The following is a 60948-nucleotide window of genomic DNA, read 5'->3' as shown; positions in this document are numbered from 1 at the left end:
CCATATTTGCCAAACAATGTTCCGTTTGACTTAGTTCTTATTTCCAAGAATAAAGTGAACCTGAAAAAGCTCATATAAAGCCATTAAAAGTGGCTCGTTGAAAAAAATCGAGTTTCAGAAGTCTTGCGACGATTGGTAGATGCGCTGACATAAATACATAACATCGAATAGAGACTATTTTGAAAAGATTAATGTAGACAAATGAATAAACATTTTTAACGAAAATTCCCGTTTTTTCTTAAATACAGCTCGTATTATGTGGCTTGGAAGCTTGTAATTAAAAATCTTCTTCAAACTGATTTGTATAGAATTGTGCCTCATTTTATTCACATTACTTTCTAATTTTAAATATACAAATTATTTTAGTAGAAAAACAAAAATTCGTTTTCTTGGCTAGAGTCTAGCCTCACATCACAGCACTAGTCCACATCCAGCGTCACGGCTATGGTGCCAATCGCTCGTAGACCCAACCGTCTTCACCTTTATGTGTCAACTTATCATCAACTTCCTGAAATCAACACAGACTCTATTTAGATATGCTTGAGTAAATTTACATGAAAATATTATAATTATTTCGAGAAAGGGGTGAAAGCATATACACTTAGCCAATCTACGCGCTATTTAGACATACCAATACCATTGTTTTCCAAATGATTTATCTAAATAATTCCATATTAGGACTGTATAGCATTTGTTATAATTTTAAATTGCACTTTTGTTCACAGCAGTGTATAAAATCCAAACAATATTCATTAGCATTTAGACCCTATCTTCTAGTTTGTATCATACATTAGCATTCTCTGCTAAGGACTTACCTTCTCAATTTCCGGTCCACGGCGGAATTGTATGCGATCGTGTAAGCGATCGGTTTGTCCCTGCCAAAATTCAATGGTGTGTGGTCGTATTAGATAACCACCCCAATTGGGCAGCGGCACTTCGCCATCTGATCCCAATTTGTTTTTGATTTCCTTCTCGATTTCATCCAAATGCTGACGGGATGGTATACGCGAACTTTGTTCGCTAGCCAAGGCACCAATTTGAGATGCACGCGGACGTTGATGAAAATAAGTGAGTGAATCTTCTTTGGATATCTTCTCTGCCACGCCCTCAATACGTATCTGACGGCGTAGTGGCAGCCAATAAAGTGTCATAGCTACGTTTGGATTATCATCAATATCTTGAGCCTTATGACTGCCATAGTTGGTGAAAAAACGAAAACCGTCGTCGGTGACATCTTTTAGTAACACGAAGCGGTTAGAGGGCTTGCCGTCTCTATAGATAATTCAATATGTGATTACAAATAATAGAATCTAAAAAAGCTTAAAGTTCGTTACTTGTTTACTGTTGCTAGGCAAGCGGCATTTGGTTCGAGCAGCTCCTCGGTTTTCACCGCTTCCTCTAGCCACTCGCGGAATAGCTTTATGGGTTGCTTTACTTTGATATTTTCTTCCAGAAAAACTTCTTTCTTCTCACGGTATTTAAGGCGGAGCGCTGAAAAATATTTAGTTATTTTAGTTAAAATGACATTTTTTGCGCATAACATAAATAATACCTGATAAGTTCACTGAAGTTGTCATTTTACGCACACTCAGTAACTGTTGCAATCGCACTAATCGGTTGAAAACGCAGAAAAGGTGATTGTAAGGTTAAATTTTGTTTAAATTTACAGCGGAGTTTAGCTGTCTTGTGGCAGATAACACTTACTTTTGCCTATTTTATTTTTTCTGTTTCGTTACAAACTGAGTGTGTGTGGATTGACTGCTCTATCGGTTGTTTGCTGTGTAATTGTTCTCCGGAGCAATTGCTTTAATTAATTCCATTCTGTGCTCCAGCTGTTTTTGACAGTTTCATTTTGTGCTTTTATTACAAATGTGACTGGCACAGCTGACGCTAGAAGCTTAAGTTCTCAACTGGAGAGCTTTTTTGAAAACTTTATTTGGCGGGCAGTTGAATACACTGTGCGAATTAAAAGGTAAATTGCTTTACATTAGATTCTTAACATAAACAGATAGCTAACAGAGACATGTTAAATGTCGATGTTAATGCATTTAGCATACACTGCTAAGCAAACTACATATAAGTATATTTGTATTTTAAGAGTATAAATCTGATTATTATGTGAAATGAAAACTGTTTATTTGGAAATTGTGAATAGTTTTTGATTTACAGTTAGTGCGTAGTATCTCGAGTTAACTCAACAGATAGTCAGGTTTTAACAGAAGCGTGAGTTTATCAGCTTGCAAGCCTGTTTAATAACATTAGCCTACATTCATGTGCTGGCTCAAAATTTTGTTTGTAAATTAGTTGAAGGACTTTTTCGAATTCATGGAACCTTGATGTTGGTAGTAGATGCCAGTATTAATTTCCTTGCGCTATTGTAAATATGTCATAACATTTATTAATGGAAATGGGCTTCGATTGCAAAAATGAGCTCAAAGAAAAAAATAGTTTTGTAAAAATTTGTGGAATTACTTAGTAGTAGCGTGTGTAGCAGTTGAATGTAGATATATCTTATAAACATATTTTAAGAATGTCAGGCTGCGAACCAATTTAACTTTTAAACGCTTCTTTTGACTAATGTTAAAAAAATTCTTATGGAAAACTATCAACAGTAAAAATCAGATTAGAAAATATGGGCGCAGAAAAAGCTAGAAGCTGTCATTAACGAAAAATATTGTGAAATAAGATATAAAACTACAATAACACATATACGCAACACCCTTTAAAAAAAATTAATGTTTTTTTTTGAACATTTAAAAGTTCTTAGATGTTTTTCATATACAGTATTTCTATTAAAAACCTTGTTCAACCTCTTCAGAAAAATTTCAAATAAAAAGTTAAAAATGTATTTTTTGCTTGATGGATTGACAGCGACTCTCTCTTTAAATCTAATTACTTTTATTTTGAAATAACATATGTACATTGCCAATTCTTTCTTTTTGTTTTGTGTGATACAAAGTTTGGGAATTTACCAACCCTAACCGAAAGTGATGTAAACAAGACTGGATGTAAACAAAACACAACAGTATACAGAAGAAACGGAAAAGGAAAGAGCGTGCGAGAGCAAATGTAAAGAGAGCAGGCAAAATAGAGGCAAAAAACAAAATGCGGTACAAGGATAATGATGACGATGTGCCAGGCTGTCAAATCAAATAAGCATTTCTACTCATAAACGGCTGTTGGACATACGAGCGTGCGGAACGTATTTTAACGCAAAGCAATTTCAAAGTGACGGTGTGGCAGACAACAAAAAATAGGCAAAATTAGTTAAATATCTATGTGTGTGCGCACAGGCAAAAATATACCGTGAAAATAAGTATGTATCACTTGAGGCGAATCAAATGGATGTTATGCTAAAATTAGCAACAAATTTCACTAAAGTAATGGATAAGCAAAATGCAAATTATATAAACACACTTCAGTCGAATTTTTAGCTAGATATACACATTAAAAAATTTAATAAAAAATTGGAATACATATGTATAAGGAAATGTATACGTGATTATAGTGCAAGCAGTTCACATTTAAGTATAATTTATGCGCATGTATCTCTGCTGTGTGCGATATGCATAAATCTGTGTATACTGTACATGTACGAGTATAATGAGACACGCTAGGCGTATGAGTAACCTAAAATTCCAACTGAATCACGCGACGAAGTAATACCACACACTTAAAAAAAGTGAGATTTTAATGAAGCAGTGGAAAATTTAAACAACAAAGTGAATTGCAGTGCGTTTTGACATACTCACACACATTTTGCAACAACACACAAAGCAAACAAAGTACTTAAAGTATTTGAACAAATAAGCTCACGCAAATACAATTCATTTTGACATACAACACACGCACAAACACATATATATACTGTAGTGAAAAGTTCAAATTGCTTAAATTGGTGAATAATAAAGTTATATGCCCATTGAGTGCCTTATATCATTTGATAATAATCCTCAAGGTGTTTACTATGCTGGGCAGGAGCTTTCCGGCATTGTTGACCTCAGCGTCGACGCAACAAAGCGCATTAAAGGTAAGCAACAGTAACCCTTATATGTAAATTAGTGATATAGCAACTGCTATACATATGTGTACATATGTGTACATATGTATACATATGTATAAATGTTAATGTGCGACCATGCTGCGCCGCATTTAAAGCGCTTTTTCCTGTTTTTAATATTGTAAATTATATTAAAGTTGCAGATAAGAATTTCTGCACACAGGTGCACTTCTGCACCCGCTACACAGAGCACACATGTACGTCAATGCCGTTAGTATAAAAATTTTATAACTCAGTTAGAGACACTCAGGGGACAATTCAAAATTAATTCATGTTCATAGCTTTTCATATTCATCTAAGTAACAGACTGATATACATACATACGTATATATTTATATGTATGAGTATATGTATATGTGCACGCTGTCGCTGTCGCCAATGTAATCGCTTCTGGCATTCCTTTCGTGTTGTGTCGCGCCATATTGCTCGCCTTTCTGCCAACAACTATTGCTTGGCGCTACATAAATGACCTGACCCAACTCAAGCTGAGGATGCGTTCTGTTGCTTGCATTTGTATTTTGTTGTTGGCAAAGCGCAAGGCAATTACGTCACTAATTTTAGTGATACGGAATGTGTGGGAGTTGGTAAATGGTCATTGGCCCTAATTTACATTCGTTTGTACATATGTACGGCTGTTGTAGTGGGGCGCACACCCATATATGAATATGAGCTTGCAGAGTTGTGGCTGTAATTAAATGGAGAAATAGCGACTACATTTGAAAGTAAGGACAATATTATATTTAGTTTATGTATATACATATATATCAAATGATTGAAGCTCTGGTGGGTGCATCTGGGGCTTCAGCTATTATTTAGTGCCATTAGCACTGCATGCGGATCGCAACGTGTCCCTTAAGCGAAGCTACAGCGATATATTCAACAGATATGTAAGTGACCTACTTTTAACGCAGAAAGAAAAGTGATATTTCGCCGCTAGACCATTAACCGATGGATTGAGCTTCAAAATATTTTCCAGATAATGATTTTTTAACTGTTAGATAGCGAATTACCTTAATTAAAAGGCCTCGTCTAACAAGTTTGATAGTTCAAGCTATATTTTTGGCGTTTCTATATACCTAGTCTAGCCCGGAACAAGTCATGAGTGACCCGCTGCCACATCTATGGCTCTTATGGGTATACTGCAAGATTTAAAATATAGAACATATCGATATATAGATATATACGAATTGCACAAGAAAATAATATTCTTAGTCCGTCTGTCTCAATTCGGCAGTGACAGTTGGAGTAGACCTACTGAACACTATATCCTAGAAGTATGTGCTTATATATATAAGTGTTTTTAAACCCTGAATAGAATATATTAAGCTTGCCGCGATATTTTTAACACCCATAAGAAAACGTCATACACTCCTTAAAGTATATGGTATATAAAGAAGGTATAAAATAAGGAATCAGCGTGATGAGCTAAATCGATTTAGCCATACCCGTCTGTCTCTCCTTTCATTTGACCATCTGTATATATACGAATTCGTCTCTCAGTTTTTGAAATATCGCTCACTTGTCGTAATCACCGATATCGGACCACTATAGCATATAAAATCCAAACAAACTGAACGAACGGAATAAAGTGCTTGAATGAAGTTTTTATTTTATCTTTATTAGATTATGTTAATAACTAAGACAATAATGCAATCTCCAAAAAAATTATTTTGATTGTGTTATTCTAGCAAGATTTTTTGTTTATCTCAAGAAAAATTAAATGAAAGGAAAGTATTGAAATATTTTACTCATTTACTTGTCGTCAAGTATTCCTGTTTGTATAATTCCATGCAGTTCGTAGAATATATTTCATCAATTATTATCAAAATAAGATCATGCACATATTAAATTGAAAAATAATTTCTGTCCATACGCAAATTTTCATCATGCAAATGAGAAGCAAAAATATGTGGGTGGAAATACAGGGGCTTGGCATATTATCACAAATAACCGCAATTTTTATGTATTTACAAATGCCATGTGCATCTGCAGACATCCTCAACGTAGTATATCCTCAGACTTAGTGTTTGAGGATGACGACACAGTATTGTCGCGGCATTTACCACTATACAATTGCACATACTTACATATATGTCAGGCATACACTTTAGTGACAGCTAACGACTTGTTCGTTGTTTGTACATGCTAAAAATTCATTTCTTTGCAGAAATTGTAGTTTTGTAGAAATGGATGGGTACATTTCATGGAAATGAAGCACCATTATATATGTGCATATATTTATGTTATATATATGCATTATGTAGCTTTGAATATAAAGGGCGATCCATACACAAAGGGCGATAATACGCAATTTCAAGCAACTCATTTTTTTCCTCTTATAAACTGCTTCATATTCGTGCAACCCACCGAAAGTCTGAACTAATATGAAAAATTACAAATTTTGCCGTGGCGTACTCGCATAATTTAAAAATAGACAAAATGGAAACTTTAATTCAGAAAATTTCAGAAAACACACTCTAAAATATTTTATGAGCATTGCCACCTGTTTGAGCAGTTTAATTTTAGGAGAAGGGTTGCCACACTTTTATCTTTTCTTTTTAATAAAAAAAATTTATTTTTCTATATAAAGAGGACTATGATTAAAGAAAATCATTTAATAATGGCTGATTTAAAGAGAAGGCATCTGGACATATAGCTATGTCGTCATTTGTGAAGTCATAGAAAAGAAGAATTCCTGTGTTCGAACTTATAAATTAGCAAAATGTGGCCAATACAAAAACAGGCGTTTAACTTTTCGCTCCCATAGGCGAGATTGTCAAGAAAGAGTGTTGAGTTGTTTCCACCTCATTTTCTCTCATACAGCTTCTGCAGATGGCATTTGGTAAGATTCCCTTACAGCAAGGACGCCAATAGGGCAATCGCCTGTTAAAATCTCCATAACTAAGAAGAGGCTTGCCTTACTGAGGGCAAAGAGATTACTAGATCTCTTGTGATCGATCTTGGGTCAGAAGGAGTTTGCAACAGCACATGTATCGATGGTGGTCCAAGCACACAAGATGATATGAGAGCACCGATCCGCTTCCAATCTGCTGATAGCGGTTCTAACGTGCCTTTTCTTGCTAATTCATCAACTTTACAATTGCCTGCGAGTCCGCTGTGGCCTGGCATTCATATCAGCCTTATTACAAAGATACTCGATGCTAGTGATAAAAAGGTTGTTTGGCCCTCCTTTACCAAACCTGAACGCACTCTTAAAAGCAAGTTTTGCCAAAAACTTAATAATAAAATTAAAGAATAACTTTCCGAGCACCCTGTATAAAGGTACATAGAGAGAGACTGGATAGCTTATATATAAATACATACATATCAAAGGTCTTCTGCTGGACAACGCTAATGTAATTACTGTGCATGATAAATTCAATTTGTAAACTATTCTTGAAATTCGCTGCTACGTTTTTGAAATAGTACGCCCAGTTTTATGTCAAGCCTTGGTATCAAATGAATTCCGTAAGGCTAGCTACTCAGACAGGTTGTCTACTTTGTTGGTATGAGTCAGTTGGCACGTTGATTGCCCAAATAGGCTGGCACGTGCCCAATATTTTCTGCCAAGAATATCAAAAAGTTATTAAAACTCTTCATTTCAAGCAGCAAATTGGAAATTTGGAAATGAATTTTGAAATCGCAAAAATATTTTCAGAGTCATAATTGGTTTGCCTGATAGGAGTTATTCTGGCTCATATGAATTGAAGGCCGCTATATTTATTTATAATTAGCACATTTTTGATTCTTTCAATATCTTTTATCGATGCTGAAATCAATTGCATAAAGCTCATATAAAGTCGCAACAACCGACCATTAATATCTTCGCTATATACACTACAACATGTTAAAGCCATAAAGCCAATTTGTAAATAATCTTATATTTTGCAATGCATTCCAGCAATACACATCACAGTTAGCGGCTATGCGAAGATACGCTGGATAAAAAAGGGTTATCCGCGCGATAGCGAGCGCGCTATGTGTCGCGCTTACCGCTCATATCTATCGTCGCGTTCGTATGTGCTCGGATCGTGTGCGAGTAGTTCGTGTATGGACTGGTCGGCCGGCGATTATTCGTATACGTTTCACGTAATACTGCCAGATAATCTGCCCACTTCATTCGACGGCAAATATGGGCAGATACATTATGAGATTATCACCACAATCGATCGGCCAGCCCGATATCCTAAAGTCTTCAAGTTGCCATTTACGGTAATACAGCCGTTAGATTTGAATTTGGACACGATTTACAGGGTGAGTGGGCTTAGAAAAGCAACATGAAGAGTCTTTTCTCTCGACACAAATTAAATCGATCTAATAACCACATATTTGAAATATAGGTCCCCCTCGAAATCCTCGATCGCAAACGATTCTGGAGCTTTTGCTGTCCCACAGGACCGTTGACTGTGAAATTCTCCACGCCCTATTGCGGCTACGCACCCGGCCAAAAAATTCATTTCGTCCTTTACATTAACAACGAATCGTCCATTGATATCACGGACTGTGAGGTCAAACTGAAGCAAGTAGTCAGCTACGAATCGCATGATCCACAGCATGAATACCGTTATGATAAACATCTCATCGCACGCAAACAATTCGGTAATGTTTTGCGTTGGAGTCGTAAAGTTTATCGTGGATATCTCAGTTTACCCTCCATACCGCCGTCGTCGTTGAAAGTTGTATGTCCCATTAATATCACTTATTTAATCAAGATTATAATTAAGCCAACGGATTTCCATTGGAAGATGAAACTAAAAATACCGTTAACCATTGGTAGCATACCGATTATAGATAGCATGACAGCAGCGGCTGGCTTGCCAAGTTTACTAGAAACCCAGTATGCCGTTAGACGTGGCTATTACAGCGAACGTAGACTGTTTGGGCCAAGTGCAAACGAGGGCCCGGTGCAGTCAGCAATTGTGAGTGGTGAAGAGGCTGCTGGTGAAGCACCGCAGGAGAGTACCGATACTGAAGCTGCCTCGAGTGTTGGCCGAAGCGATATACCCACACTGGTTATTACCGATGGTGACAATCCGCCCGATTACAAACTCATGAGTGCGTTTAACTGAAACACTTTTAATTGGATGACATTCCTATATTTTGCTCTCTTTCAGTGCCGCCTTCGTATGAAGATGCCATGGCGTTAAGTGATAAATTCTGTGATGACAGCGAATATTTGCAAAATGTCAGCTTAAGTAGTATTGTTTCCAATGAAACGACCGAGTCGTTCAAGCCACGCTATCCCGTCTACTATGAGTACGAGACGCCAATCATACCGCCCGGTAGTGATGATTCTACCTCCGATATTTAGAATTGAACGATTGGAGTACAAAGCAAAAAAACTAATTTTCAGTTCAGGCCATAATTTTGAATAAAATTTACTTGGAATTTAATTTGTTAATGTTCTTTTTATGTAGTGATTCGAATGCTCGAACTTAAGTATTGAGAATGTGGGAATGCGAAACTCTTAATTTAATTTAAACTCTAAATTTAAATAATTTCTGCATAAACTTTTGGATTTTTTAAGATATTTAGCTAGGTATTTTCTGAATAAAAACGTATTACGAAAATTTTTTAAATTTCTTAATTTCAAGAATACTTAAAAAAATTAATTGCACGTGAAAATAAAATAAATTAATAATTAATTATTATATTTAACTAATAATATATATGTATAATTTTATGTAATTTTTCACCTTAAGTATGTGTTTGTAGCCATTAAGTAACAAGAAAATTTAAAATGCACTTCGTTTCTTGTTGTTTTTTTTTTAATAATAATCTAAGCTTATGATACAATATCTGCCACCTGTGTTACGCCTGACTGCTTGTATGTGTGCCTGCCGAAAGTTGAAAATATAAAATATTAAGCAATCAAACAATCATAACGTAAATAGATACAATCATCAATATAGTCATAATCTCAAGCATATTTCAATAATATAAATTTAATATACTTGTACGTATTACTTGGTGGATCTTTATCAGCACAAAAGCATATAAATACAAACTAATTAACAGTAATCTAGAATATATTTAAACTAATTTTGAACTTCAGTATGAAGTAGCTAAATATATTAGAATTGAAGTTTCACTAACTGACATTAAAACTATCCTTATATCAACTAATAAATTAGAAAAGCATCCCTTAATAATAATATATAGCAAATAAATGAAAATATGACTTTAGATGGTATCAGTTCAAAAAATTAAAAATCAAAAAATATTATTTTTTTTTGTAAAACACAAGAAAATTTACTCCGCACTTATTATTTATAATCATAACACTAATATTTATTAAAAAATATTTAATAAAAGAGCAAAGCTATGCCTTAATACATTTAATACAAGTTAGATACATATTTAGTAATCTTTGTACAACAAAACCTCGACTAAACAAACATTTCTGAAAATACGTAGTTCCAAGAGAACTATATATATGTACATCCTAGAGGGTATTTGACAGTTATGACCACTGGAGTCGGAAGTATTCGGCCTTACCCCTTCAAATTTACCATCCTAATAAATTTTCCATCTAGATTACTTGATACAGATTTATAGGTACTACAAACAACATCATTCTGTGGGCGTTACACTAAACAAACTCCGAAATTTTTGCTTTCTGCATACACAACTTGAAAGAAAACTTTACTTGTATGCATGCAGAGAATTTGGCTATTATTTATGTACATTACTGAAACTGGATTAAAAATTTCTGAATAAAAGGCTCGAAAGAATATTTGCTCAGTTTAAGCTGCTTCACAATAGATGCCGAATTGAAAAACAGCATTTTATTTGATTGACTATTTTCCGAAATTCATAATAAAGTGGCCACACTGACGCATGTAGTTGCATGCTTATGAATTTATTATATTATTTTTTTAAGCTTGCAAAATTTCATTATTTTGTTAGATATTATTTGACAATAAATTAAAATCGCATTAAAATCACTACTTTTTAATTACTTATTTACGTGGTTATTGTATAATTTCAATAAATTTAGCAAAATTAAAGTCTCACAATTCGAAATTACTTAAATAATAAATACTTAATATTAATGTTAGCAGTTTAAGAGACACAAGTACAACTTTTCGAATATAAATGATTTTAGATTTCGATTAAACTCACCAGCAATGTGTTTTGTTTTCTATTTTTGGCACTAGTATTTTTTATTTAAAAGTAACTAAGTATAAAAATTCGTAAATAAATAAATGCTAATCTGTCTTTCGTCTTCCTTTACTTTCTCCGCATCATCCATCAAACACGTAAATAATCGCTCATCAACAACCTCGCTATGCGCAACACTCCAACTGTGCTTCCAATTGCAAAAAAATCCTCGCTAACATTCCCACTGTCTCTGTCCCTCATGCGCCCACTGTATATACGAACGACAACTTCTACTTATACTACTCTAACGCTTCAAATAGAAACACTTTACGATGAGTCGCCGTCGCAACTGCGTATCGAGTTACAGTCTTCGGATTCGACCGACTCACCACATCAACCGCTTAGTGCCGCCAGTTTCAATGTATTTCGTAAGGAGAAGAAATAATGTAAATACTTATTAGATACATATAAGATAATAATAAACTTTATAAGCTTAACTAAAGCAGTTAAAATCGTGTAACATGCCTGCAGTGAAATTAATTATAGATAACTTAAAATCTGATAAATAGTACGAGCCGAAACTGCACCAGTCAGCGGATAATTTTTTTTGTCAACAGTGTTTATTACACCAGGTGGTCTTGAAATATTTTTTTTTTCTTTTTCGGTCAGTTGTACCTATACCAGCTGGAAATACTTAGATAAAACAAGTTCTCGATTGTGGACGCGAACTTCTAAAACAGATGTGAAGATTTGGTCATTAAAAGAAATTGGAAAACAATATAATTTGTTGGAGTAGTTGATTTTCAGTCCAAAAAATATTTTTAGCCCTTTTTCCTTTGATATTTATGACAAGTATGGTTATATTCAGCCGTTTTCTGACTGGTTCATGTTCGGTCTGAAATTTTGGTAGCAAAGTAGTACATTATTTACTAGTTTCCTTTAAAATTTGGTGGTTTGCGGACTAGTCATTTTTCAACCAAGACTAGCTCATGATAAACTAGTATTTTGATGACCCCATGGACTTGTACGAATAGTTCGATACTTCACTGCAGGGAACTTACAATTTTATCACAATTTTATTTGTATATTTGTGTTTATACATATGAAAATCGATCTTGTTTCATTATGCTCCTTTTCAATACCAAATTTTGTCTCTTAAAGTGGCAAAGTGGAATTTGACAAATTTTATTCGTAAATGCATATTTTGTACTAACTGTAATAAGATAATTTCTTATATATACATATGTATATGTTTTAATAGTAATAATGCTTACACACTTCACTTGTACTTAAACAATTAAGATATAATATCAACTCTGTGCCAGCAGAAACATGTAATCGTACTAACACGCACACACTCACACTGTAAAAGCTTTAGTACTCATAAAATAGTTTAATATAGTTAAATAAATAGCTATTTAGATAACTGAAAAATATTAAAACAAATAACGATTAACAAATATACAAATACTTTCTAAGCAGCGATACTAGTTTGAGGGCACTTTAACTCCTTAAGTAGCAGACTTTTAGCCGTCTACCAACACAACAAGTCGTTGGCTATAGATATGAATATGACTATAGAGCGAATAAATCATTTTTTGCGAACTCTTGAATTTATCTTAATGCGAATAAATGGTTATAACTGTTTTTAGTTTCGAAACAGCGAAGCAGTTGAAATTAAACTTTGAAGAAACTTAGGGCAAAACTGAAACATGTTTACATTCCAGAACTGGTCCGTGTGTAGAAAATCTTCTCTTTGTGAAGAATCTTCCAACTAATGGTCCAAATCATTGAAATTTTTACAATACAACTTCAACTCGTAACAGTTATAATTTTTTTTTAAGTTTAGTTGTTTTCAGTTCAATTCAAGTGTGTCTGTAGGGACGAATTTCTATCACAACTGTGAGGTGATACTTGTTTGGATTAAGTTTTTGATCTTGCTCTTAAACGATTTAGTTACGTTTTTTACTTTTTTCGCCTCCAAATTCAGCGTACTTTGTGCGACACTCACACATCTTTATACCTGTTAAGGCAAAAGTAGCTCTACCTTGTAGGAAAGGCGCTTAGTTATTCACAAATAAACAGAAAATGTTTGTGTTCCATTCCTCTATAATTTCGATCAATCGTGAACATAACTCGATTCCAGGACTTTGCATTGAGTCACTGAAATATAACTGTGTAACGTTTAAAATCAAAATATGCATTAGAAAAATAAATTATTCATAAAATATTGTGTAAGCACATATAAGTATGTATTTTGTATGAAAAACGTGAAACTTGAAATCAATTACGTGAATTAATTAACAGCAGAACTAATAGCGCACAGTAAACCTTATAAACCACATAAGCGTCTTCGATGTGTAGCCCATAAATACTCGATGTGAATATGATTAAATTTTTATTAGCAACGTTCTAGGCGGATTCCTCGTTATCCGAGCAAATAGATATATTGCGGTTTAGATAGCGTAAGGCATAATTAAATATTTTAATGTAAACTCATCTCAGCACTGCTATCATTTTATCAATACATATGTATATATAAATGTTTCACCCATTATCGGCCAACATAAAAGCAACTGGCTGCAGTAAAATTGGTTGATAAAAACTCAAAATAATTTTCTATAAAAAGTTAACAAATTCTTACAATTGTAAATGATTTTTATTTTGTGAAAATAAAATTTACATTCAATTATCATTAAGTAAATATTTGAGAGTTGTAAAATACATATGTAAGCAAACTTCAAAAATATTGCAAACAAATTGTGAAAAATTCTTTTATAAATGCTTAAAATATAACACATGGACTCGTCATCATGTTTTGTCAATCATCTCAAATTGTCTCTAAAGCAATCCAACACCAAATATAAGAAAATTTAGCAAAAATATTTATCTATATTAATATGTATATTATACTTTTAGGCTAAATATTATTTTCAAATTTACAAATCAATATATCGAATAAGTTTTTAAAATTAAGCAACTCCTAAAAAATATATTTAAATATAAATACATACTTATTGCTTAGGTAACAGATACATGCCTATAAATAATATGAATAACGTTTGAAGCATACAACAAACACTTTCCGAAAAATCTCCCTAATTATTTATAAAGTAAGTACCAAATATGTTATTTATTAAGCCTTTAAATGTGCGTTTTCACACTTTTTTCCTCAAATAAAATTTGAAATTTATGATAATGAATAAAGAAAGTGTTTATTTCGGAGCTGGAATTGCAAGGATTTGAAATCGGCACTTAATACAACTTATAAATTAATTAGTTTTGAATTACTGTTATTTTTATTTAAGAAAAAATCATTCTAGTAAACTTTTTAAATTAAAAATATATACTATATATTGGGTAGTCGAAAAAGTCCTTTCGTATTTCTGATCAAATTTCCACTTATTTTTTTATATTTATAATGAGCTTTAATGAACCAAATATGCACCATTTTGGTCGACCACCTTTTGCCATTTTTCCGCTGGAGACATATTTCCATCAGTGTAAAACTTTTCTGGTTTCTCGGCGAAAAACTGCAACAAGTAATTTTCACAGGCTTCTCTTGAAGCCAACTTGACTCCATTAAGGGAGTTCTGCATAGACCGAAACAAATAGTGGTCAGATGGTGCAAGGACAGGGCCTTATGGTAGATGTATCAGAACTTTCCAGTCAAGATCTCCCTGTTTTGGCTGAGTCGTCAAAGATTTGTATAGGCTTGCGTTGTCCTGATGGAAGACGGAGCCTTTTCTGTTGATCACTTCTGACCGTTTTTTTCTCGATTGTTTGCTTCAATCTCATCAGTTGTTGACAGTAAAATGTAGCACCAATCGTTCAACCAGATTGAAGCAGCTCATAGTAAATGATTCCTTTTTTAATCCCACCAAACACTCAGCTTAACCATTCAAGGCGTCAATCCTGGCATGCGACCATTTGTTGAGTTTCAACACGCTTGGACCATGATCTTCGATGTTAATTCGGTTCATTAAATCATTCACAGACAATTTATGTGATACCCAAACATCGAGCTTTTTTATAGCCAGCCTTCTGAAAATGGTTCAAAACCGTTTGATGATGAGTGTTAAGTTCCATAGCGATGTTATGGCTGCTTATGTGAGGGTCGTGGTCAATATTTTCCATAATTTCATGGACTTTTTCAACGATAGGTCGACCAGAGCGAGGCGCATCTTTCACATCGAAATTTCTAGAACAGAAGCGAGCGAACCATTGTTGTGCTACACGAGCTGATACAACATCGTCTCCGTAAGTTTTACAAATTTCATTAGTGGCTTGTGTGGCATTCTTCGCTTTTTTATAAAAAATTTCGAAATATAGCGAATTTCTTCATTATTTCCACCCATTTTAGAACAACTGTAACTTTTTTCCAACTTCCCCGAATTTAACTCTTTTTTGGTTAAGTAATGTTTAAAGTCTCACCTTTCTAACACTATATACGAAAAGACTTTTTCGACTACACAATATATTAAAGCGAAAGTCGTTAGAACCCATAGCGATCTAAGCAAAAACGAAAGTTAAGTGCCAAAGAAATAAATTTTAGCTGGCGGGATTATCACAAAGATACGAAGCGTAACTGATAAATGGTTCCATGAACAGGAAGAGCTAAATAAGTTAAATACATGACTGTAAGTGTGGATATATTCATAAGCTCGAAAAGGGTCGGATATGAAGGAAGGCTTAAAGCAAATTAATGGAACTAGACTGTTCATTAGTTAGCAATTTGGTATTTGTGATTTACAGCCAATAAATATATATATATGTATATGAATGCATAGAGAACACAAAGCGTGATCCAGGCATCCAGCAACATTTTCGAAAAAACTTTTTTCCAAAAGTGGATGCCTAAGTATTACAAGACAATGTGATAGCTCAAAATTTATTTCTATTAAGAAAAAGTTGTTGTTGAGCCATACTGTCAGATGTGACAGAAGTAGATGTTGTGGGGATTCCATTTCTATGCTCAACAAAAGTTCAACAGGTAGGAATCACATGTAGCGAATACATACTAATCTAATCTAATATATGTACATATATCTAACTAACATTTGTATACATCCAGACTTTGCTGCCGCTTACCATTTATAAATATTGTTTATAATTTCAGTGTATTTGTTGTTGTATAAAATTGTAATTTGGTTAGAATTTGCCAAGCAGTCTTCACAATATGTTAAAAACACGTTTCTACGTAGTTCAATTCAAACCATATGCATATATGCATATGTATGTATGTAGGTATGTGAATCAACATATATGTATGCATGAGTGTTTGTTTACATATCGTTAACTTATTTCCAAAGCTCTTTGCTTCCGAAAGATAATGTCATAATAAATGGATACCAAACGATTTATTTGTACACAGCGCCATAAGCAAATAGCAGCACAGCTATACGTACATATATGTACATACTTATATATATACAAAAACAGTAAACAATTAGTTGCACAGCTGTTTTTCTTCCTATGTACTCGAGTTGACTCAATTGCATATTTCCTGCAGCAGTTTCTAGCGGTCATGCCAAGCCGTTGGCCGCCACCTGCAGCGCGCCGCACGCTCCACCAACAACCGCCAAGCGCGGATCAAAACCCGAAGTAGTGCTCGTCTAGCAGCAACGGCGATTATCATAACATCAAATTCACCGAAAATCGCAAAACTTCCATACAAAATAGTCGCCCGTTTGATATCAGTAGCGCGAATTGTGGAAGCGTCTAATGGCAACTGACTCGCGTGACATAAACATAAATATGTGTGTGTGTGTGTGTGTGTGTGTGAATACTCATGTACAAGCGCAAATAATAACAAACATGTTGAGTTGCGAGTGCAAGTTTTGATTAGCTGCGACGCGCACTCGGTCGGCCGTAGCGCCGCGCTGCTGAGGGCCAAACCGGCATCACCAGCGCTGTGCGCTATCAACCAACGCCTCAGTTGCGCCCAAGTGCCGTGCAGTGCCTGTTGGAATAATCCAACAACGGAGTAATAACTGGTTGCAGATTTTTTCATTCAAAGCGAACACATTCATTTCAATTATGTATAAATAAATATTAAAATTTGTTCGATTGCACGATTTGTAGAATTCTGCGGCGTAGACGGCGGCTCATCACATCGCAGCACATTCGTTTACCGTATTAAGTGAATTACAACGTGGCTGATTCAAATTGCTTTGACGTGATTGAAAGTGCTTAAAAATTGAAAACAACAACAATAATAACAACAAAATCACGCTGAAAGCCAATAAATAACATATACAATACAATAAATAATTGTCATAAAAGTATTTTCGTAGAAAGCAACAACACATTCTAATGGTAAAAAAATTCGTTCGGCTAATAAAAATTTAAATAATTATTGATACCTACAACGAGTGGGTGAGATTAATAAAAAAAACGTAACAACCTACACGCAAGTATGCCAACGACTTGCCAATTCAAATTTTCGCGCACTTCGCCGGTTTACTACAGTGGTGAGCAAATAAGCGGGCTTATTGTATTGAACAGCACAAAATTGCTGGTTATCGAAGGTGAGCATTTTCCGTTGCCTGGTAAAAGTAGATGGTAGATAGATATAACTCATTTGGTTGGCCAAATAGTATTTCTTAGTGGTCCAGATTACAGTACAATATTTGAAAAAGATATCTGTGTATATGCTCATGTAGCTAAAAACCATTTTTGCATATTGAAAATTGTGAAACAACAATATAATGGAACACAAGTTTCAAATTGAAAAAGAAAACTATTTATTTGTAAAAAAAAGTGGAATAAATTCACGGTATATTCCATTGGAAAGCTAAGAAAACATCGATAAAATTTTATCACTGATAACTCAATTTTTTTTTTCAAAAAGAGTCGAAAGAAAAAATACGTGTCCAGTATTTTGCTTCAAAGAACATACAAAAACATGTTTCGCAAAAAAAAAGCAATTTACCATAATTACTATTGGGGTACTCACAACCCGTCGTAAAGCATCGTAAAATCGTAATTTTGTGAAAACCCTATATAGTATAAGTTTCTCACTAAAAGCTTTACTCGAAATTTTCAAAGAAGTGTTTGTTCAACGTATGTAATAGGTTAAGCGCCAAATAATTAAATCCGGCAAAAATCACTATTCAGAGGATTAAGATTGGCGCATATACAATGTCAGTGAAGAAACTCCAAAGGATAGAACTTCTTTAGAGACATTACTTTTCGTCACCACTGTTTTAATGCATGTCATGATTCTATTATATTAGGAAGTACTAAATCCTTAATGGGAACACATGATGTGGCAGCATGAAGAAGACAATTTTTGGGAATTTACAAAAAAACAAAAACAAAAACACAAAAGTAATTTACATTGTTTTAAACTTTAAGCATTTACTTACACATATTTCAAGAATACACTGTAAAATTTTAGAAATAAACTGACTATATTTCGGGTTACACGCAAGCTTCAACCTTACTTAAAGCGCAACTGGTGTCGATCTTCTTCGTAGATAAAACCTAAAAAAATTATTCTTTAATTTACAAAATTGCGGCGTTTTATTAAAGTAGAATTTTTGGCTAAAATTTTTATCGTTTTTGGCCTGCCATAAAACAAATAAACTGATGGAGCTTATAAACTGAGCGGAACAAGTTAGAAAGCTGTAACTCAAAAACCATTTCAGGCATAGACTTAATATTTTTGTAATTTATTTTAAAATGTAAAAATATGAAAAAAATGCGATTTTTCATTTTACGCCTCAAAAACTCAAACTATTATTCAACAATAGTGGCTTTCAGTTCGGCAAAGCATGGAGGGTAGTGACAGTGACAGTATAGAAAGTGGTTAGTGGGTATGGCCACAGTAGAATTTTCAATAAATTCGTTTTTTTTTTTTGTTTTCTCTCTTAGTCATAAAAATAAGTTTCAAGTGGATTTGTAGCGAGCAAATTTTTTTCAAACCACTTTAAGCGTTTATAATGAGCCCAACTCCGGAACAGCTGTAGTTATACTATGTGAAACTCTAAAGGATTTTTTCTCAAAATAATTTTTTTTTCCTATTTGGCATGACAAATAACTTTGACATTCGATCGACTTCAAATTTTGAGATTATCTTGAGAATTGGATTTTGCCTGAATTAGTACGTAGGTAAATTCGATTGATTTAAATTTTCTTTGCGGCCAGTTTATTACGAAATTATTGAAAAAAATAAATTTTTCTGTTTAAATGCTTGTAGTTTTGGAAGGGATCAGTATTTTCAAATTTCACTACCTTTTTCTTTGGGCGTTCTTATTTAGATGAATGGCCATTGCTTTTACTTTTTTGCTTGTTCCAATACGATACACAGTTGTAATGTAGCTAATGTCTTGGCACGGCACGCTTAAAACAATCAAAGAGACATCTCAAGATTTATTTTATTATAGTCTATAAAATTAACAGAAAAAATACAATTTTTCATTAGCTTGGTATTCAAACTTGAAAATTGTTTCATTAGTTCTGTAAGTACATGATTATATCACGAAAAATTATTTAAACGCTACAGTGAAGCAACTATCACTCCATTTTGTTGAAGATAGTGAACATAGAAGGAGTGAGTCGAACTAAGAAATTTCTATTAGACGAAGCACAGTTTTCGTTAAATAAAAGCTGTCTTTGATTCGCCTATCGTTACTTTCTAGCAAATCGCATAAACTATACCAGATGGTCAAGCAAACAGACAGCACATGTGGTGCAACCCTAACGCATGCGCAATAGTTTTATGATTCTTTAATAGTAAAATTGTAGAAAACATTGCAATAACCTTTTGTTTGTGTTTTCTATAATTTAATATAACAGATTTTAAGTCTTAAGTTTTAAAATACGCAAAAAAAAAAATAAACTTGTATTTTCATTTATCATTTAAACCTTTTATGATAGATAATTTGATCAAAAACTTGCAAAAAAAAAACTTGGAAGCATTGAAGATAGTGACTGCATCACTTTAATGGGGTATCCTCTCTCTTTTGCGAAATCAACTCGTCAACTTTATGGTTGATTTTACAAGTAATTTTTTTTTAGAAGAGAGCAGAATCCAGTAGAGAAATGCCGAATCGAAGACAGCAAAAGATTAACTAGAATAATTAATTAAAATTAAAAAATTATGAATTCAGCTGCATTACTTTATTGAGTACTTGGTACACAAATTCTTTTATCAAGTATATATAAATAAGTCACAGCCAGCGAATGGAATATTTTTTTTTGCAAAATTAGGTGAAACAAATACTTTAATTGCTGCTGATATTAACACATTTATGGCATGAAGGTATGAACAAATAATGTAATGTAAATACAACAAAGCACAATTCTTCCAGCTCGGTGTTGATTAAGAGTAGAGATAATTTTATATGATTTATATGACATTAACACTAATTAGCAATTAGCCTTTAATAAAATTATTGAAAGCACTTGTTTGCTAAATGGTTACTGAATAACATCGACACACTAACTGGAATTATAGCGATTGGATTTTTTTTGGTTATAGGCAGCTAATTGTGTAGCTGCTAATGTTTGAGTGCGCTTAAACACTTTATATGCATATTTAATAATGTGCGTAGCCAATGGCACATCGCAAAAGCTCTTATGAAAAATATCTAAAAAAGATTCCTGTTTATAAACTCAATGTTTTATCAAGCATTCCTTATCACTGGTTCGTGCCAGTACTAGACTTGCATTGAGTGAGAATGTTTTCATTCTGGTTTTTATTTAGTTTTTAAAGGTATATATGTATATAAATATATTTATATGTGTTCTGAAATGTATTATTACTGGCGATGAGTCTTGGTTCTATGCTTTCGACCCGGAAACAGACAATCAATCGACCGGATATCGTGGCGAAAGTGAGCCGAAGCCAAAAAACCAAGCCAAAGTAGGTCAAGTATAAATTTTTTGTTTATATCGAGTTATGATGCACTTCAAATTCCTTCCGACTGTCCAAATTGTTAGCGAGGAATACTATTTGAGTGTTATGCATCGTTTAGGTGAAGCTATTCGCAAAAAAAGCCAGACTTGTGGGTGGAAAACTAATGGTTTTTGCACCACTATAATTCACCATCACATACTGCATTGCTCCTTTGTGAGTTTTCCGCCAAATTCTCAACAAATATCGTGCCGCAACCATCATATTCGCCTGGTTTAGCTCCTTGTGACTTCTGGTTATTCAGCAAATGCAAACAATCGGTCCACGTAAACCGTTTTGAGTCAATTGAAGATATTAAACGAGATTTAAGAACTGTTTCTAGGATTGGAAAAAACATGTTCCCAAGTGTATTGGGGCCAAGGGGGATTACTTTGAGAAGAACGACATGCTTCTTGAAGAATAAATTTAAATTCCTAATTTATTCTTCAAGAACCATGTCGTTCTATGCTTTATGAACAAGTCTTTATGAACAAACTCTTACTATTTTTTGCTCATAGTAGTATGTTATTCTAAATATACACACATATATTTGAACAGTCCCCAGGAAATTTTTTCAAAGTCTGAAGTGCATTCTTCCAAAATTTCATACTCATGTAAAAAAAACTTAAAAATAGAGGTTGTTATCCATTTGATTAGATAAATGTTAATTGCTTTTAAAAGCAATTAAGTAGCACTTTGCAAAAAATTGCTATTCTCAAAGGCCACCGGCGAAATTCGCAAACCGTTAAATCGTAAAACAAACAGAAAATTATAAAAATAAATACGAAGCGATAACAAGCAACAAGTTAAGATCGTACAGATAAACATTTGTGCATTTTATTAGTAAAATGCGATAAAACATCAAGACAACTGACATATTTCTGAATACAGCAGCTTTATTTACGCTCATTTTTATGCTTTTTTGTTTTCGCTCATTTTAACAGGCATACAAATCGCTTTGGTTGGCGCTGAGCACGTGGAGTGGCTGGAGCGAAGCAGTGAAGCATTGCTGCTGCACAATGACAGCACTGAAAAGGACAACAAAGTTCTGTACAGCGACAAACAGGAGCGCTTATATGGGTCACATACACTTACGAAACGCACAAGCTTGCAGGCGGCTGAAGTGCGTGTGCAGCATTTCAGCTTCGACTTGCCCTACGAGGCGCCAGCCAGCTGTGATATGAAGTATGGTCAGCGCGTTTATTACGTGCGTCTAACGTTGCAATGCAAATCAGTGTCCGATAAAGTTTTCAAGGCGCGCATAACAGTAAAAAACCGATTGGATTTGAGCGCGGCGGTAGAATTGAGTGAGGTAGGTTTAAAATACATGGCAATCGCACGGAAAGAAATGTAAATAACTATTTCCTTAAACACATTTTGCTACCAACAGCTCTACACGCTGACTGCCACCAATGCGTCTAGGTCAGACGCTCACGCGCCACTGCGCTTCACCCTACCCACAGGCACTGGCTATGTGCCGGGTCAGAATATTGCCTACACACTGTGCGGTCAACATAAATTTGCCGCATGCAACAAGTTATATGTGAATCTGTGTCAGCATACCACATTTCGTGCCTCGAAACCACAAGCGAAGTGCAAAGAATATCTCAAAGTATTAAATAGCGATGCTCAGAAGATAAGTTCATCATACGTCATGGTAACCGGCCAATTGAGTATACCATTAGCAGCACACATTTGTAGGGACGGCAATGCAAAGAGCCTCATACACACAAGTTATCATATTGAAGCAATGCTCTTCAATAAAAAGCGCATTTTGCAGAAACTGATTGTGCCGATTGTACTGGGTACAGTGCCACCGAAAAGTATGCGGATTAGCAGCCTGCAGCATTGCGTGGAGGACTTGGAGCAGTACCACTGTTACGATAATTTAGGTGGGTGTGAGAAATAATTGAGTTTTGAAAATGTTGTTACGACATTTTGGAAAATAATATTCCTTAGAAATCAGATTTTATTATAGTCTTTTGTAGTAAATTTAAAAATGCGCTCTCAGCTAATCTATTTAGAATCTGAAATTGTTACCAAAAATTACCTAAAAACATTTTTAATTACATTTTTCATTATTTAAAGAGAAACCCAAATATTTTTTAATACAATTTTTCTTTAATGTGTTTTCAGCCACTGATGAATTAATATGTGATAAACCAATTGAAAAGAGTGCAAAGGATACCGATTTGCTCTATTACCTGCACGATTATGCTTCGATGTTGCTTTTGAATACTTTTTCGACATCTGTCAACGCATTGCAGACACAAGCTGCAAAAAATAATTGCGAACAAGAACCTTGTACTGCAGACATCTGTACAACAACAATTTTGGCATAACAATTGTCTAACATAAGACGATGATATGACGATGATTTAAGAAAAGTTTTAAACAAAATATGATTTTTTTCTAATACTTTTATATTACTTACTTAAATATTAATGGTGTTTTAATCAAAATAAATGTAGATAATGTTGTTAATATATACTTTAATGAAGAAAAAATAAACCTCACTCAAATAATTTTGTTGATTTTTATATTTAATAATCAATTAAACTTTGTTGGCTTAGCAGATCTTATAATGACAACAAAGTGAATAATATAGCATCAAGATGGACTCATTAAGAGAAAATCAAACAATACCACATCAACGCACTTCTCCCCATTTCAAATGTACAACCTCCTCCCTACTCATGCCAAAGAATTGATATTTGGATAAGAAACGCAAAAAAAAAAAAAAATAAATTTACTTAAGTAAGATTGTTTTATAAGCCATTAGCAGCACACAAACAAACACATTTGTCTTTATAAAGGACTTAACGTCCACCAAACCGCGTTGTTTATATGCCTGTGACATCACTTTACGCCTGAAAGTAGGCCAAAGCAGGCATAAAACGCGTTATGACACCGCACATTGATACTTAAAGTTGCTAATGTAGTAGTGTTTATTACGAAGATAGTAAAAGGGTATGAGAATCCCGAAACGTGCCGAATATAATACTTCAACCGAATAAAACGGGATTGTTATTAAAATTAAGAGCTAATATTTGATTTGGTTTTGGGGCTTTATCAAACACTGAACTGAGTTAGTTAAGTTTGCAACCAAGTTTTTAAGACCTAGAAGGAAACGACAGGGAGCCTATAATATATATGTTAACTGAACCATCGGTATCAACAGCTTGTATTGAAAACTTTTTCATTTGACGAGATGCCTTCAATAAATTTGGCGTGGATTATTGTCTTAAGCTATCTCCGAGGAACTTGTTCAAATCGGATCACTGTAGCATATACCTACCATACAAACTGAACGATGGGAATTAAGTTCTTGCAAGTAAACTTTGGTATTTGTGAGGGGCATTATATCTTCCGACCAACCGAAGTTAACGCCAAGTTCTATTATCTCAACAGTTTTCGGATGTGCCCCATGCGAATATGAGATTTTTGAACTTTTGTTAAGAGTTACCCAATATCATAAAAGATCGTTGTACAATGCGTCATATATAATTCCAGTAATCTCCATTATATATTGAGTATGTACAACTTTAGCTCAGCTAAGCAAGTGAAAAAGAGGAAGAAAGTGGTACCTTAAAACACCAGACACTCACCCGCACCAAAAATGGCGTAGCTAGAACGATTTTAAAATAATAAAAGTTAGCGTAACTACAATTAAGAGCACAACAACAATAGCATCGCGAAATCATTCAGCGATTGCAGCAACCATTATGAATGACTGCCAGCGGGAATGGCATTGAACGCATAAAAATCGCCAGACTAAATGAGTCTGCGTTGTAAAACGCTGTCGCCGATTGCCGTTAACTAACGCGACTATTTGCTACGTGAGGTCTCAAACAAAACACGGTTGCCCTGACAGCTCCCCACATGCACATAACCAGCCACCCAAAGCTTTGGTGCTCAAGTGTGCGGAGAGCAGGCGATAACTCTCAAATTCCTTCCGCCACGCATTGATGATGGACCACTGCATATTGTTGTTGTAGTCATTATTATACATCCTCACTATGGCGCTGTGTGCTTCTAGTTGTTGTTTTCTTTTCGTTGTCGAATTCGAAGGCATTCTGGCGCCAACTTATTGATTCGCTACGGGCCACAATGGAGACCGTAAACAACCAGACACAATGCGCGCCGCAAACACTGTGCTTGCAGCATCTATGTAACTGTGTGTGTGCACACAAGTTGTTCATTAGTCAGACCTTAATATGGCAGAGCGCTTTAGTCGCATAGTCGTAGCTAAGCATACATGTTGGCAGGCAGAAAGGGCAACAAAACGCTTGTTGTACTGTCGTCGTCTTTGAAAAAACGGTTCGAATTTTTTTATTACGGAAAAGTTTCAAAAACACTGCTAACGATTGATGAGAGTGAAAACAATAAAAATAAATAAATTCTATGTTTCGAAAACACACTGCTTGATCTCTACACGAGTTTTGTAAAGAATTCTCGGCTCGAAAATGCCCACAATGTGTTCTTTTCAATTGGACCGCATGGATGCGGTCTACAATAGTGGCGAGTACATTCACGGGCGCATCGTATTGAAAACGGAAAAAGTGAAGCGTGTGAATGGTAAATTATGAAATTATACTCTGCTTATTTTAATTACTTTTTTTTATAACAAAGTGAATTAAAAAATAAAAAACTAAAGTCAAATAAAAGTTGTGTAAATAAAAATTATGGTTTGCAATTTCATTAGTTAATATCCGAACGTGAAAAGTTTAAAAATAAACTGGTTGTGCAATAGAATTAAACATTTGATAATATACTTTGAATATTTTGTCAAAACTGTCAGTTTTGTGTTTTTTGGTGTATGAATAATAAATTTTAAGCAAACAAAAACGTTTCCATATCTGAAAATGCTACAATTTGTCATATAAAATTTCACAAATATAACATTTTTGAGACATCCTATCCCAAATTTGGTGTTTTAATTAAAAAATTGTACGATAACCGTCCTGTTAAGCCCTTAAAATAATTACTTAATACATAATTGTGACCTTGTTTCTAACCCTTGGTGTATTATAAAATATAGGCAAAGAGGTATCAAAACCAAGATGCAGTCATAATCATAATAATGTAATATAAATACAGCATGCGCAGCTAAGAGACCTTTCAAGAGAAAAGCGTTGTAGCAAAACTCCAACTAATATATAAAAATAAGTTGGGTTTTTTGTCTGATCGCTATAGCTGACTAAATCGTTGCATGAAATGATAAATAGCCTGCACAACTTTGAAGGTAATCCAATAAGGATTGTTAGTAAAAAAAAAATCGGAAAATGTTAATCTTTAACCGATTTACAAGCGTAAATTCAAAAAAAACTCATTATTTATTTATAACAGAGAATGTTAAATTTAGACAAAGAATGTTATTTAACATTTAGCTAAGCTGCAACACATAGAAAAGGGCGAGTTGTAGCGTTAATAATAACAAAAATAACCTTTCTTTTTACGCCAGGGTACTGGCACGACGTTTCTTGCAGATCTAATACTACAATACGACAATCAGGGAAGATAGAGATAGCAGTTGCTTTGTATTAAAATACGGACGAATATGAGAGCTCATCTTCATGGAATCACTGATGGTGATTTTCCACACCAACTGCGTAAACTTGGGGAAGGAATTTTTCCGATAGCTTAGACATTTTAATAGATGCGATACTATACTATAAACCCTGACATTGAGAATTTGCACGAAAAGGAATTTTATTGGTTGTATTTTAGGGCAATATTGTCACCCAGGAATGATAGTGTTAACGAAATAAACGATTTATTTATTCAAAAAGTTCCCGGACAAATAAGAAAATACAAATCAATAGACACCTTAACTAATATCGAAGATGCAGTCCATAATCCCCAGGAGTTTTTAAATTCATTATATCCTTCTGGACTCCCACTACATGAACTGGCTTTACAAATTGGAATTCCAATTATGCTTTTGAGGAATTTAAGTCATCCAAGCATGTGCAACGGGACGAGGCTAAGCATTAAGAAATTGAAGGATAATTTAATTGTAGCTCATATAACGAGAATTTCGATGATCCCTTGTAATTTGTCAATCCCATTTAAACGGCTTCAATTTTCAGCGAAAACATATTTCGCTTTAACCACAAACAAGTCCCAAGCCCAAACTTTCGAATTAGTAGGGATTGACCTACGAAAATAATGTTTTACCTATGGCTAACTGTATGTTGGTCTATCGCAGGTCGGAGATGAATTTATATTGCTGCCACAAAATAAATTAACATCAAATATAGTTTATAAGTAGACCTTGCCTAAAAAAAAAATCTGAAAGGACCCATAAAAGTACTTGTCCGAAGTTATCAAGTCTAGAGAATATCCCATTCAAGCCACAAAAGTTTTCGGCGAGTCATCAAATTTGTATGAGGTCTCACATTATCCTAGCGGAACATTGCACCTTTTCTTTTGATCAATTCTTGCCTCTTCGTGAATCACTGAATTTGTCCAGCTGGTCACAAAACACTTCAGAATTAATCGTGATATTGAGGGACAAAAGCTGAAAAGAAAACATCTGATTGAAATCCAACCAAACAGACAGCATAATCAGTTTCGGTGACTTTCGGCCTTCAAAGTGGTTTGAGTTGGTTCATCCTTTTTAGACCATGATCTCTGGCGTTTTTTATAAACAACACACTACTCGTTGCCAGTTGCAGTGCCAGTGTAATGGATCACTTCTTAGACGTACGATAAGCAAATCGCCGTCGTTAATGGAAGGAAGCAAATTTCGTTTTGTATGTTATTAGTTGCCAAATGAAATTTTTAAGCAATCTCTCGAGGTGTTATTCGATGTTTTGCATCGACCAACGACATTATTTTATTTACATCGGCTTCAAGATGCCTTTCAAAAGGTGGTGTATCCTCAAGATCGAAGTTGCCAGAACGAAATTTGCAAATCTTATTTAGCATTTTGACTAATTTTCGCTTTGCTAGAACTGCTTTTTTACCCTTTTGATAGGAAACCAGTAAAATATGCCGGAAATGCTGTTTTCGATTTTCCACGAAAATAAAACATATTCCAAAAAAGACAATTTTTACAAACAAGCCTTACTCAATCAGCTGTTGAAATATATAACTTACTGTCATATGAATTAAGTCTAAATTTGGCTACAAAAATTTCAATCACCTCAGCTGTTGTTATCTAAAGAAATTATTTATATGAAGTAATAAAATATCAAGCAAAATAATATGAAGAAACACGATGAGCTGAATGTCAAGTTGAAAAGGTTTAAAAAGTTTTAGGTGGTAACATTTTTATAATTAAAGCTATCACTTGTTTGAAAAATTTACGTGAATAAATTAAACAACAACAACAAAGCTACCCATGAGTTTCTAAGAAGACTTTAAATTAGTAAAAAAAACTTCGAAGGCATAGCAACAATTTAAAAGTTTAATTTTGAAAAATTTTTGTTGTATATAATATTCGAAAAAGTTGCAGACTCAAGCATACTAAAGGGGACAGGGTCAACTTTTTTTCTTAAACACGCCAAAGAAATTATTTTTTATTTTAAACTTTATAATGATGTATGTATATAGTTCCTTCCTAACATCCACCGTAAGATAATAATTATGAGTTTGAGATCATTTTTTTATACATGTACCTACAAATTAATTCATTTCGTTTTGCAGCTGTCTATGTGACACTGGAAGGTGAGGCTCGCGTGCAATGGTCCCTCAGCGGCAAAAGTGACTCCGCCAACTACTGTGGCCATCAGCAATATTTATATACGCGCACCAATGTTTTTGATAGTACCGAATTCCGCGCGGGCACACACGTCTACGTGCTGCGCTTGCGCATACCGTCCGGTTGTCCGTCCTCTTGCAAAGGACCCTATGGTTTCATAGCGTACAATATCTCGCTGACCATCGCCAAGCCGTGGACATTTGATGAGGTATTCCGTAAACCCATAACTGTGGTGCAAGCACTAAACCTGAATCATAACCCGGAATATGGGGTGAGTGTTCAAAACCATGAAAAATATTACTATTATTTTTTTATTATCTATAACGGTTTCTTAACAGCTGCCAATACGCGACGAGAACGTGAAATATCTCTGCAATTGGCCATGCACCTCGGGACCCATTATGTACACATTACTACTGCCTTACAATGGTTTCGTGGCACGACAGCAAATCACGTTCTTCCTGGAAGTGGACAATCAGTCGCCGCACTATGACATTTCCAGCGTAGAGGCCTCCCTTAAACAGCATTTTATTTTCCTAGCACGACAGCCTTATAAACGCAACTTCTATACGAAAACTCTGGCGAAAAGCATCATTACGGAGCGTACGCTACGTCTGACCAAACGCATGTATCAGGGCACCGTATGTGTGCCCTCCGATACACCGCGTTCAACACTTAATCCCAATTACATTGTTTTTGTACACTACACACTGCAAGTGAAGTTGAAGACTGGCTATTTTCATTATGATACAGATCTGTCGGTGCCTGTGGTGATAGGTACCATTCCGCTGCAGCAGCGCGGTGTACAACTGGTGACCACGCAGCCGCGTAGAATCAGCAGCCGTGATATATCTACGCTGGAGGAGGAGGACGGTGATGTGGCGGGTGAGCAGTGGAGCGTACAGGCGGAAATTAATCAGACCGAAGAGGATGGTGAGGGCGATGATGATGACGATGATGATGATGTGATCCAGCCAGTAGCCAGTAGCCGCGCCACATCACGACGAATACGCGCTCAAGATATATCCAATAACAACGACGACGATGAGCCCCCTTCATATGACAGTTGTTGTAAGTTATAAGCAAAAGGAGTTCATAACTATGACATTTCAAAGTCCTTTCCTTAAACTAACGTGTACACTTATCATCAATTTCAGTACCTCCATCCTTCAGTTTTGCCACGCTCAGCAGCCAACAGACCCTGGACAGCGTTGGCCACTCATCAGGTTCGAAACCACGAGGACAACAACAACATGCAATTAAGTTGCCCAAATTTCCTGGATACGACATTGTTGCTGCCTCAACACAGGCCATTAATATGTCTGCAGACTCGGCTTTGAGCTTGAATTACTACCATTCCTACGGCTCGCTTGGCACTGGGCACACCGGACGCAGCCTAGACACTTTTGCTTCGAGTTGTGGCGTGCTGAGCGAAACCGATGAGCATGTGCAAGACGCCAATGAAGGCGATGATGATGACGATGATGAGGACATTTTCTAAAAAAAACGGAAATTATAGAATTTACCTAAAACCGATTAAAGTGCCAAAGAATTAAACAAAAAGTGTCAAAAGACAAAACTGCAACTTGCCACTCGCCAATATGCCAATACCTCATTTTGTAGTTTGTAAATTATTATAATGCTTATATTACATAATATGTCCATTTGATGCCTTAGTATTAGTGTAAAAACGTTATACGATTTAATATTTTAGTTGTAGAAGCTTTGAGATTACTTTCGATAATATATATACATATACATATGTGTATGTAATCAATTCGAAGGAGATGACTTGACTTTATTTTTGTTTCATTTTATGTTTTGAGGATGTATGATCAAACCCTTTAATTTAAATCTGTTTTCAATAAAAAACATAACATATTGTCAGGTTTTCGATTGCCGACAGCTCATTTTATTACCCAACATCTTCATCATCTCAAAGAGCCTGGAATCAGTTTTCAAAGTTGTTCTTGTAAAATGTTATATAATCATCAGAAAATTAAATTTTACTGTTTAAGTTAGATATGCCGACTAACATATACCTGTATTAAATTCTGACTTTTATATAGGCATTTGACTCTTCGAAATATTTTGCGCCACTGCGCAGAATGTCACCTTACCTCACGAAATACTTGAATGAGATGAGAGAATGTTTAGTTCTTCACTACATAATCTCTTCGGCATTCAAACTACACCAGACAGTAACTTATCCTAGAACCAAGAGTATCTGTTCACAATTGGTTTCTGGGTTAGTCTTTGAAGGCTTTGAGGTATAATTGGCAATGTGTATAGAAAAAACTTTACGGCAAAAACAACTATTAAATTTTCAAAACATTCAACGATCTTGGGGTCTAAAATATTTTAAATATGTCAACAGCGGATAAATTTATGTAGAGCTAAAGCACAGATGTCAATTAACAGAAGAGTAGCAGAAATCTCCTAATTAAAATTAATGTCTCTCCTATTGTTCGAGAACTTTGAGCTTTACCGCATAAAAGCTTATACTGATAACAGACTACTGTTAATAACAGTACAAGCTACAATGCTAGCTGCTTGTGAATTATCTTTTTTTGAAGTGTATGCAAACATAGATATATATTCGTTGACTTATCTGTTGATTACAAATAATTTTCGATTAGGCTCTAACCGTTGTAACATTAGCCCGTTCTGAAAAGTCTGTTGCAGATAAAAATTTGAATGCTCGTATGTAGGAGTGTGTGTGTGGAATTTGAAGCCAAAAGACTTATGATAAGATAATGAAAGGTAATAATCAAGCGAAATCGATTCAATAATGTAGTAATGATTCGGAAAAAATAGTACAACAGCGAATGTGGAAGTGAAAAGAACATGGTTGAACGAATTTTGCGAGGCTAAAGCAGTTTGTAGTACATAAAATATATAGAAAACACCATGGTTCTAAAGTGTGAAGTTCATCTGGATAACCCAAAACATATTTATGAACCCGGCGACAAGCTCACCGGCCATGTGCTACTAACAATGGAGGTGCGCCTGATTATCAAAGGTATAAAGTGGCTTACAATTTTTCGATAACTATGAGTCATACTAAATTCAATACTTCATTATTGCAACAATTGGAATCCCTGGCACGATATAACAACTATAAAAACACAAAAACAACAATAGCGTTTGCCATTAAATATACGGGTTTTGCAGAGGTGAAATGGGAAAGAATACTTCCACCGAAGAAAGTTAAGAAAATAAATCAACAAAATGAGTCGGAGCAACCCTCAGACATTGGACCTCCTATTGAGCAGTGCATTGAAGTTTACAACAATCGAGAAGACTTTTTGTCCAATGTAAATTATTTTGTCGGTTCCGAGGAAGGTACTTATAAAGTAATTATATACTTTTACTGTTAAATATATATCTACATATAATATTTACATATCTTCAACTGAACACTCCACAAGTGCAGCAACAGGCAGAATCATTGAACGTGGCACTTACACTTATCCATTTTGCGTTGCACTGCCGCAAAGCTGTCCATCCAGTTTTGAAAGTGCCAACGGTCACATACGCTATATGGTCGAAGTATTCATCGACCATAAGAATAAACGTGAGGTATGGTATACGCAGCAATTGCAAGTGCTCAAGCCGCTCGATCTCCGCCGATACCCAGAAATCGCCGAAAAGTCAGGTGATGTGCTCGTCGAAGAGAATATGTCTTGGCATTTCTTCAAACACCCCTTGAAAATGTGTGTGAACTTACCGCAGTTTGGGTATGTGCCCGGTGAAGAACTTTCAATACACGTCTCAATAGAGAATTCCGATAAGTTGCGTTTACACGAGTTAACCTATGAGCTGCAACAAATTTGTTGCGTAACCGCCGCGCATGGTCACAAGAAAACTAAGACCAAATACTTCCACATCACTTTGGCTAAAGCTATGCACAAGTTCTGCGGTCCACGGGAAAGAAACGAGCAACATTTGCAAACCTTTTTCTGGCCACAAACTGTGCCGAATACCGATCCAGCCGATTGTCAGTGCTTGCAAATAGGTTACGAACTAAGTGTGCAGCTGAGCACGAGTAATGCGAAACGTTCGCTGCAAGCAAAGATACCGATCGTGGTGGGCACCATATCCCTACGGGCGCCAGAAGAAGTGCGTCAACTTTCTGGCACAAAGCAAACGGCGGTTTCTGCAATGCGTAGCATGGAGAATTTGCCAATGAAATGCAGTGAGTTCGATATGCCGCCAACAAGGGAACCTCAAGATTGTTTTGCAGTGGCTACAGCACCTGAGCCGGAATCTCCCATACGAAGTGCTTGTGAATTAAATTTGCGTGAGTTACAGCGATAATCCATTTGTTTCCATATAAAATGAAAAAAGCTTCATTATTTTAGGCTCCATGTCCTTCCGCGAAGCTGAACATTTGCCGAAAACTAAATTCAACGCAGAACCAAAAAAATCCAAATTCAATAAGGAACAAACCGTTTTCCAACCAACATATCTCTACTATGACTTAGATAGTCTGCCCGCTGTGCAAAATGCTGTCGCCGGTACGAGAACTACAGCAGCAACCACAGCAGAACTGCCAAGCGCTACCGAGGGGCCTCAAAAGAATGCCAGCGAAGATCAAACCCCTGAAAATACCGCTTCTTCTACCAGAGGTTGTGCCAGAGCTAAAAAGAAAAGGAAGGAGCGTAAAAGTATTTTAGAAGGATCTTCATAAACGATTATATAATGCATCTAAATAATAATAAATAAACACACAAATGTATTTCCTTTAGCTTTATACATACATAAGTATTAAACATTTAAAATAAACGCAAACTTTGCAAACCTTGCATAGATAATTGTTGGCATAAAGTCGTTACAAGCGTCTACTTTTCCTCAGCGTATTCTAGACAAAGAAAAAGAGAGTGATATCAGTTAGGAATATGTATGTGATGCAATAAAAATTTATATATACGGCTGACGGACTCACTGTGTGCTCGGGTGTTATGTCCGCCGACGTTCCTATCAGTATGGGCAATGTCAAGTCGGACATTGATTGTGTGGCATAGCTGATGCGCGTCTCCAGACGTAACTCGTATTTAATTGAAATGATGTGCGTACCCTGTGTGGAAGGCGGTAGCGGCGGTACGATGAATTTCTCATCCAGCGAAGCGATGTCATCCGTTTTGACAATGATGCGGTGTTCCACGCTACTCAAAACGTACGAAATATAGCGCGTGCGACGACGCGGCACTTGTGTGGTGAATTTGTAGACTTGCATGAAGGAGGCGGTGATATGTGTGCGAAATTCGCAACGCTTCGACATATTAGCCACTTCAATGGAGAAGTTTATAGTGTTGCCGGGTATGTAGGCGCCCGATGCTGCCTTCAAATGTATAGAAATCGGACCGGCCGAGCAGGGCCAACAGCAGAAGAAGATCTCATCGTTACGTATGACTGGTAACTGCATTGGATTTTGAATCGAAACCGTTGTTTTCAAATAAATTTCGGTTAAATTTACTAAGGCTTACAACTCACCAATGCATTGGGTACTTTATCGATATTAAATACCTGCACCACCAGTATTTCGTGTGTAAATTTACGCGTTTCTGTCTTGTCGTGTGTCTTGTCTTGGAATGAAAGTATTAAAGATAATTCGTAGTAAATGCGTCCGATATCTGTCGTACAAGTGGTCGGACATATATCTGGTATAAGGTAATTAAATCTGTAATTATATGTGTTTGGCTTCAGTAGACCGCCTTGAAAAACGACTGTTTCCATCTCCATATATGTCTCCTCAGCGGAGTAGAGCTTTGGAAAGCGCGCCATTGTGTCAACCCAACTAACGGTAGCCTTACCACAGAAGTCTATGCGTATATCTGTGATGAAGCATTGCGTCTGATTACATAACATTACTTAATAAAATGTGTGCCGAAATACCTTCAAGTAATCTCTCCTTTGCGAATGCTACCGCCACACTGCCGCTTAGCTTTTCACCACACACATACACCGCCGTATCACGCTCGAAGGTAAACTCGCAGGTGGGCATTATGAAAATTGCTATCTAATGCTTAAAATTTTAATTGTATTTAAACATACACATTTTTTTATTTTATTTTCAAATGACTTTCAGTTTTGTTTTGATAAGCCTTCAAATATTTTTATAGTGTGGGAAAAGAAAGAAAAATATTCGAGTATAAAAATTTATAGACTCGGTTTTTAGTCTAACTATTTGTCATGATGATTGCGTTGAGCCTAAGTGCTTCTTTGTGTATCGCTTGCTTACTAGAAGTAAGATACTGCAAGAATTTCATCCGATGTGTCAATGAATTTGTTAACACTAACAAGGATTCACTTGCACTTGGTGGACCTTATTTATGAGAGCAGAATATTCAGTCAAAATCGAGTAACTCAAGGCAGCCACTGTGAGTCTAAAAACGTCCCCTCAACCCCTTCTCTTTTCATGTATTTCAGTTCACCGAGTTTTCATCCTATCGAGAAGAGTCAAGCATTCATCAAAACTATTTGGGCAAGCCTTTTAGTTTATATATTACAGAGGCTGGTTTATTGATGTATTAAGCAAGTTTATGTACAAAAAGTTTGCAAAATTGGTTTGAATATCAAAGAGAAACTGTAAGCTTTATAATAAACACAACGCTTAAAGTCATGCATGGCTTGGAATAGGAAATATGCACGCTAAGCGCGATTCAATAAGAAAATCCTTGATATTATTGGTAAATATATTTAACTTATTAAGGAAGTGGCTGCACAGCTTCAACTATTCCAACCATAGCCAGCTGTGGCGCGTGTCGCCGTTTGGCTAGACTGTGCACTTTCCTGCTGATAAGCTGGTGGTTCGTTGTGCGATACCAGCAGTGGTGCATCGGTCTCATCACCACCTACGGCAGACGGTGCTGTGGGCACGGCGAAATTCGTGTACATCGGATATCGAGGTATGAATTCATCATTGCGATTCGGCTCATCGACATCGCGATCGATAAACTTTCCACCAATGGTGGTGGCCTCGTCAAAGGACGGTGGCTCTGTGAAAAATTTATAAGAAAAGTTGTATAAAACCTTGTCCTACGCTTAAGCTGAATTTACTTACTGAATTTTTCGTAATTTGGTGGCGCATCGCTGCCAGGTGGTGTGCCCGGTGTATCGGGAATTGCTGGCGCTGTCGGCAGCAAACCGATTGCATTCTGTGGATTGGTGGCGCTCTGCGCCAAAGGCACTGTTCCAATTGTTATGGGTATAACGATTTCGGAGTCTGTGTGGCAGCAACCAGTGTTTATGGACATTTTAATCTCATAACGTACACCAATGATGTAATTCCTATTCGAGGTAGGCGGCACAGGCGGAATAAGAAGTGTGCCGTCAATCAAGCGCTTAGACAGTCGCAAGCATTGCATACCCTGTTCGGTGAGTGCCAATGTATTGCTGTGATAGCGCGTCTTTCTATGCGGCGTATGTGCTTCAAAGCTGTATATCTGTGTCAGTTTTAATTCGATGCCATCAGCTAAATCATAGCCGGTCGATTGATTGTCTATTTCGAGTTGATATTTGATTCTCTGGCCGGGCGCATAGCCGCCAAATGGTATGGTAAGCGTTGATATCACTGGGCCGGAAGAGCATGGCCAGCAGCAAAAGTATTTAACGTCCTCACTTTTAATCGGTATCTGGATGATTTGCATTTAATATAAACACTTATATAAATATGTATAGTTCACGAACTCACCAATAACTCCGGTTGCATGTTCAAATTCACCTGATATAAAACCGTTAGCGGGTTTTTGAACACATTATCGAACCGATATGGTCGATTCAATACAAGCGAGAGTTCGTATGCAATTTTGCCATATTTCTCCACACACGATGTGGGACACTCCAGCGGTAATGGTATGCAAAAGGTGTAAGTATATGTGCCGGGTTGAAGCGCGCCCTCGCCATGTACGCAAGTTTTCGAGTGTAGATAAGTTTCATCAGCGCGATAATATTCGTTATAGTGCTCGGTTTTGCCATCCCTAGAGCGTGTACGGCTCTCTTCCCAGCGGACCTTCGCCTCGCCCACAAAGAGTATGTAGACCTCTGATTTTGGCAGGAGAGATTGAAAAAAAGTACATTTAGATGTATTTATATGTGTAAATGTGCATATCCCGAGGGAGTCTAAAGAATGATGTCATAAATGATATCTACAGTAATTCATGCAAATAAAATTAAAATAATTCAAATTTCTCATATTTCAAAATATATACTGCAGAAGTTCTTGTATGGTATTACTGGCAATATACTCGTACACAAAAAAATGCAAAAATATAATAATCGTTGGCATTCCATGCTTCAAGTTCATTATCATTAATACCAGAAATAGAAAAAGATGCAAACGCGTTAGTAGATCGCAAGCAGAGGAATTATTCAAGCAAAAAAGGTCTGTGTATGTAAATGGCATCGTGCTCGCACTTTTTGGCTGGAATTTTGATCATTTTTACTTTTTTAAGATCTAAACATCTTTGGTGACAAGTTATAATTAAATTATTTCTGCAGAAGCTTTATTTTTACTCGACGTCAGTGAGGCTACAATATATAAGTATTTGTCAATGTGATCTTCAAGTCTCTGAAAGTCATTTCCCGTTTTTGCTTATAATTTTAATAAAATTAATATTTTATTTAAGGCTCTTTATTATTCAATATACATGATGATCAGTAAACTTTCCATACTATTTTCATTGTCAAAAACCATAATTTCTACAGTCGTTTGCTTCAAAACAGCGCTTACTTTTTACCTGTAGCTTAACTGTATTGCAGACGGCATTTTTTCCGCAGAAAATCTTGAGTACGGAAGTGATTTGTCAAACCAATCTGTTATCAGCTGTTGCCTTATGAAGCTTATGTCTGGCTCACCGGAACGACACCAACTTTTCAGCTTGTCTAGTAGTTCAAGTTTGGGGTTTTAAGGGTGATAGTTTATAAAAGCTTAACAAAATCATAGGAAGGTGTAAGGATATTTATTGATTGAAATGATAATAATACTAAAGGAATCTGACAATTTTGTTTCGATACTTTGTGGCATCATTTTCAAATATATATTCGTTTCGCATTAAAAGCGAATATTTGGAACTTTTTGTTAGAAATACAATCAATTTTATTGTGCCTTATTGAATAGAATATTACGAAAAGGAATCCCCAATAATATAATATATTCGATACCTGCTTAATTAGTGTTTGAGAGCTTTAAGAGGTTAGAAGGCTAATCTTTTTTCAAAAACATTTTTTTTTTGCATTACACCCTTAGAATTAATGTAGAAACCCACTTTACCATTGAAAGGTTTCGAAAAAGGCCCAAAAATAATATTTAGGTATATGTCAATTTTTCAACGTTTATGCCTATTTTTTTATTCTTTTTCAGTACCTGAAACTTTTTCTCAAAACACACTTTTTTAACTGGCGGACATGATTCCGGTCGAACTACTCAGCCGATTTGCTTAATTTTTTTTAAATGTTTCCAAAACGCCTGACTATCGTCTCTATATTTTTTATAATTTATTGACAAAATTTATGAAAAACATGGGGAAAAATTAAAAAAACGTAAATTACTTTTTCATTTATCAACAATTTTTCATGATTTTAATAGGGGCGATAACCATTCACGTACTTTTTAAGAATAAATTGGGTTTTTGTGTTTCAGATGGTCCAAACATGAGAAATCGTGTCCGCCAGGTAAAAACGCAACTCATTCACCCAGCCATTGCTCCGACAGATGTCATCAAAAAATTCCGAAAAAATTTGTTTATACACTCCATACAGGCCGGATTACCCTACTGACCCCTTAATGAATTTTTATAATATGCATACATACGCCAATACTTATATACATAAATGTGATTATAAATGCAATTCTAGTGAACACTATTAGTTTCCAGTGAATAGCATATCAATTGCTAATCATTGTTTGGAGATAAATAACATTAATTGTTCAGCAAATATGTTAGCGTTAATGCTTTCTATATAATTTGCATATATAATGATATATTTACTACATCTATAATATATATTTACTTTACCGTGAGTAATTCGAAAAATTCGTAAGTAGCATATTTAATATTTTATACTTTATTAACTACACTAATCTCATTTATTTTATTCTGTATTCCCTGATGTCTTATACTAAATATTAATTGCAAGCAGAGATCCGCCTACCTCGAACGCTCTTCTCGCTGGTTGTATGCAAGTTAATGCGTCCGTTAATTACTTCTCCGCTATAGTAAACCGGTTGGGGGCGATCGAATTCGAATATACACTCCGATGGCATTGTTCTTGTATTTATTAAAGATTTTATAGCGCGTAAACAAATTGGCTTTAATTAAATACTATAAATTTATTTTCACATGTATCAATGAGTTATGCGAAGGCACCAGTTCTACACAGCAGTCAGACGCAACAATTTAACGTAACGCGGTGCTATAAATATTCATTCTATATATATATATATATATATATAATGTATATAATAAATAAAAATATTTTTTTATTTATATATCCAGGTTTTCTAATGAATTTTTATGTTTCACTTAATCTTTTTATAACAATAACTTATACCCACAGTACTCTCTTATCTACGCGTTTATTCTTGAACATATTATATTTAAAGCACACAATATATATATATTATAGATATGTATTCACAAATATATAATTATTTTGTATACTGTAGGTCCACACGGGCTGCTTCACAGTCTATTTTGGCTCCAAGCTGTCGATGCAACCGGCGCACTGCCGTCTCACTGACTATCTAAAACATATTATAACAAACTCTCTAGCTTCGGTTTGTTAGGAAAGAATGAAAGAAATGAGACTGTCGCCACTGGTACTTTGGAGCATTTTACCTACATATACATTTACATATGTATCGGTTATATATGTGTATGGAGAGCGCTTGTGTTTTCTAATGAGCGCGTGAGTTGTTCAGAAGCTCAGCATTGTTGGAGCGTCTGAAATTTGCCATTAGATGTGACGTCATCAACTTGTTTTTTGTTTTCACATGATTTTCATGTTTGTTTATTAGGCGAGCCGGCTAAATATCACAGTTTATCAGCTGATATTAGACAGAGTTGCCAACATTTTATTTATATAGTGGAAATAATATTATAATATAAATTTGAAATACTTTTGTCAATGTTTTGAAATATCTATAGAGTTCTGTTATCAAACTTTACTAAAGTAATTTCTCCAGAAATTCCGTCGCCAAATTTAAAACAAAAATTTGTGTTCGGCAACCGAGGATTTTGAAGTAAATATATATCCAAATATTTAAAAGACAAACGAACGAAGTCGAGCATATGAACAGAAGACGCATTCTGCTTCAAATTCAGAGGTTTTGAACCAATGACTCTGCTCAAAACATTAATTCTCCATGGATATGTATCAATGTAGTGTGATTTTGGGCAGGTTTCTCTCACGAACATCCTCAAGTAGAAATCGGTCATTCAAAGAAAGGCGAAACATTAATTTTTTAAATTGTAATCAACCTAAAATTTCTTTCAAGTACTTTTTCTGCTTTGGCAGTTGGCTTGGCAGTTATTTCCGAAATACAGCACCACAATAAAACATCCTCTAACACTCTTTGTTGTTTTTTTGATAATAAGCTCATAATTATTTTTATTAGTTAATTTATTTATTTATTATTTTTGATATAGTGAATTCATAATTGGCCTTTGCGGCGCGATAACCCGGAAGAAGACGAACATCTAAGGTATATGTACCTTTTCATCCGGAATTTAGTATTCTTAACTAATCTTTTGCTTCTTCATACGTGTAAAGATTAATTTTCTTTTGCTAACAATTATATTCATACAATAATGTTGACCATGTAAAATATTGCACTTGATATCTCTTGCCTCTTTTGGTTTTTGATTTCCTCAAGCAGTTGGTTTCGCAATTTCATATTTGTATTGGCGATTCAGTTGGCAGTTGATCATTGGCGAACTTTGTTGGATATTCCGCTGGTCGGTGTCTTCTTCTACGACGTGGTCGCTTTTGTGGCAAATTCGGTGGTGGACTCAAACCCATACTGCTTAAGGCCAGAGAACTTTCATCAATATTGTAGACCGGATAGCGTGGTGTGAACGGTGCATCTACGCTGACTGTATTGGCATCGTTGTCAGCGATATTTGTGCTCATGAACATCGCTTGTTCGTAGGATGGTGGAGCTGCAAGATTGTTGAGCGAAGAAAAGATAAAAGAAATGAAACATAAATATGTAAGATATACTATAAGTTAAGTACATAGGTGAGGAATAGATATGTGAAAATATAACGAAGCTGGGATATTGGCCACTACGTCAATCCTAAAACCAATCTCAGAGATCCTTGGATTACCTTAATCTATCTGTATATTGCTTCCAAGTTTGTTAACAGTTATTTAAAAATTATATTAATTTGTTACTTCTAATATATCTCCGTCTTTTAAACTGCAATTCGGCATGTTTGAGGAAAACTCAGGAAATGTATATAACATATATAAACGGTAACTTAGTGTCTTTGTCCTTTCAATTGCCAGCTTTTTTTTGGGAAGTAATTATGTTGAGAAATTGATGGGACAAACCTACTAACTAATATGAAACGATCAAGAGCTTAATGAAGCATTTAGCGCTGCAAAACTAGGTTTCTGACAAATTTTCATGCTCTTATTGCTAAAAAATTTCGCATCTCTTTTTATCATGAAGATTTAAAGTTTCTATTTGTGAATGACTTACGCAGTTCAATTTCCTCTTCACTGATGTCATCCTCACTCGCGCCGCCAACAGCCCCGATTTCACGCGCACGCGATGTTGTCGGCTGCATATTTTCTACTTCTCTCTCCTCCACGAATTCTTCTTCTATTGTGTTGCTCATTGCTAACGGCACATTGCCTATAGTTATCGGTATTGTAGCCCTCGGATTTCGCATCAGGGTAGTCATCACGGCCATAACGCATAACTCGTACGAGACACGCACATTTCTGCTGATGTGTTCACAAGTCGGCGCAGTTGCTGGTATGCGTATAGTCTCAGCGAAAGATTTACGCGTCTGTCGCGGTGCAGGACCGCACACTTTCTTGACAAGACAGATTTTCTCTGAGACAGTATGCAGAGCAGGCGTCTCTGAGTTGTAGGTGGCACGTAAATTCAGCATTATTATTAATTTTTTGCAATCTGCTGTGGATTTATTGTCGACATCTGCGCTGATCAAGACAAACTGACCGGGTACATATCCAGTTTGTTGGAGATAAACTGTCAAATGTACGGGTTTGGCGAGAAAGAAACAAACATTCTCCATAGCGTCATTGCTAGCAGGAGCCTGTCAAAAAATATATACTTTCTAAATACTATAGAATCCCCAATTGATTTTACTTACCTCTAACAATTTACTATCTTTATTTAGATCTAACGGCATGAGCACTGTGAAACCGACATTATGTACACGATCCGCAGCACCTGCTCTTATGAAAGTAACCCTGACGAGGTAACGGATATGGCCGTAAGTGCCTTCAAAGGAAGATGGACAGTGCGGTGGTATGGGACAAGAGAATGTATAGGTGTAAGTGCCCTCCTCCATAGAAAAATTGTTGCCAAACTCCGAGCCTACCAAAAATGTCGTAGACGCTATATAATCTTCGCGACCAAAGTATACATGTTTGTCCCTTGGGTTAATTTTTGCTACAGCTATCTTTTGTCCATACTTTTCACGCCATTGACAAGCCGCGAATCCACAAACTTGTAGTTTAATGCCTGAAAAGTAGGAAAAGTGCAGAAATAAAATGAATAATAACATATTATAATTTATGAGAGGACATGTAAGCATGTTGTTGGTGAACACTATGGTCTAGGCTATCTTCAACGTCCCTGTTATAATAAGACTCTAAACTGTGAAAACTCAAACGATAGGATCACAGAAAAAACGATGGTGCCTTTCCGCGTCGACTGTCTGTGAGGACCGATCTGCATCTAATTATTTATTAGCTAAAACTCTCGACTCGCGTACCTAAACTCGGCTTTCAACCGAAATTTCTTCCATGGATATCTTCTTATCTACACAATAAAACACAACGAGTGATATTTGAGAATACTCTTTCAGATTCCATTAATGTATCTTAAGGTGTTTCGCAAGGTAGTCATCTTGGCCCGGTTCTGTTCTGGTTGTTTATTAACGATATCTATTCTGTAACAGAATTCTCAAAAATTTTATTACATGTCGACGACGTAAAGGATTTCAAATCATTTACTACAACAGGAGAAAGGTGTCTATTGCAGAAATGATTTGCCAATGGATGCTAAAAAATGTAAGACGATGTGCTTTTCACATAGATCTGATCACACATCTTCTTATGTAATAAAGTAAAGACTAGAGCTAGTTTTTAACTTTGTCGATTTGAGGGTTATATTGTTGTAGCCTTCCATCCATTCTCCCATGATCTTCAACTCAAAACGTGCTCTCAGTTTTGTTAAAACGTTTTTCTAAAGAAATTAGATCTCCGTATGTTTCTTAAACACTTTTTATAATTTTGCTAAAATCTATATTGGAATATGGCTCTGTTGTATGGAACCATAGTTATCAAATCCATTCTGACAAATAATTCAATTTTATATATCTTAAATAACAAGTGAGATTCCCTTGACATAGTCGCCGAGGAAAACGTGCAAAGTGACACTAAATTTCTCTTGTGATAATGCCGCCGTTCGACGGTGAAATTAAGTATTATATTTATTGGATAGTTCTCGTAAGTCGCGATAATTTGTTTTGCCAAATTTTGCAGACAAGTGCTCGAAAGTTAAATAAAGATTATTAGTCGGTTCAAAATTCCGGTTCTTTATGATATATGTTACATATGTATGTGTTATTATAATTTTTAAAGTGTTGTCTACTGGATATAACTGGATTTAAAACAAAATATTTTCTTTACAATATTAGTTAGAAGCTTATGTGAATGCGAAATGCTGATAAGATAATTTCACAAACAAAGATGTATAACAGTGAAGATAAGATAATAACATGTACTGTGTTTTGAAAGATATCACTATGTTCTCACTGTTGAGAGACATACGAGGTGTGTTCAAAAAGTATCGCGAATTTTGTGTTTTTTCAAAAATTATTTATTTATTCATGAATATCTATTTTGTCCCCTTCAAAGTAATCCCCATGAGATATTTATTATACACTTGTGCCAACGGTTTTTCCAATCTTCGAAGCACTTAAAAAAATCATTTTTTTTATCTTCTTCAGCTCCTCCTTCGATGCCGTCTTTATCTCGTCAAGAGAAGCGTAACGTCGTCCTTTCATGGGCCTCTTCAGTTTAGTGAACAAGAAAAAGTCACAGGGGGCCAGATCTGGGGAATACGGTGACTGCGGCATCATTAGTGTCTTGTTTTTGACCAAAAAGTCGCGCACAAGCAACGATGTGTGAGCAGGGGCGTTATTGTGGTGCAAAAGCCAATTTTTGTTCTTCCACAAATCCGGGCGTTTCTGGCGGATTGCTTCTCACAAATCGCGCATAACTTGCAGGTAATATTCCTTATTGGCCGTTCTTCCCTGTGGCAAGAACTCATGATGCACCACGCCCCTGCAATCGAAGGAAACTGTCAGCAAACTGTCGCAATACTTTTTGAACACACCTCGTATATGGTATTTATGTACCTAATATCAGATTCATTCAGTTCATGTCCAATTTCATATGGAAGAGAGTAAAGCTTTGACAACAACCCAACATTTACCAAACATAGCACACTGAATCAGCGTTGGATATGCTTCAGTAAAGAAAATAGATATGTGTTTAGCACTTTTTGGCCTAACTGAGTCACTTATAAGTAAATTTTAAGCGATTAATGCGTAGGCAGAAAAATGTTAATCACTTACCAAAGCGGAAATTCTAAAACATTGAAGAACTTCATAGAAACCACTACTATTAAAGTAGAAACTGCACTAAAGTAGTAATATAAGCAACTAAGATTATTGAAAAAAACGCTTAAGTCCGTAAGTATCTGTTTGCTTTTCAAGCTTATAGTATTACAGGAGAAAGCGGTCACTTGAATATGGATTTAAAAACTTAAAACATTAACTTATAAGGTCTTAAGTTATTTTTGTTTTTCGTGTGGTACAAAATATGCTACCTTAACCTAAAACGTTCTCATGACCATTTGTTCGACATATTTGGAACTTTATCGCATATCGTCGATAAAATTTATTAGCTCTTTGTAAGATTGTAAAATTATCAAATTCACTTTTTTATATTATAACGAAGATATTTTCCACTGGACAAGCTTTTATAGTTATGGATTTATAATAAAACGCTGATATGCTTGAAGATAAGTATCAGAAAAGTAGGTTCTATTTCAACCGGCCGTGATTGCGTTACTAAGTTCAGGTGTACTTAAACTTGATGAACAGGAATATATGCATCCACTGTTCAGAGTACTAGCCTTTCCCAGTACGCTAGATATGTAAGTGTACCATCTCAAATGACCGAGCGGTCTGTAGATATTATTTGATGCCATTATAATTTCATTAACTTGTTTCGATATCAGATTTGAAGTGTAACTAATAGGTAGGATTGCTAGCCTCATAAAACTTTGATAATAAAAAAATCTTCTCTATCCAAAGTGGTTAAATTAATACTGCACTGGAATACTGAAAAGGGTTTCGAAAGACCTAATTAGCAGACTTAGCAGTAATATTTGAAAATATAATATAATAGTGATCATCTATACAATGTTTCATTTTTCTTTTTGTTCCTGTATTTAAGCATTCGCATATTCAACATATTTGTCTTTCAACATGATTTGATAACAAAAATGTCCGATTTTTTACCTTTCAACTTTTTTGTCTTCTCCAGCGTTATAATCACTTTACCACTAACAATTTGACCGGTAAAATATGTGCCGAAATCGTTTTGATCGAACACAATAACACAGTTATTAAACTTCTTAGCATCACCCATCTTGAATCCGACTTAAATTTAACAATTTCACAAAATTTTTTTTCAAATAAATATCCGACACGAAAACATGCGCGTTCGCCAAACAGTATGAAGTGTCTGCTGAACTTTAACTCGAAAAAGTAGCGACTTCGTTTCTAATCGTTTTTCTTTATGTGCGTTAGCACTGAGACAACGCGAACGCTACAAAATCTATTGCAGATGGCACGACCGCACACCAGCCGCAATAGCGGTGAACTGAGGCAACAATAATAGTTAATAATGTAGGTGAGCGGCGCACGCAGTTACACCGCAACGGACAGCAATCTACGTGCCTAAATATGTGAGCAGGTGCTTATGGCGTGGCGATGGCCCGGGAGTATGTGTGGGAAGCGCTTTAAAAAAACTGCAATTCTTAGTTTTATCTTTCTTTTGCTCACTCGCTTTAGCGTGCAAGTGGTTTGTTTGTTAACTGACAAAGATAATAATATAAATGTGTTGGTGTTTGCCTCAATTCACAAATAATTATTATGAATGTAGAGCGATAGTAACATACACAGAATAAAGGGTGACGCCAACATATAGTATTCCGCCAAAAAAATATTTGAGTAGATAATTATTTTTTCGAAATATAATGTTCAGCTTTCTTATGTTGGTACTTTATACATAGTAACCAAGGTTGAAATATAAATTGCTCTTAAATGGCGGTTAGTAGCTACTTAAAGTAGGGATGAGGATGTTTTGGATACTAGAAAAAGTATTCACTTTAAACCTGTATTGAATTCTTCTACGATAACTCATTGAAATATTAACTGAACAGGGGGGTGAAATGAAGGAAAGAGATCTGATTATGAAATATATTAATTTAAGGTCTACGCCCTGGTCCAAAAGTACTTCAGGATGGAAGAGAAAAGTTTATACTCTTCATATCTGCTTCGGCAATTGAACGACGGTTTTCTGACAAACATATGTCATATTGTCCTATAGCTTAACGTTTACACCTGTATGTGTGCATATGATAAAAGTAAAATTAAAACTTTATGAAGTGTTTTCTAATCTCTTCGTTTACTCTCTGAGAATTGACAGTTTATAAAAGTGAATACTTTGTAATAACACCAAGCTTTCAACGCTTCGTTAAGCGTTATCGCATTTCTGAAACACAAATATAGTTTTTCACGGCCAAAACATTTTTCACACATGCAAAAATCTAACTACAATACTCAGTGTAAGTATGTTTGTCGATATTTTCGTGTTATTAAATTTGTTAAAATATATATGGGACATTTATCAACGAACTGATAAGCAGCCACATGTGAGCAAAGTTATGCCGAACTTTTTAACTAAGCGCGCAAGTAAACGGGAAAATATTGGCTCGAAATCGATTGGTATTGAAGTCGTGAAGCATTTTTAAGAATTGCTAAAACGTTAGTATTCTCTTTGCGAATCAAGCAGTTGATACGACGCTCCAGCCCGGGACAGAACGCGTTGTTTACCATTTGATACTAAAAGTTATAACCTCAACTTGTATTTGTAAAGTTGTATATATCTAAATAAATAATATACATACATACATATGTGCTGAATATGGTTGTAACATGTGCAATTGAGTTTGACAATAATCCCTACGGCACCTACTTTGCTGGTCAAGTCATGACGGGTAAAGTTACGCTGCAAGCGGACATGCCGAAGCAGGTGAAAGGTGAGCTTTACTGCAAGTATTTTATATAAAGGTAAAAAGAGAATAAATCTGATCAAATTGAAACGCAAATCGTCACTCCAAATGCTACAATTTTGTTATTTAACGAAGCTAGAATTTTCATGTGAGAATTGGGATCGGTGGGCATCTCGATGAGGGCACTTTCGCCAAACGTGCAACGTTCTTGATTGTTCTTCGGCTTCAATTCATGCACGAGTTGGATTATAGAAGCTCGCAAACCAAGATACACAAAAACTTTCAGAAAGTACTCTAGCACAGCTCCATTGTTGCGTACGTTGGCGGATGGCCTCCTTGGGTACTCTGCTCCACAGCTGGAATAGCGTATTCGGTGCGCTTTATACGGCGTCTCTGAGCATACGTAGTAATCACTAAGATATGCGTGGTGCGAAAGCGAGCCATGATTTAAAGATGCTGCCAAACTGAGTATAAGTCCATTAAAAGTTGTCAAAAGATCAGCAAAGAAAAAAATAATTGCCTCATTGAAAACCGCACATCTAAAAAACACCCTATGTTATCCACGTTATTGCGCCATATTATGAGCTAATTGTATTTATATAAGACTTTCGAATTATTCTGTGACATTTGACTTATGAATTTATCGTTGGCTGTCAGTTAAGACATCACATGTTGAGAACCGAGATAAAGACATGGATCGTATTGATATTGCAAGCAGACACCATTAGAATCAAAAAAACTTAGCCTTGAAGACTACATGTAAATAAGTCTTCTCACCGGGAACCGAAAAGTTCTTAAATAAAATAGCACAATTTCTTCCTCCCCTCTCGAATAAATAACTGTAAGCAGTAGGTTATCAACAATGATACTTTTGCAGCGGTGATGACTCACAGGTCTTGCGTGCATTACTCATCTGCTTAAAATTATCAGATGAGTGACTAATACAGATATGTATTTGTGATTACAATATTATAAATTATTACCGCCTGTGGTTATTTATGAAAATTTTATTTTTTAGCCATCGTGCTGAAAATTAGCGGTTGCGCAGATACAAGTTGGACGGAAAGCTCCAGCAGCACAACAACAAATGCACATGGACGTTCGAGCACTAAAACCCAGACAACACACTACAGAGGTCATGAGGATTATATAAAATCGAAGACTTACTTGCTCAGCTCCAACGAAAGTGTGTAGAATTTGTAAAAGCTTATGACAATTAGCTTACATTATAACCGATCTAATTATCTCTCTAACAGACCAATCTGCCGTGATTGAGCCGGGCATACATACCTATACATTTGCCTGCCTGTTACCCATCACCTGCCCTTCGTCCTTCGAAGGCATCTATGGTTATGTACGATATTTGGCCAGGGTGGAACTCGTGCGACCATGGAAGTTCAATCAGAATTTTACGCGAGGATTTACGGTTTTGAAAATGATGGATCTAAACTACGACAGTCCTTTATTGCGAGTGAGTAAACTATTATGGCTATATCCAAACAATTACTGGTTATGATTTATCTAATCATTGTATAAACCCGCTCCGAAGGTGCCTAGCAAATCGGAAGCACAAAAGGTCTTCTGTTGTGGGCCTTGTAAAACACAGCCATTGGAGGTGCACGTTTCCTTGCCACAAAGTGGCTATGTGCCTGGACAAGCGATACCAGTGAGCGTACTCATATCAAACGAAACCAAGATAAAAGTCGAAGAACTCAAAATAGAATTGGTAATGCTCGTTTGCTATTACAGTCAAGTGCCATTGACACATACAAAGAACCAACGCATACCGGTGCTGAAGTTGAAAGGTGATGGCGTGCCGGTGCATTGCAAAAAACAATTCGACTATGAGCTCATTGTGCCGGCTACGCCGCCAACGTGCTTCAATCTATGCCGCATCATACAGATCGCCTATCAAGTTGAGGTTGTGGCAAAAGTGAAAGGTTGGCATGCGGATCAGGTCATCTGTGTGCCCGTCACGATAGGCAATGTGCCGTTGCTCGGCGTCATACAAAAGCAACCAAAGGCGTCAGCTGACAACCTCGTCCCCAGCGGTAATGGTGTTATGAACCGTTCATTCGTGGCGGATGACGAAAGCGGCAATCTTCGCGAAAAGAAGTCCACCGAAGCTAACCAGCTGCAGTCTACCGTACAAGAGAACCCGATACAAGTAAACAGCGGTGCTGTGACAAGTTCTGCCATAACCCCTGCTCTGCCCAACCCCTGGGACGCAGACGCCAGTATACGTAAGTAATTCTTTGACAATACTGACGGTTTATCCGTTTATATCCCCAACCGCGTTTCGTACAATTCTTGTCATTTGCTATACACTCGTACATGCGAGAATATCAAATCACTTCAAATCCAGCGCAAAGACCTTCCCTCTATAATATTATATGTATAATTCAAAGTTTTCTTCCTTCACAGCACCACCGTCTTATGAATCCGCGGTGCATATAAAACCAGCAAAACTTAACCTTGATGAAGGGCAAGAATACGGCGAAACCGAATTTGCACCACGTTATCCTGTCTTCAAAATGTCGTGTCCGAGCGCATCAGACAGAGACGAAGTTGATGCCAGGCCTAGGGTGGATGGTGTAGCAACTAGTGGTGTTTCATCAGCGCAAAATAGCACTTGGCTGTGACTTAGAGCTGAGAGTGTGAATAAATAAATACAAACTTATAAACAAAGCAACGCCAAAATCTGTTTCTTTTCTTCGGAGCGACCTTTAATAACTTATCAGCAGTAGCGCACAAAATCGCAAGCGGTAGGCATGTGAATGAAATTAAAAAAACAGAAAGCTTTTCGATTCTGCAAGTACAACGTTTCCGCCACCAAATATTTTTCATATCAGAAAACGTCGTGCGCTTATCTAAAACCGTAATTTTGTTGTAGTTGTTGTTGTTTTCCCCTTTGTTTTAATATCAAATATTTCTAACTGTATGTGTACATATAGCTGTAAGATCTTTTACGTTATTGTTTTATCACAATCACTCACACGTATTTCACTCGCATGCGTATGTATTTGTGCTTAATGCGGGATATTTACCCTAAGTGCCGACAAGCTAATGGCGCTTTGCCCAATTTTGGCACATTCAGTCCGAGTCGGTCGGTTGTGGAAGCAAAATGGTCGTAACTTGTGATATTCAGTTCAATCATAATGAGCACGGTATTTATTTCGCTGACCAGTTGGTGGATGGCGCGGTGGTGTTAAAGGCTGATAAACCCAAAAATGTTAAAGGTAACGCTAAGTATAAGGCTAACGCTAATAAGTGTGGAATTAGGCTTCAATTTCTGTAGAATAAGCGATTTTCAAGCAGCAATTTCGCAAGTAAGGTTATCAGTCACTAATCTTATCTGAAAAACTAATTTACCCACTGAAGTTCTGTACATTTGCGGGGAATAATAATGCATGCACTGTAAATAATTACTTCATTCACTTTAGCTAATATGCATGTCAAAATAACGCTACGCCTGCAGTTTCAGATTGATTTATATAAAGCGGGAAATTTTCAGTATATAAAAATAATAATATCGCAACATAATAAAACATGACATAAAATAACATAATATGACACAACTTAACTTAACATAACATAACGGAACACAACATAACATAACTTAACATAACACAACATAACATAACATAATATAACATAACATAACATAACATAACATAACATAACATAACCTAGCTTAACACAACATAACATAACATAAAATAACATAACCTAACACAACATAACACAGCATAACATAACATAACACAACATAACATAGCATAACATAACAAAACATAGCATAACATTACATAACGTATCATAACATAACATAACATAACATAACGTATCATAACATAACATAACATAACATGACATAATATAACTTAACATAACATAACACAACTTAATATAACAAAAAAAAAATCACAAGTAGAGCCTATAATACTTTTCACAGATCCAAAAGATTCCTTACAAGAATTTGATTCCGATCGTCCAGCTTGTACGGTAGATATGTACATATATGCTATAGTGATCCGATCTGAACAATTTCTTCGGATATTGTACTTTTGCCTTGGTTAACGAACCATGTCAAATTTCGTAAAGTTGAATTTTTCCATACAAGCACTTGAATCTGATCTTTCAGTTTGTATGGTAGCTACATACATAAATCCTATAGCGGTTCCGACAACTGAGTAGCTTCTTACGTATCTAGAAAAGAACGTGTGTAAAATTTTAGATCGTTATCTCAAAAACTGAGGGTCTAGTTCACGTATACATATCTAGACAGGCGGACGGACATCGACTCCTCATGCTGTTCATTTATATAGTATATGCATATACTTTATAGGATCTCCGAAGTATATTTCTGGGTGTTACAAGCTTTCTGGCAAACTTAATATACCCTGATCAGGGTGTAAAAATGGCGCAGAGTATAATTCGATTTGATAAAATTCCAATCAGTTTATTTGGTATAATTTGTTTATTACGAAGTGTCGTATGTACATATTTATTTTTGAAATGTAGGAAAATTAAAGGTTATTGGCTAAGTTTTAGTAGATATTTTATCGCCACTAACGCATTCATATTTATATGGTTGCTACCTTTGCGTGTCGTTATCTAGTGCAGGTATTTACTGAATTAATATTCGCGACTACGATTATTAGAATTTAGACTAGACTGTTCTTTTCTTGTATTGCCATTTACCGGCTTTTGGTTTAAATCAAATAAATGCAGTTTTTTGTAAAAAACTAATATGTTCCCTTATCTTAGATCTAAAAAAGTAGCTTCTTATGTGACTTATGACATATTTAAGGATCACTTTTCAAATCTACGCAATTAAGTTTCTTATAGACATTCACACAAATAAACTCTTTCATTGCTATTTTGACCCAATTAGTCGAATATCCTTTTAAGAATAGTTAATTTTTTTCACAACTTTTGGGAGTTAGAATTCAGCAAGGTTCTAAAATAAACTGCAATATCTCCGAACGATTTCGCCGATAATATATTTTTACAAAACCCATACGTTCCCAAACATATAACAGAGGTCCATCAAAAGTAGAAAGGAAAGGCAGTGAGGTGTAATGAATATGAGACTTGATTTCGCATACATTTTTATGATCAAAATATTGTAAAAGAACTATTTTTGGTATCCTATAGGAACTGTAACGAGACGATGGGTATGAGATAGTCTTCATCGATTTAATTTCAAAGTTCTGCTTGTCATTCGCTGGCATTTGAACTATTTGTTACTCTTAAATTGCTTGAATTAGCAAGTAAGTACATATATACCTTATTTTCTTTCAGCTGTAATATTGAATATATCCGGATTTGCTATTACAAAATGGCGAGAAAAACGTTTCGGTAAAACACGACACTTTTCGGGACGTGAGGATTATATGGAGTCCAAAACATATCTAATGGGATCGGAAACAAGTAAGTGTGTTATAAGCTACTTCCAAAATCTACTACAAAAATATATTAGCTACTAATTTTCCAATCGATAGGTCAAATTTTTACAATCCAAACCGGTACGCACACATATAATTTTGCCTGCAAGCTACCAGAGAATTGTCCTACATCATTTGAGGGCCTTCATGGCTGCATTCGGTATATAGTTAAAGTGACACTGGTGATACCCTGGAAATTCAATCAGACTTATACGCGTGGCTTCACAGTGATGAAAATGCTCGATCTTAACTATGAATCGCCGCAAATAAAGGTGACATATTTGTAACTATTTTCATATACCATTAAATGAATATTTTTCAACAATTTTAAACCACAGATACCAATAACTTCAGAGAATTATCGTTCATACTGCTGCGGACCCTGCAAAACGGACCCTCTGAAGATGCAAATACAACTGCCGCAGGCCGGTTATGTGCCCGGACAGCGCATACCCGTCACCGCGCTGGTCATCAATAACACCAACATACCCGTGGCGGAAGTGCGTTATGCGCTCGTAATGTTGGTTCGGTATTCCAGCCCAGCGCCAGCGTTACACTCATGCCTCGAACGTATTACCATGACGACGGCGAAAAGTGAGTCTGTGCTGCGTAATAGCACGCGCTCGTTAACGCACGAACTTCTTGTGCCGTCCACACCACCAACTTGCTTGCGGTCTTGCAGTATTATACGCATTTCCTATCAGGTGGAAGTCGAGGCACGCATGAAGGGTTGGTATTCTAGTCAGACCATTACAATTCCCGTTCTTATTGGAAATGTGCCACTGTGGCAAACACCATCAGTTATACAACAACAACCGCGCGGTAGTCGTATGCCAGCACTAACTGAGGAAGTGCTGTTGCAGGGTAATGAAATGAACAAGGAGGGTGAGCAACAAGCTGTGACTGAAGTAGTGGATGAGCAGAATGTAGCATTAACAGGGGTTCAGTCGCCAGCAGATATTTACCCGGAATTGCGTGAGTATTAATTAAATATCGAAAAAGTTGTGGTTGGAGCTTCGTTTTAAACGAACTAAAGTTTCTCGATATTGTACAAACTACATAATGCAGCTTGTAAAGTACCACGAACTCGGGTAGTATTTGTTTTGAAAACATCCAGTTACTTTTTGGGCAGAATTTATAATTCGTTCCAAATGTATAATACATTCCAAATGTATAATACGATCCAAATGTACAATGCGATCCAAATGAAAAATACGATCCAAATATGGAATGTATTCTCAGTGTGGAATCCATTTATGGAATCTGTTCCTTATGCTTCCGTTAGTAAACAACGTGCCGACTTTCCGTAGTGACGACGTAGTTGTGTTCTTTAATTTGGGCAATGTTGCTGTTTTAAGGCAAATGAAAACTCATTACCGCTTCTACCGTCCGAAACGTATATTTGCGCAAATTGTATTTTTTCCGTAGAAACGGGCCAGCTCTCTTAAATACAAGATTGCATGCCTCGATATTTTGGACTATTTAAAAAATGAGCTGTAATTTAGTTAAAATATTATCAAACTAACCTAAAATTACAGTCGAATACAATTATTTATAAATAAGTAGACTATTCTTAATAATTTGAGTTCAGTTTTGAAGTTTTACATTACGAAAAAATATAACTGAAAAGCTATAGGTGTGAAAATGGAACAATGGCAATATTGACGAAATGTGAACAAATGAAAACAAACAACTACGTTACCTACTGGAAGGGCGGCACGTTTGTTACTAACTGAAGCATTATACAAATATGGATTCTGCAGTTGTGGAAACTGTAGATAATCCATTTATGCATACATTGAAATTACAGGAAGTCCTTAAGACCGGACACCTCCCATAACCGGTGGAACAAATAAATATATGTAGTGTATATATGTACATACATATATACCGGACAAAAACACCACGGCGGTGGATATTCGGCTATGAGGGGTTTCAAAGTATAAGAATATACATTCCATGCCTCAAGCAAGATCTGTTTAAATTATAAATAGCGAATTGGTATGTGCTCTAAGGCTTCTTATCTTCAGAAACTATTTTGAATTCTTATGTGAATGTTTTATCACTTTTGTAAACTTTTAATATAAAGTATTACGGAAAGTTTTATTTTTTAATGAAATAAGCCTATAGAGCATTTAAAATATACATACTTCAAAGAAGATACATACATTTGTGGATTATTTTTGTGAACATAAAATATGTTTTCTAAAATTTTTGAAATCTTGTGATACTGATGACAAAAACCGTTATATATTCCACACGAAATCTTACGTTAGATGTCGTCCTGGCATTTAAACTGCTTATCCAAAAGCAGGGAATTTTCCGTGCCCACATTTCTCCAACAAAACGAGTGGAATATGTGAGTGGATTTTAGCAACTAAGAAGATATCCACAATTCATTTTTGGAATGTTGTGGATGGAATTTGTTTATAAAAGTTCCACACTCCAGTGGGTGGATTGTGAATTTAAGTTTCACAGTTTTTTATCTATCAGTGGAATTGCATTCCATTGGTCTGACAACTAAAATATTTTCGAAGGTTTGTGCCTTCGTTATATGAAAATTCGAATATCATTAACCAATTGCTTTCAAAACGATAAAATTCAATACTTTATTTATTTCTCATATATTTTTTAAAGCACCACCCAACTACGAGGAGTCTACGCACACCATGCGAGGCGATGTGAACGAAGATGACTTACACGCATTTGGGCCATGTGAATTTGCGCCATTATATCCAGTATATGCCGTACCCTTAACAATGGCTCCAACCGCGCCAGTTACGCCGGAACCAACACGCGGTGCTTATATAAACCAAAATTTCGAAAATGACAAGGTGTAGAGGAAGCCTCTTTTGAACAAAACGATATTATTGTTATTTGCTTTCATTTCATAAATATGAATTCACATATACATATGTACATATGTAAATGTATTTAAACATATGTCGTAGAAACCTAAACTATTAATAAATAGTTCTAACTTATGAAAATATAAATGTAATCAAAAAATATAATTTTCATAAAAAAGGTTAATGTCACTTACATAGAGTTTCAGCAGTTTTCGAACTTTACTTCGTCAGGAGGTTATTCCTTAGTTGGCTTAAACCAAACCAACTGTTAGAAAATAGCTTTAAGTTCAAACATAAAATGTTACGAAAAAGCTTTAAGCTTGTTACAAACCATAAGAGCTTGCTATAAGCTTAAAGTAAGTACAAACATCAAATGCTGCCATAAAAGTTGAAAGCTTTACAAAACTTTTCTTATGAGCTTCAAGTTTTACAGCAACTATAAACGCCATAAGCTTTGTAAAACTTGTCCCAAAAGCTTTAATCGAATCAATGTCTCTCTTCAACGATGTACATACTCGTATATTAAGAAATACTCACAGGAAATTTTATATTTTTAATAATGGTGACAGTGCTGAGAAACTCCCCACATTATGTTATCTCAATTTATAGAATATTGTAAATAATTATATTATAGCTACAGAAGTAATTACGATCTTAAAATATGCAAATCAAAGCGTGGGGAATATTTATTTATCTTATTAATTATTATAACTTCAATGGCGCTTCAGACAAAATATAATCAAAAGTCATTGCGAGCTGCAAGAAAACTTCGAAGGAACTGTCTCTGATTAGTAAGTTGGTATCAATTATACTCTTATTTAGTTTTCTTGTATGATGGCATCACTTTTTGTCGTGTCAAATTTAGAGCTCGAGTATCGAGGCGGCAATTAAAGTTGTAGACTTGTTGTTTGGTTGCGAGAAGACATTCGGATGATTAGCGAATTCACCATTTCCGAGGGATTCTTTGAAAATTTTACCAACATCTAGAAAGGCTGTGTTCGGTGTATTAAAGCTTTGCAGATAGGCACGTTGTCTAACTAAGATATCTTGATAAATTTGCTATTTTTTATTAAGTTGGTTCCATATTTGTTTACCAGGCAATTGAAACTGTTAAAGAGAATATATATCAAAGATCCTAGACATTGATATGTATGTATATTGTTGACCGAAATCACTTAGATATCCGAAGCCTACATTAAAGTAACATACGTTTTTTATAGAAGTAAGTAGTTTCTTTAAAGAACTCAATTGTCAGATTTTGATAAAATCGGAAGTAGACAAGAAGGAAGGGATTTTAACTTTTAGTTTCAAAATCGAAAAAATTTTAGAATTTATTTGAAGTCCTTAAAATCGGACTACTTTATTTTCAATTCGATCTAGTTTGTTGGTGAGTTATTTTCTAACCAGTTTGTTTGTTTTTGTTAGGAATTTCAAGCTGCGGCACTAATACCACAGTTTTCTACACAGACTCTTTGCAATAGATACTGCTTTTTGCGTTCACTTTTAAGTGTCTGCAAATTGATGCTTATTTCACCAGACTGTTATGAAAGGGACAAACTTTCTTCAGCACTTCCAACTTTTTTGTAATCGTACTTCAATACGGTAATTAAGCGAATACAAAAATATGCAAATAGTTGAAATTGCTATGGGTTGGTATACGTAAATAGAAAATCACGTTGCAAGTATGTGCTATATAACAACAATTATTTTCAAAATAGGTATACCACAGCATAGTTACGACACAGAAACACATTTCTAAAAATTCAAATATGGCAGTTTTTGTAAGTTAGTTAACCGAGGAACGGTTTTAAAATAGGCAGAAACTAGTTTTGGCTTTAATAGTTGATATGCCTACAAAACAAAATTTCTGTCTTATGAGCAAAAGGCTGTGTCAGGTGCTTGTGGTTAACTAACTTAGAGATCGACGGAAACTTTAGTTTGGGTTTTGCAGTTTTGGCTGTGTAAAAACATTGAAGTCCACAAGCTGTTGATGTGAGCAAAGTACACAATTTTTATTTGTTGTCAAATATAAAAAGTGTTTCTCAAAAGCAATATTAAATGTATTATTTCAAAAATAATTGAGATTTGAACTTTCGAAAATGGTTCTTTCTGTTACCCAGGCCCTTAAAAAACAAATCTATGAGGCGGCCCCAATTGTCTTTCATCGTTGTCTTTTTATTCGTGTTCACTGAAGCTCTCAACTCTGGAAGGAGATCCGCCGTATCTTGGCCCTGGAATGCGAAACTCGTCCCTTAGCTGTACATAGTCTATGGAACAGCCTTAAGAAGAGCCTCTCATGGCCATATGCTAACTTTATTTTTGTAGACGCCACACCAAGCTAAAATCATTAATTTTCTACTTCAATTTTTGTGTGCACTTCTACGCTGCGCTCGGCGCTTCCCATCAGTTAGCTAAGCTCTAATATTTTTCTTTCCACTCCAACTCACTCTTCGAAGGATTCCGTTGAATTGCCAATGAAAACCACAACCAAATCTTAAATGAACACACTGTAAGCAGTTATTGGCGTAAACTGCCAAATTTCGGGAGGTTGGAAGAGAAAGCACTGCCGAGTAGTTTGCGGTTGGCTATCCGCAGACAAGTGGATGTCACACCGGCTGCAATAGTGGCAAATGCAGTTGTAGTACCATAGATGGCATTAAGCGCATTGCGCTCAGTTTGCGCTATTTGCTAAGTGTTTGCTTTTCGGCTTTTCTAATCCGTTGCTGGCAAAATTGTCATTTAATGAGTTTACTTAGCTGTGCGGATTACGTGTACACGAGCGTAGACATGGCTAAAGCGGAAATCAGAAGAGCCAACATGACTGTCGACATGTTACAAAGTTATCATTGGAAAATCACAGTAGTTGTTGGACAAAAGGTCATTAAGTTGGCTCTTTGCTGTGCGGCAGGTGAGTGTTGCAGCTATTTCGACGACACACTCAGCTCATTTCGCCAGCAAACGTTCCACTGCGAAAATGCAAATTGCAAAGCTTGAACGTGAGTTTTCGACAGTGTCTCACACGCTTGGATCTCATTATATGTACATACATCTGTATATACCTAGTTTAGTGTGTACAATGGAAATTCGCTGCATTAGCTAAGGTAAATATAATTTACCCAAGGGCGAAGGCGTTTAATCAGTTGGAAAATTGGTGGAAATTTTAATTAAAGCTTAAACTATAATCTCTTTAGTTTCACTTAATTATATGTTTGCTTGAGTCATTCAATTTCATTCTTTCCAGTGGACGAAAGGATATAGCGACGTTTGCTTAAGTCGACATTGATCTTCAATTTATATGGCCGACAGCAATACCCGAATTAGGCTTAACAAAGAATATTGTGTCAACGCCAATTTACAGCCGACACGTACTCTCCTTCTGCTGTTCTTCTCAAATAAGTTTCAATTAAAGCATACTTTCTTTTCAACTATAGAATCTTCCCTATCGTGTTATTACAGGTAAAGGTAAAAAATCTGCGAGTACACCCCTCTGGGGACTCTGAAAGTCATTTACCATAAAAGTTTAGAAGTAAAAGTGTATAAAATAATTCGAAAATTATAAGAAAAAATTCTGACTCTATTTATTGACTAAAAGGCATTGCCTATGTAGTATATTTCAGAAACTAGTTTTGCAAAAGTGAAAGCATAATTGGTTTCAAAATCACTAAATTTTTTCGTAAACGGCGTCGCGTTAACGTCCGTAAAACAATGCTTTCTGACTACCAGGATGTCATGGCCATGAGTCTTGGATCTATGCTTAAGACCCGGACACAAACGATCAATACCGAATATCAATATGAAATCAAAAGTAGGCCGTGGCCGAAAAAACCCCTTAAAGCGGGTCACAAATCAAGGTTATGTTGACAGTTTTCTTCGATTATCGATGTGTGGTGCACTCCGAGGTCCTTCCGACCGGCAAAACTTCTAACAGGGGTACTATTTGAGTGTTATGCATGGTTTGCGCAAAGATATTCGATAAAAGAGGTCGGAAATATGGGCCGACAACTCTTGGCTTTTACACTACGAAAATGACCGTCGCATACTGCATTGATTCTTTTTGACCGTTTTCGCCGTATTATACTAAAGATGTATTTCTTCGAGCCAATCGATAAGAAAATGTTTTTAGTATGGTTGCCAGCTGCGCCATACCTTCCCTTATCTCGAGCTAATGCGGAACTGGAGAAGGGTTGAATTTGTGTTCAATTTCGTGTTTATCTATTTACTTTATATGCAGTACGTGAGCACTTGCGGCGGGAAGTGTACTACTTTAGTATAATCACTAACAAACACAACCTTTTTAACGGTTTTAAATACGTGTTAAAATCGGTTTATATACCCATAAAGTTCATAAAGAAATTGTGCAACAATCTTCCACATATTTACCAATTTCTTGCTTACTTTTCACATCATTAAACCGTTGTTGTTGTAATACAGTGCCGTTTTAATTTTTCCTACGCTTGTGCTCACGTCTTCTATTTTTAATATGCACACACATGCATGCACATGTATACAGCCGCCTAACTAAATATAAACACGCTCAGGTGTATACTTGACAAAGCATAGTTTGCGATGCGGCGGCTCGGACGATTACACTTTACAGTAACCTAAGAGCGGCTATTGACCCACAATTTAACCTAATTTGTTGTTGTCGTTGTTGTCGGCTATTCACTAAATGTATGGTAAGTGTGCAATAGCGAAGCTTTGGCAGCATTTTTTTTATCGAAGCAAACACGGGTGGCATGAATTGTTGTTGTTTTTGCTTTTGTTGTGGCTACTGAAATTGGAGACCCTTTGTATGTACTTGTATCGTTACAGTAGCATTTTTATTGAACCATAAAAGGCGTTGCGCGCCACAACCAACCACGAGATGCGATGCCCTCTTGACTGGAGGCGCACAAAGGTGAACGAGATTGCGATTGCGGGAGATTGGGAATGATTGCAAAAGTGTGGGGCACACGCCAACACAGACATGTTCCAAATTCGAAAATTTTCTCCGAAATCGAATTGCGGTGACAACACATATGCCATTAACTGACGTCGAAACGAAAGAGCTTTATGGGCAAAGATACATACATTGTATGCTGATATATGTACATGTATTGGTATGCACCCGTCTAATTGTAGATATCTTCAGCGAAGGCAGTTAGCAAGTAGCTTAAGTGCACAAATGTCATTCGCAAGTCGTGTGCTCGAGTTTAAGGTTTAAAGTAATATTTCAGCATTAAACGTGAAGCTGATTCTTCATAATTGTATTTTGAAATCCAATAATATTTAATATAATGTGTAAAACATTATTCTATATTTA

General features: G+C 35.7%; 10 protein-coding genes across 11 annotated transcripts; 6 read left to right on the top strand and 4 right to left on the bottom strand.

Moving 5' to 3' along the window:
* Positions 1-289: 289 nt before the first annotated feature.
* On the bottom strand, positions 290-1924 carry LOC120782868 (pyridoxine/pyridoxamine 5'-phosphate oxidase). Its single transcript, XM_040115411.1, has 5 exons — positions 1705-1924; positions 1553-1609; positions 1335-1491; positions 816-1272; positions 290-508 (listed from the first exon to the last, which is right to left on the bottom strand). Coding segments are annotated over exons 1-5 (738 nt in total). The 5' UTR covers positions 1706-1924; the 3' UTR covers positions 290-442.
* Positions 1925-2174: 250 nt separating this feature from the next.
* On the top strand, positions 2175-14101 carry LOC120782867 (arrestin domain-containing protein 17). The gene is made up of 6 exons (XM_040115410.1): positions 2175-2223; positions 2960-4030; positions 7962-8314; positions 8401-9115; positions 9175-9342; positions 11485-14101. Exons 2-6 carry the CDS (start codon positions 3916-3918, stop codon positions 11607-11609), a joined length of 1476 nt encoding a protein of 491 aa, XP_039971344.1. The 5' UTR covers positions 2175-2223; positions 2960-3915; the 3' UTR covers positions 11610-14101.
* Positions 14102-16725: 2624 nt separating this feature from the next.
* Positions 16726-23590, top strand: LOC120782741. Its single transcript, XM_040115174.1, has 4 exons — positions 16726-17694; positions 22010-22377; positions 22456-22957; positions 23202-23590. Exons 1-4 carry the CDS (start codon positions 17583-17585, stop codon positions 23405-23407), a joined length of 1188 nt encoding a protein of 395 aa, XP_039971108.1. The 5' UTR covers positions 16726-17582; the 3' UTR covers positions 23408-23590.
* Positions 23591-25384: 1794 nt separating this feature from the next.
* LOC120782392 (arrestin domain-containing protein 3) lies at positions 25385-30531 on the top strand. Its single transcript, XM_040114635.1, has 4 exons — positions 25385-25643; positions 28719-29044; positions 29112-29844; positions 29931-30531. The coding sequence occupies exons 1-4, from the start codon at positions 25532-25534 to the stop codon at positions 30272-30274; spliced, it is 1515 nt and encodes a 504-aa protein (XP_039970569.1). The 5' UTR covers positions 25385-25531; the 3' UTR covers positions 30275-30531.
* An 895-nt stretch (positions 30532-31426) lies between these two features.
* On the top strand, positions 31427-33530 carry LOC120780552 (arrestin domain-containing protein 17). Of its 2 annotated transcripts, XM_040112817.1 has the most exons (5): positions 31427-31536; positions 31591-31795; positions 31918-32118; positions 32210-33076; positions 33138-33530. In XM_040112817.1, the coding sequence occupies exons 2-5, from the start codon at positions 31684-31686 to the stop codon at positions 33464-33466; spliced, it is 1509 nt and encodes a 502-aa protein (XP_039968751.1). In that variant the 5' UTR covers positions 31427-31536; positions 31591-31683; the 3' UTR covers positions 33467-33530. The 2 variants fall into 2 exon arrangements, with proteins under 2 accessions (XP_039968751.1, XP_039968746.1); XM_040112812.1 differs by having other exon boundaries at positions 31427-31795.
* On the bottom strand, positions 33326-34869 carry LOC120780573 (arrestin domain-containing protein 3-like). The gene is made up of 5 exons (XM_040112836.1): positions 34672-34869; positions 34270-34610; positions 33722-34195; positions 33578-33637; positions 33326-33416 (listed from the first exon to the last, which is right to left on the bottom strand). Exons 1-4 carry the CDS (start codon positions 34778-34780, stop codon positions 33608-33610), a joined length of 954 nt encoding a protein of 317 aa, XP_039968770.1. The 5' UTR covers positions 34781-34869; the 3' UTR covers positions 33326-33416; positions 33578-33607.
* A 398-nt stretch (positions 34870-35267) lies between these two features.
* On the bottom strand, positions 35268-39531 carry LOC120780565 (arrestin domain-containing protein 3). Its single transcript, XM_040112826.1, has 4 exons — positions 38929-39531; positions 36470-36819; positions 35840-36410; positions 35268-35774 (listed from the first exon to the last, which is right to left on the bottom strand). The coding sequence occupies exons 1-4, from the start codon at positions 39038-39040 to the stop codon at positions 35506-35508; spliced, it is 1302 nt and encodes a 433-aa protein (XP_039968760.1). The 5' UTR covers positions 39041-39531; the 3' UTR covers positions 35268-35505.
* An 849-nt stretch (positions 39532-40380) lies between these two features.
* LOC120766808 (arrestin domain-containing protein 2) lies at positions 40381-45904 on the bottom strand. Its single transcript, XM_040092513.1, has 4 exons — positions 45570-45904; positions 42123-42496; positions 41483-42065; positions 40381-40937 (listed from the first exon to the last, which is right to left on the bottom strand). Exons 1-4 carry the CDS (start codon positions 45697-45699, stop codon positions 40669-40671), a joined length of 1356 nt encoding a protein of 451 aa, XP_039948447.1. The 5' UTR covers positions 45700-45904; the 3' UTR covers positions 40381-40668.
* Positions 45905-47091: 1187 nt separating this feature from the next.
* On the top strand, positions 47092-50039 carry LOC120779597 (arrestin domain-containing protein 17-like). The gene is made up of 5 exons (XM_040111945.1): positions 47092-47374; positions 48366-48533; positions 48604-48818; positions 48897-49590; positions 49772-50039. Exons 1-5 carry the CDS (start codon positions 47260-47262, stop codon positions 49987-49989), a joined length of 1410 nt encoding a protein of 469 aa, XP_039967879.1. The 5' UTR covers positions 47092-47259; the 3' UTR covers positions 49990-50039.
* A 420-nt stretch (positions 50040-50459) lies between these two features.
* On the top strand, positions 50460-55657 carry LOC120779739 (arrestin domain-containing protein 17-like). The gene is made up of 5 exons (XM_040112116.1): positions 50460-50586; positions 52655-52783; positions 52855-53069; positions 53136-53772; positions 55435-55657. Exons 1-5 carry the CDS (start codon positions 50472-50474, stop codon positions 55635-55637), a joined length of 1299 nt encoding a protein of 432 aa, XP_039968050.1. The 5' UTR covers positions 50460-50471; the 3' UTR covers positions 55638-55657.
* The last annotated feature ends 5291 nt before the right edge of the window (positions 55658-60948 follow it).

This window comes from Bactrocera tryoni, chromosome 1 (genome assembly GCF_016617805.1).
Source record: "Bactrocera tryoni isolate S06 chromosome 1, CSIRO_BtryS06_freeze2, whole genome shotgun sequence".
Taxonomy (NCBI): Eukaryota; Metazoa; Arthropoda; class Insecta; order Diptera; family Tephritidae; genus Bactrocera; species Bactrocera tryoni.
The sequence above is the reverse complement of the archived record's forward strand: the minus strand, read 5'-3'. Positions and strand labels throughout refer to the sequence as shown.

Coding starts and splice junctions, on each gene's coding strand:
- LOC120782868 (XM_040115411.1), bottom strand. Junction 1,492..1,552: donor AACTTCAGTGAACTTATCAG/GTATTATTTATG, acceptor AATATTTTTCAG/CGCTCCGCCTTAAATACCGT. Junction 1,273..1,334: donor TGCCTAGCAACAGTAAACAA/GTAACGAACTTT, acceptor AATTATCTATAG/AGACGGCAAGCCCTCTAACC.
- LOC120782867 (XM_040115410.1), top strand. CDS start 3,916: ATGCCCATTGAGTGCCTTATATCATTTGATAATAATCCTCAAGGTGTT. Junction 9,116..9,174: donor GCCCGATTACAAACTCATGA/GTGCGTTTAACT, acceptor GCTCTCTTTCAG/TGCCGCCTTCGTATGAAGAT. Junction 9,343..11,484: donor GACGCCAATCATACCGCCCG/GTAGTGATGATT, acceptor CGCTTCAAATAG/AAACACTTTACGATGAGTCG.
- LOC120782741 (XM_040115174.1), top strand. CDS start 17,583: ATGCCAACGACTTGCCAATTCAAATTTTCGCGCACTTCGCCGGTTTAC. Junction 22,378..22,455: donor CGGCGGTAGAATTGAGTGAG/GTAGGTTTAAAA, acceptor TGCTACCAACAG/CTCTACACGCTGACTGCCAC. Junction 22,958..23,201: donor CCACTGTTACGATAATTTAG/GTGGGTGTGAGA, acceptor ATGTGTTTTCAG/CCACTGATGAATTAATATGT.
- LOC120782392 (XM_040114635.1), top strand. CDS start 25,532: ATGCCCACAATGTGTTCTTTTCAATTGGACCGCATGGATGCGGTCTAC. Junction 25,644..28,718: donor AAAAGTGAAGCGTGTGAATG/GTAAATTATGAA, acceptor TTCGTTTTGCAG/CTGTCTATGTGACACTGGAA. Junction 29,845..29,930: donor CCCTTCATATGACAGTTGTT/GTAAGTTATAAG, acceptor CATCAATTTCAG/TACCTCCATCCTTCAGTTTT.
- LOC120780552 (XM_040112817.1), top strand. CDS start 31,684: ATGGTTCTAAAGTGTGAAGTTCATCTGGATAACCCAAAACATATTTAT. Junction 31,796..31,917: donor GGTGCGCCTGATTATCAAAG/GTATAAAGTGGC, acceptor AAACAACAATAG/CGTTTGCCATTAAATATACG. Junction 33,077..33,137: donor TGCTTGTGAATTAAATTTGC/GTGAGTTACAGC, acceptor TCATTATTTTAG/GCTCCATGTCCTTCCGCGAA.
- LOC120780573 (XM_040112836.1), bottom strand. CDS start 34,780: ATGCCCACCTGCGAGTTTACCTTCGAGCGTGATACGGCGGTGTATGTG. Junction 34,611..34,671: donor AAAGGAGAGATTACTTGAAG/GTATTTCGGCAC, acceptor GCTTCATCACAG/ATATACGCATAGACTTCTGT. Junction 34,196..34,269: donor ATAAAGTACCCAATGCATTG/GTGAGTTGTAAG, acceptor AATCCAATGCAG/TTACCAGTCATACGTAACGA.
- LOC120780565 (XM_040112826.1), bottom strand. CDS start 39,040: ATGCCATCGGAGTGTATATTCGAATTCGATCGCCCCCAACCGGTTTAC. Junction 36,820..38,928: donor CAGCGAGAAGAGCGTTCGAG/GTAGGCGGATCT, acceptor TGCCAAAATCAG/AGGTCTACATACTCTTTGTG. Junction 35,775..35,839: donor ACCAAATTACGAAAAATTCA/GTAAGTAAATTC, acceptor AATTTTTCACAG/AGCCACCGTCCTTTGACGAG.
- LOC120766808 (XM_040092513.1), bottom strand. CDS start 45,699: ATGGGTGATGCTAAGAAGTTTAATAACTGTGTTATTGTGTTCGATCAA. Junction 42,497..45,569: donor GAAGACAAAAAAGTTGAAAG/GTAAAAAATCGG, acceptor CCTACTTTTCAG/GCATTAAACTACAAGTTTGT. Junction 42,066..42,122: donor AAGATAGTAAATTGTTAGAG/GTAAGTAAAATC, acceptor ATTTTTTGACAG/GCTCCTGCTAGCAATGACGC.
- LOC120779597 (XM_040111945.1), top strand. CDS start 47,260: ATGGTTGTAACATGTGCAATTGAGTTTGACAATAATCCCTACGGCACC. Junction 47,375..48,365: donor CATGCCGAAGCAGGTGAAAG/GTGAGCTTTACT, acceptor TTTATTTTTTAG/CCATCGTGCTGAAAATTAGC. Junction 48,534..48,603: donor CTTGCTCAGCTCCAACGAAA/GTGTGTAGAATT, acceptor TCTCTCTAACAG/ACCAATCTGCCGTGATTGAG.
- LOC120779739 (XM_040112116.1), top strand. CDS start 50,472: ATGGTCGTAACTTGTGATATTCAGTTCAATCATAATGAGCACGGTATT. Junction 50,587..52,654: donor TAAACCCAAAAATGTTAAAG/GTAACGCTAAGT, acceptor ATTTTCTTTCAG/CTGTAATATTGAATATATCC. Junction 53,773..55,434: donor AGATATTTACCCGGAATTGC/GTGAGTATTAAT, acceptor TATTTTTTAAAG/CACCACCCAACTACGAGGAG.